The sequence below is a fragment of the Oxyura jamaicensis genome, chromosome 4, assembly GCF_011077185.1.
Source record: "Oxyura jamaicensis isolate SHBP4307 breed ruddy duck chromosome 4, BPBGC_Ojam_1.0, whole genome shotgun sequence".
Classification (NCBI taxonomy): Eukaryota; Metazoa; Chordata; class Aves; order Anseriformes; family Anatidae; genus Oxyura; species Oxyura jamaicensis.
In genome coordinates this window covers 37900364-37972452 of record NC_048896.1, presented here as the reverse complement: position 1 = coordinate 37972452, position 72089 = coordinate 37900364, and the positions used below count along the sequence as shown (strand labels likewise).

At 37.7% G+C, this 72089-nt stretch overlaps 1 protein-coding gene and 1 long non-coding RNA gene across 2 annotated transcripts; both read left to right on the top strand.

Moving 5' to 3' along the window:
• The first annotated feature begins 13469 nt into the window (after positions 1–13469).
• Positions 13470–59967, top strand: MTNR1A (melatonin receptor 1A). Its single transcript, XM_035325881.1, has 2 exons — positions 13470–13756; positions 56382–59967. The coding sequence occupies exons 1-2, from the start codon at positions 13564–13566 to the stop codon at positions 57248–57250; spliced, it is 1062 nt and encodes a 353-aa protein (XP_035181772.1). The 5' UTR covers positions 13470–13563; the 3' UTR covers positions 57251–59967.
• LOC118166743 lies at positions 14998–21476 on the top strand. The gene is made up of 2 exons (XR_004750704.1): positions 14998–16295; positions 18124–21476. It is a non-coding gene; the product is annotated as an uncharacterized LOC118166743 (long non-coding RNA).
• Positions 59968–72089: the final 12122 nt, after the last annotated feature.

Here is a 72089-nt window from a genome sequence, read left to right as displayed (position 1 = left end):
TCAACTAAATAACGGTATTCATAATGGTGCTGAGGTATCTTATGAGACAGTCATTCAAAACACTGTTCTATTTAAACTACTGCTTTGTTTCTCTCCTTACACCTTTCTAAATATCACAAATGTTCTGGTGGTCCCTAGACTAAGGTAGCTCAGTGCTGTCCAGTGAGCTTTCTTAGTGATTGCTGGCACATTGGCAGTGCTGACAAAAAGATTACTAACAGTGCAGAAGGCAAATGCAGAGTGAACCGTGCCACAGAGATATATCAAACTGAGGATTATGAACGTTAGTAAACAATAGCAAAATCTTAGCCCCTAAATTAGTGAACATTTTTGTATCAGCAAAAACAGACATGGAAAAGATGCGTACTTTCAACTGGTAATAACTTATCTCAAGGAGCCAATCAGTAAGAGACAACAAGTATCTTTTACTAGCTATGGATCTTCCTAGCACTTTTCTCTGTACTGACGTTGCAGATAATTAAAACAGATTACTCTTTTTCATTATTTTTCTTATCTGGGTTACTTTGTGACAAACAAAACTCCTCATAAAGCATATGCTGGTCCCAAGTAACACCACTGACCCCAAAGCTTGAATGACCCAGTGTGAAAAGAATCCAAGTGAGAGATTCAAGCAAATAATTCACCTTGTATGATAGAAGAATGAGTTCTTCGTAAGCACTGTCAGTGCACACCGACTGACGTATCTCCATACAGTGGGTCAGCCTGTTGATCCGTTTTCTCATAGAGGAAAAAACATGCCTTTGTTCCATTAACTAGAAGAAAAGCACTGATTTATTTCATATAAAACATGGAATGGTGAATATTTATCAATGGCTCAGATGGAATAAGCATAAGCAAAACGAGTCTTTTTAGGAGATGATATATTTATACAATGCCACAGCTACTGTAGTTTATAATAAGCTCCAGGGTTTAATACCACTGAAGTGTTATTACATATTTCCCCCTTTTCTTTGATACTGTATTACTAATAAATTCATAATGTAACTTTGGAAATCTTGTTCTCTGCTGATGGCTCTATATAGTTTCTTCATCTCTTACACAAACAATACAATCAGTCTCCAATTGTTAGTACTGACTTCTTGCACTGTAGTATTATAGACCAGCTCCCCATACACAAACATGGGGTTGCCACAGGAATCAGTCAAATATCAGTCATCCCTTTGCACCAACAAAATTGCAAATTTGTTCAAAAAATAAATCCAAAGAACCTCTACAACTAAGAAATCACAATGATATAACTACTACAAAACTGTGCTATGAAATTCTCAGGAAGTGAACACAATACTGCCTTTGGTACTAATTTAGGCATAGTCCATAAAGTCAATGCATGTCACGCGTGGTATCATAGCCACAGTATTTAGTCAATGTCTCAGACTACACAGAATGTACTTGTCAACTTTACATGATGGTTTCCTAACTCTAGATATGAAATTAAACCGAAAAGCAATACACCCCTCCATAAACACAGTCAAAGGTATATGGGAATTGATACATGGGAAAGGATTTCAGCTTTAGAGAATAAATATCCCTTCAGTGGACCTGGTAGCACATCACCACTGAAATTAATCAGTCATGTCAACAAAGTAACTGTAGAAATAATCAACATCATTGAAATTGATGGTGATAAAAGAACAGTGGCTAGCATATAATTTAACCCAGCACAGATGATTTGTGAATAAAATCTCTTTGTTTTCATATTTTGGTTATTGCTGCAGATTTTTTCATAGCTGAAGACTCAGAAAGTCAAAGCTTGGATATGATGAAAGATGTATTACAGAAATGACCAAATAATTCACCAAATTTATATTGCTCATACAAAATGTTAGAGCAGTCTCGAGCCTCTAAGCCACACCAGCTTCCTTGAAATAGATGATGAATAAATACTAACAACAGTAAGCCTTTGATTGGGTTGGTCACCAAAAAGGGAGATACTATAACTGAGTGTTACATACTCAGTGTGAAGATTTTAACACACACTATAATTACTCAAAAAGGAACTGGGATACATTTGAGACCCTCATTTGGTGGCTATATAGAGTTTCAGAACTTGCCAACAGAAGCAGAACTCAGCTGTACCTGATGAGCAAAGCAGGTGGACATCCTTAACATCAGCTAAAAGGCTAGATGTAAATCTTCATAACAAAATAGGGTACAAAGAAAAACAAGTTTTTGAAGGTGGGAAGCATTAAAACAAACAAATTTATATGTCCTAGGGAATTTTGCTTTATTGAGATTTACATTATAATAGCTGTTACATAGGACAGTGTCCTATGTAACACAGCTATTACAAGCTCTTGTTTGCAGCACTGATTTTATTAAAGTGACTAGATCACAATTTTCTTTAAGTGTTTTTTTCTGACTTGACTTTACTAATTACTTTAATGAGGTTGCTGCTGCCGTGCTTGAAGCAGATGGAGCGGCATAGGTATTGCCGCATGGTGGACAATGGGATTTGTCATACATACGTGTTTTGGCCCCTCTAAATGTCATAGAAGAAGCTGAATTGAGAAGCTCCTGTGTGTCTACATGTGCTAAAGTACACATGTTAAATAAATCAGCTGAGGCAAGAGGGGAAATAGAGGAAAAGTAACTAGAAATGGCATTAGAATTAGGAAGAAGATATTTTCAGATCCTTGTTGCTACTTCAACTGGAGCTGCTAATGGTTGACTAAGAGTCTTACATCTGTAGCAAATGTTGCTAAGGCAGAAAACAGGATGTTATGGACTCATCACCCAAAGCAGGCTTGCCAAGGAGCTTGTTCTAGAAATTTATCTTCAGTGGGACCGACTCATTTTTTGGGTAGGAGAAATCCAGACAAATTTGCTGACAAATATCTACTTGCAGAGGATTAAAGTGCAGGACTTTCCCATTTAGAGGTCATATCATGATTGTAACACATTTCATTCTTGCCATCGTCTTCTTAAATAATTTGAGTGCATTAATTATGCTTGCAAAAGAAAAACCCATGCTTTACTCACTTTCCTCTAGGCCTAGTTTACAGAGGCCCACAGCACTTTTTCTAGTTCAGATGAGACCATGAACAACAGCAGTTAACTGTAGGTCATCTAGTCACATTTCTGAGAACAGAATCATGTCCATGTTCTGTAGTCACGTAGTAGTTATTGTTGTGCCCACAGCCTCCTTGATACTGGAATATTCAAACGCATACCAAACACCAATTTGAGATATGCTGAATTCAGTAGATTGCCAAAATAACACAATAGTAGTCAATCAGCACATTTGAGAAACAACTATTTATAGGGGTGGGGAAAAATAATAATAATAATTTTTAAAAAGAGCCAAATGAGATATATAGGATTTTTCTTGCATAGAGTAAAAGTAAACCATGAATGCAGCCAGCTACTGCTTTCATCATAAACTTGCACTCAACAAGGCCGATAGCACCTGCTAACCAGCACAGTCTAGGTCCTTCAAAAGCTTGTGCTTTGTGCCTGCACATGCTTGCTTCAATACATCTTTATGCTGCTGTAATGCTAATTGAAATGTGCCTGTGCATAGCTAATACCACACCTTCACTTGCTGATTAGCTATTCTCAGCTCAGTTTCAAAGCCTGTCTTTGACGTTTTACAGATGCTTCTCTTCTCTTATTTTGTCTTCCTTTGCTCAGTATTCATCAGTAATCTGAAATTAAAATAGTTCATAAAATTTTACTGATAGGCAGGTGCACAGCGTCTAAGTGTAATATTAAAAAAAAAAAAAAGTGAATTATACAGACACTCTTGAGATGAAACAGACATTTCCTTAGAGATGGGGGAGTAAAATACACAAGACAATTGAGTTTCCAGTAGTGCAGCTGTGAGCACTTATGCTTGTTTTTGCTGTAAGCTGAAACCACTTATCTCATCATCAAAATAAGTAGTTTGTCCTTATTTTGGGTTGTTGTTAAGTTTTTTATTTGTCTGATTAGTATTTTTTTCATTTGAGCTTCATGTCCTCAAAGAAAGCATGGTCTTAATCCACAAGGAGTAAAATCAAATTAGAACTCATTTAAGGGAAAAAGAGCCTCACAGGGCATAGATGCAATAAGGAAGTTGTGATTATATATTGCTTTTCACAAAGTACAGGCAAAACTGACATTTTTAATAGCCCTTACTAAAGCTAAATTTTTACTGAATTGAAGGTTTGCTGTGTGATTTGGATTTTGAATAAGATGAAGGAATAACTAAAAGCTCGACTAAACATCCTGGTTTGACCTTGTTTGTGTCATAGTCAAATACAAAGATCTCAAAATGTAAGTGAGAAGATATATAATTATTTACATTTTACTAATGGAAAACTAAGGTAAGCAGAGACTGAGTGACTTGTCCTGCACAATAGAGTGTCAGGCTAAAATAAGACCTGAGCTAAGGTTTTTTATATCCTTAGTATGATGCTGTAGCCTCTATGATACTGGCATATTCAACCCATCCAAAGCACCAATTTGAGATATGCTGAATTCAGTAGTTTGCCAAAATAAAATATTAGCACATTTGAGAAACAGTTCTTTATAGCAATACAAACCAAATGGAATATGTAGGGCTGGAATCTGGGGGGGGGGGGGGGAAGGACTTTTAGCTTATTTCCTTAGGAAATAAGGCTTATGCAAAGATGTGTTACATCTCTCCCTGACATAACCTCCTTTACCAATTTCAAATAAAATGGCACTTTCTATGAGTTTTAAGCAACACAAAAGCTGGGAAGACAGCACACATAAAGGGAGATGAATAATATACTTGGTTTTCCAGCAGTTTTGTGTGTGGCTTCCAATTAGCCACAACTCTAGTGCTTCTTATCCATCTGGAGTGTCACAGGGCACAGAAGGAAGACGAGAACAGCTTACTGGAAGCTTATTGGACTTACAAGTCTGTGGGAAACCAAGCTCTATTAGTTTTGCTGCTCATGTAATAGCTTGATTTTTATTCAATACTATCTCTCAATAGTGTCTGCATTTAAATTCACACAAAAGCAAAGAAGATTTAGTGTAGGAAAATCTTCACAACAATACGGATAATTGGGTATTGTATTCAATGCCATGTGAACACTACAAGGCATCCATCACCGTATGGAAGAGAAAGTTAGAAAGTAATGCAGGAATCAATTAGGTTGACTCTGTCACAGGGTAGTGGAATACATCAGGTAATTTCTTAGCAATTTTCCTAAGCCAGTTCTCCTTGATAAAAATAAAATTCTGGTCAAAAATGGCATGTTTTATGCATAGTTAGGTGCTGGAAAAAAAAAACCCTGCAAACAAAACTCAGATGGAATTGTTTTGACTGAATTGTTTTCACTGAAGCATCTATGATTTCACAGGCAATGACAAGGGACTACTTGTGGACTTCTACTTCTAAAATAATATCCTTTCAATAGATCTTTTGCATCTGGATCCTTTGCATGGGCAAAATATTCTTCATTTATCCTATCCTTTTGTTTCAGTTACCTTTTTTTTTTTTTTTTTTTTTTTAATTCTAAGTGTAACAAGGCTCTTCTTATATTTAGACGCTCCTAAGTTTGTGTCTTTACCTTGAACTAATAATCTCTTTCAATCCTTCCCATAAGAAAGAGGCCTGCTGATTCTCCTCAGTGACATAATGAAGAGCCAGAATCTACTGTAATTCTGCAAAATTTACATGCTGGTCACGTGTTATCCATATTACACTTGGCCTGTTGTCATTCATTTAAATAATGGCCTCAAATCAGGATTCCCCTCCTCTTCAAGAAACTAAGTGTACTGTACTTGAAAACATTAATTAAAAAGTAATTACTATTCATTTGTAGTAATTGTTATGGGTAAAAAATGAGAACAATTACATATAATAGGATGCTAAATAAGCAAAAATTCAGAAAGCTCAATTTTAAAAAGTGCTACCACAGAAAATGGGCTTACTACACGTTATCCAAATCAATCAAACTAAAATTAAATCGAATGCTCAGTCATAAAAGAATATTACATTTGAAGAAAAATACAAAGCATTAAAAAAAATGCAGGCATTAATTGCTCAATTTGGGTTTAATTATTCATAGAATTCCCATATTGCCATTCATAATGACTTTAACTTCCCAAAGTCACTATTTCCATCTCCCCAGCTAATGAAACTGATGAAGACCTGAAACATTTATGTTACACAGTGCAGATATGCTCTTGCGTGGTTTTCACTATTTGTGGCACAATGTGGCCACTGTGTAGCATGTGGTAGATTGTCTGTTTTGAGAAGTCAGTGGCTTCAACAGGAACACAATCAGCCTGGGACTGGAACTTCAGAGTTTAGAAGAAGGCCCCAGCTTGCTGTTTTGCTCATCATTCACTCTAACAAAGCCTAAAAGATCCACTAGGAATCCTGAAGGCAAATCCATGCAAAACTTGATCCTTTGGGCACTAAACGTCTTGAGAAAACAGAATGATTTCTGTTTCACTCATTTCAGTAAGTTGTTTTGGGGCTGCTTCCAGTTTTTAATGGAGTTTATCAGAGATCAGAGAGAAAGTCTTTCTGGATGTGTCATCTCCTTTTTTTTAATGGTGACAATAACTTCCAAAAATGTTCATCTATCTTTTGCTATAGATCTAGGAAGAAAAACGCTGGGAGTCAGAAGAGGTATTTTTACAAATGCAGGAAAATATGAAGTGAAAAGCTACAAAAATGAATAATATTACAAAGAAAATGAAGATGATTGCCTTAAAAGTTAAAAAATTCCAACGTAACTGTTTGTATTTCAAGTGTTATAGAATGGAAAATGTAATGAGTCTGGTAACGAGTACAGTGCAAACTTCAGAATTCCAGTTTCTGAGCCTAAACTTCTTTATATATCCTGAAAACTTCAGAGAGATTAAAAAATAATTTAAAAAATGGGGGCTGTAAAATAAATTGCCTAAGGATTATGTGAGATTTTAATTTAAGCGTTTCTTCTTTTTCCCAATAGTATGCAGCAAAGAAAATGCATAAACAGAGTGCAACTCCTAAATCTGAGAAAACCTCACCTCTTGCTGAGATGTGAAAAAGGTTTAATATGTGCTGTGAAAGCCAAAGATAATTAAGAAAATATCCATTAACAATTTGTTTATGAACAAGCAATTCCTTAAGTTTTTGTATAACTTAGTTTCACAAGCTCTGAAATGATTCTACAGCTGTAAAATAAATAAATAAATAAATAAATAAAATCATGCTAATGCATCCTCTGAAGAAGTAGAGGTCATTTCTAAGTAAATACCTCTGTTTTATCACCCCAGGCTGAGGCTTCATGGATGGAAGTGAAATGAAGTAACTGAAGTGCAGAAATTATATAGCAGGGTCAGACTGATTCAAAAGTGAAGAGAACTTCTCCATGGGAAAGCACAAGGATAGGAACAAAGCTGAGCAAACTGGATTCTCTCAGAAAGAGAACAGAGATGCGTGGAAGGAGATAACGTCAATTCTAAATAAAGCTGCAAGATGTTACCTGTCAGATAAGCACACATGCATGCATACATCTTGCCATGAAGATGCCTAAGGTGGTAGATCAAAGGAATACAATTAACCCTGGAGAGGACGTGTGAAGAACCACAAGATGCAGTTCACATTACCTGAATTTTTGGAACAGGCTGGACCAAGTGTGACAGAACAGTGTATCGGTGACCACTGACTTCTGTAAGGTTTTATGGCCACCTATTGCCACTCCAACTTTTCTCTGAACACCCACAGTAAATGAAACACTCTTCTTGCATGCCCAGAATATTAGCTACAATATAGCTGTAATCACACTGGCTATCCTGATTTACAGTTTCAGAAAAGATGTCAAGCTCTTACTGTGAATTGCCCTCTCGCACGTTCAGGTAGACTAGTGGCAGAGAGAGCATTCCTTTTACCTGGCTGTATTGCATCTTTCCCAGGTATAGGAAACACTTCTCAGAGCTCTTACCTGTCTCTTTGAAGAACATTTAATTTGCTTGAAAAAGAAAAGTGATGTTTGATTAGAACAATCTGAAATGTGTTGAATCCCTTCTAGAAGATTTCTGATGTTATTTGTTTAGTCATGTGATGAAACCATCACATTTGTGGACTTTGAGATCACCTATAAGGTTGAGCAATCTTTGCTGATCCTGTGGCTTACCACGTGACTAGGTTTTATATTGATACTTGACTCTTAACTAACTGTGGAATTACTGATACTAATAAAGATGTAGTATGGTGCATCACATTAGGAGGGGATTAACAGGTTACAGCAGAAATTGTCATGATATTTCTTTTTGCTTATTAGTGAAAGAGTAGCAAATAGAAATAAATTAAGTGAAATGTGAAGGCAGCAAGAAAAATTAATAAAAAGAGAAGATGAGCAAATACTCTGCAGTAAGCAACTGCCAACTCAAGCAAAATGATGTGGATACTCTAGCCTCCATTTCTTCTTATATATTCTTTCTTCTAGGATTAAAATTTAGGTATCACTTGTGGTGGCATAGAACCAGAGCAACTCAATAAAAGTTTTGTCATTTTCATAGGCAGAGAGAAAACTAAATCAATGTCATGACCTTTATCCTCAGTTACAAACTATGTCTGAGACTCCTCTGGGTTTATTGGCAAGAAAAACAAACAAACAAAAGAAAAACACCACCACGCCACCTCCACACAAAGTAAGTAAAAAAAAAATAATTAAAAAATAAACACAAAACCAAGAAGCTATTTGTAGATTCAAGACTGAAAGTGTTTTCAGAATCACTGCAGAGAAGGGAGAGTGTTTAAAGACCTCTTTCTTCCTTGCTTTACTGATGACACTCTAATTCAAGAAAACAGCTCAGCCTGTATTTGCTGTATTTGCAACCATGCTGATTCCTTTCTTGTGAAGTTCTGTATTATCAAGGACATTCAATACTTAGTACAGCCTCTGATGATTTCAAATCAAACTGTCTTAGCATTTTTCCATCAATTCTAATCATGTGTGTTTCCACATTTCTTCAAGGGCCTGTCGCCAAGCGCTCCGTAGCATTGCATCATGGAATTGTTACCACTGTTTTATCAAGTTTTATTCCACCAAGTTCAGTAGAGTATTAACAGCCTAACACTGCATATTGACTACACACATACAATCACATGTTCTTCCACTGTATTTTAACCTCCTCCTTTTCCCCACACTCAGCAGCCTGCCCAGCCAGCTCATTCTCATCTAGCTTCATTGCAGAGACTATCAGTCCCTTCTTTTCTTCCCATTCACTTTTAACGATTTCCTTGAGCTTGAATGTATCCTCCTGCCTTTCTGTTACTGGGGGGGAACTGCACTGGCTGGATTTTGATACATGAAGTTTTATTGCAGTCGATGCTTTTTGCAGTCCTTTTCCAGTTCAGTGAATTCAAGTCAGTTTATGTATCCTCTCTTCACCATACTTTAAACAAAAAGAAAGCCAAAAAGCCATTGACTCAGGCTGAGAAAAGAGTCAGAGACTGCAAGGAAATGGATGATAAAATTGCTGCTGAGAATGAAAAACAACAAACACAACAGTAGAATACTCAAAGCTAAGTATAAAAATATGCAACTGGAACGAATATTATTTCCACTTTAAACTATTTTGCATGATCCACTAAAGGGAATATGCTATCTCCCTCCTAGTCATAGGAAATATGACTTCTGCATGGGAAAACAAAGCAAAACAAAACAAAACAATGTTTGTAGCTGGCATTTTGGTCAGCACAGTGAGAACACCAGAGAAATGGGTGAATTGGAATCAGCATGAATTTCAGAGTTGGCTAAGTAATGAAGCATTGATACAACATATATAAGCAGACAACAGCCTTGAAATACAAGAGTACCAGTTTACAATCTGAATGTGCAGGTGTGCTCTGGCTTTTGGTAGAACTTTAACTGCATTACAGGAGTATTTCAACTTCTACAGTTAACACAAGTAAATGGTACTTACCAGGATGTGTCTGGAACTGTGCCCAGAAGGCAAGGCAACGGAGTGACACGTCATGACACTATAAAATGTTATGGAAATCCCTATTCTTAACATTTAAAATGAAGAACTGCAGGAGGCAGAAGGCAGTCAGAAATGATAAAACAGCTCTTTCCTCAGCACACAAGTACACACTGATACAGACTGCTCTGTGCTTAGCAGCCCTGATTGTTACCCACTGGGCTGTTAACATTTTGGGACAATCTAAGTTGATCAATTCTCAAAAGCAGTTGTTAGGGATCAGATAGGATCAACAGGAGACAGGGCAAAATCAAGACTACAACTGCAAGCCCAAGGTTGGCCAGGAAACAAGGGCAGAGGCAGGGCTGGCAGCAGGCACACCTAACCCATAATTCAGGCAGAGACCAAGGGCCTAGGCTGGAGCTCCTTGGCCCATAGGCAGGGGGTGTAGGTGGAGGCTCAGGGTGCCCTCAGGTCCCTGACATTCCTTGTCAGGGAATAACTGCCCACAGTCTCCCAATCCTCTACTTAAACCTGCTTGACACAGTATGCCAACTCTCCCTTCTTCCAAGCACTGGCTGTATCCTAATACCAAACTTACTTCCTGATTTTATTTTTTTTCGTGCCTTTCTTCATCCATCTCATTCTGGTAGCCCTTGGCCCTGCCTGTTTGCAGGATGTTTGCAGAGACTATACTCACCAGATCCCCATGTTTCTACTGTATCCATCTTCCAAACTCGATTTCACTTCTTCTCCCTGAGTGTGTCCTCAACAGGCTGTACAATTCAGCACAAGCTTATGTTGCTCAAGTTCCATGAGTCTCTGGAAGATAGCAGCGAAGATTTTTAAGAGGTTAAACAAATTTTTTGAAGGTTATTTATGTCTAGATATTATATCTTTTGGTCAATGACCCAGACTCGGTGATGCTCTGCCATGCCCATACGTGCCTGCTCTGACAGTAACACAAACATGCGCCGTTCTCCCAACACATCCATTCCAGATGAATAATCTGAGAACAATTGCTGCTGCCTCAGAGCTTCTTGCCATTTCTAGCCACTATAAGCAACAAATAAGTAAATATATGGTGAATGGTGTTTGGCCTCCTTTTATTATGTCATGCTGACTTAAAGCTGCTGCAGGGGGGGTTCACTAAAATCTGGTTCTGATCGTTGTTTGCTTTGCTGATTACAGTGAAGTTAATCCTGATTTAAACAATTATAATAGGGGGTGACTGTCCTAGTAACTTGCTTGTTTTCATGCATTGATCAATTCCATGCTGCGTTCATGTAAAGCATAATTTAACTTATTTATACATTAAAAATGCATATTGGACCAAAAAATAAAAAATAAATGTAGAAAATGAGAGAAAAGAGACTAGCCCCAGAGGATATCACAGACAGTACCAGACAAATGGCCTCCAAGACTGACTGATTGGTGTGAACTAGCCTGACGGTGCTAGATCTGTTCCTCTGCAGTTTTCAGAGCCTGAGCACTTGGGTGGCACCTTAAAGTGTCTAACTCTCTAAAGTGTGAGTAAACACCTCTAAAACCTCGAAGAGCAGCACAGTTTCTAGGATGAGATGTCTCTGTCAAGGTGAGAGAAGGCCAGCCCAGGAGGAGTGGGAAGCCTTGCTGGAGTGTGACCCACTGATGCTCAGTTCCCACTCTTCTGGAAGCAAAGTGAGCACACAGAGGATCTACAGCCCCCAAATGGGATAAACAGCACAAGGGGCCCCAATGTGTCTTTGTGTCACCCTTAGCTCCCACAATTTTCTGACATGACCTCCCCAGCTCCCTTTCGGGTGCCACCTTCCCTGAGCACTACTCTCACCAGCACAAGCGGCCCCTTGGGCCTCGTGTGCTCTTCCAGCACAAGCCAGTGGGAGCGATGGCTCTGCCTCCCTGGGGGTCTCAGCTGCAGACACGTGGCCGAGCATCCCGGCAACAAGACAAAGGACAGCAGCCCCCTCGTGGTCCAGATTCCCTTTCTTTGTAGCTAAATCCTGGGCTGGACCTCACCTTCACTCTACCTTCTGGTTAAAAATATCTGACCCTGTGAAACTTCCCGTCTCTCTCTGGGCTGTCCCTCCCTGCCCTGTGAAACACCCATTGAGGTCTGCTGAGAACCAGGCAGCTTTTTCTGCTTCCACATGTGCCTGCCCTTGACCTGACGCCCCCCTGCTACTGACTCCCCCTGATTTTAATGTTCTCCCGCAGCTTGATAACCTATTTTCTTGTGCCTATAAGGACACGCAGACTCACTTTTCATTGTCTGCTGGAACATCTGCAGGGGGCGGGGGGCACAGTGTGCACTCACTCCCCCAGCCAAGGACTGCTCTCTGTTTCCAGTGATGGGTTTTGTTCTCCTGGGAGCAACTGGAGGGACTGCCTGCAGCGCCCACACATCCCTCTGCGTCTGCTGTTCGTGAGGGGTCGGGGGATGCCGGAATATTGGGAATTTTAAGTCAGAAAGTGATGAAGTAAATCAGTGTTCCCCCACGGCAACAAAATGTTCTCATGCAGAAGCTGATGGGCTCCGGGCCCTGCACGCAGGGGTCAGTCCTGGGGGGAAAGCGCGGCCGCCGGCAGCCCCGAGGTGCGAGCTGCGCCAGCCGATGCTATTTCTGCCGAGGTCTCCTGGGCAGGGGCAGGGGCAGGGCCGGGGGGTGAAAAACCCGCAATAGAGCTTTTTAACCGCTCATGATGATGGCTTTAACTACCCGCCACCTAGAACTGCCGTTAGAACTATGAAATTGTAAAAGCCGGGTGGTTAAGCGCAGGTCGCGGTACCTGAGTCGGCAGCGGTGGCAGCAGCCGCGCAGAGCCCCGCGGATCACCGCAGAGCCCCGGGGACCCCCCCAGAGCTGCTCTCTGAGCCCGGCAGCGCCCCGGCTCCCCGTGGAGCCCCCTCCGCCCCGGGAGCCGGGCCCCCACTGCGGGCTCCCCAGCCCCCTCCCCGAGTTTTCAGGTGCCCCCAGCCGCCCGATAAATGTTTGGAGCAGGGTTTCGATACCCGCTGATGCCCCACGGCGGCCAGAGCCGCTCGCACAACCCGCGCTTGGCAGAGCACGACGTGAAGCCAGCTCCGCTGCTGCCTTGAACGGGAGCGTAATTCCCACGGCCGGCTGGCTCTGATATTTGGCACGGGTCCTCCACGCGGCTGGGCAGTGGCTCCCCCGTTCCTCTGCGCTGCTCCTGGGGAGCGACTGAGCCCGGCCGGCGAGGGCTGCCGGGACGGGGGCTGCTGCTCCCCGGCTGCCCCCTAGGCTCCGAACACGGCCGCAGGCGCTGCGAGCCGCGGGCAGCACCCCGATCCCCCTCCCCACCGCGCCGCCGGACTGAATGGAGCGGGGCCGCGCGCCGTGTGAATGGTGGCCGATGAATGACGAGGAGCCAAGGCATGAATGAACGGGGGCGGGAGGGGCGAGAGCCGCGGGGGGGCGCTGTGGCGCCGCCGCCCGGCAGCCCCCGGCCGCGCACGTGTGTGAGCGGGGCGGGGCGGGGCGGGGCGGGGCGGGGCTGGGGCTATAGCTCCCACTTCTATAAAAGCTTTTATAAAAGCTTCCCGCCACGGCACGCGCCCGTTTGGCGGCAGTTTCCCGCCACTGCTGTCCCCGCCGCCTGCGCGGAGCTCCAGGCGCCGGCGGGAGGGAGCCCCGGGGCAGGATGCGAGCGAACGGCTCCGTCTTGAACGGCTCCGTCCTGCCGCGGGACCCGCCGGCCGAGGACGCCCCGCGCCGCCCGCCCTGGGTCACCTCCACCTTGGCCGCCATCCTCATCTTCACCATTGTGGTGGACCTGCTGGGGAACCTGCTGGTCATCCTCTCCGTGTACCGCAACAAGAAGCTGCGGAACGCAGGTAAGCCGCGACGGGGCGAGGAGCTGGCTCTGGGAGCTCCTCGGGCTCCCTCCTCGTTGCGGTGGCGGAGCGGCTGTGGGTATTTTTAGCGCCCGCCGCCGCCTCGTGGTGCTATTCTTAGCTCCCACCTCGGCAGGGAGGAGGCAGGGAGCCTCCGAGGGTGGCATTTAGCGCGGTGTTAGGGGTGCTGCCGGGGCACGGTGCGACTCTGCGTGATGGGTGCTGGGCTTCTGGGTGAGCTTCCTTCAGGTAGAGAGAAATCTCAGGTGATAAATACCTGTGGTGGGAGGTTCAAAGCCAGGCACGTGCAACATTATAGACGTTGCAGGTTTCAGAATAAAAAGACACTTGTTTCACTTCCTTTGCTCATGAAACTTGCTGTTTCTTTTGGGAGCAGGAGACAGCTTGAGGTACATCCTTAATCTGTAGTTTTGACAGGATAGATTCTGTGATGGTCTGTATCGAGTAAATCCTTTTTAGCTCATGTGCTATTGCTCCTACAGGCAGCAACTTCCTCAGATTCATTCAGCTTTATCATGGCAGGCCAGCTGCTGCGCACGTGTACCAAATCTGTGTGCTCAGCCCCATGCATCTTTCATTGCGAGAAATGGGAGTGTGTGAGGGGAGCTGTGCTGTTAATGAAAGCAGAATCTCACTGTAACAACTGAGGTGGTAGTTCCTTTTTTCATGATTAGTTGCCAGATTTTTTGTTATAACTTTGTTAAATTTAGTAGCTAGTGGTTTAAAATTAATCTGAGGGGGAGCTTGATCCTTGTCTTCACTGTAAGCTGGCACAGTGATGCTGGACTCTGGCAATCAGTGGCACACTTTCTGAGGTTCAGTCAGGCAATTCAAGTAGATGGTACATGTCAGTTTTATTCAGCTATTGTGGAATACCAGAGCACAGTATCAAAATGAAGACAATCTGACTTCTCCTGATGCCATGGATCTAAATTCCCAAAGCTGTATCTTCCTTTCATTGACAGAAGTTACTTTCACTAGAGCTGGCAGTACTACAGTGTGCAGTACTATATGGTTGAGATGAGAATCAGACTCCAAAACAAGTCAGCACTTGACAAATGTTGTTTCTTGTGAGATGCTCTAATGGAGAGAGGGTTGAGATGGCCATGTTACTGGGGTTATTCCAGGGAAAAGGGGTAATGCTCTCCTCCCCCGTAATACAGACATACGTTAGTGCTTCGGGGAGGGGGGGGGTTGCTCTACAGACATTTCTGGTAACAAGCCTGAAATAAGTACAGTGCCTATTTTCTGGAAATGTAACTCACTCATTTGGTTCTGTGTGCATATTCAGTACTGTACATTTCACAGCATCCCTTCTGAATCAAGACACACATGCTTGCTTGCTCACTCTTACTGCATTTCTCATTCTTGCCTTTTCTGCCACAGTGAACTGCAGCAAACTGGCAACAGTTATCTCCTACAGCTAGGGGAACTGAGGACTTTCCTGAACATATGACTTTAGCCTGGAATATGAACTAGATAACTTTTCTACACGCTGAAATGAAGGATTACTTGAAACAAGTAGATACTTGGTATATGATAGGAAATTGTTTATAGTTTCCTTTAGGGGAAAATAAGTAGGAAAAGTAAGTTTCCTGACGAGGCTGATTAAAAATCCTTTTCCTCAAAGATTCATAATACATAGATAAAATGAAACTCTTGGAAAAAAAAGTCTTAAGGTGTGTGAACTGTTCTTGACTAATCTGGTAAAACCCCATACCTGGGCATAACTTCACTTATGTGAGCACTACTATTAACTTGGCATTGAATTAAGAAAGGCTTACTCAGGTGAGTAAACCTATGACTAAGTGCAACTATTTAGAAAACACTGACCTAATATTTATTGAATAGGAAGGAGCTTCCTAACTTTTCATACAAATTCCAGGTTATTCAGCAAGAGAGAACATTGCAAATCGTGTTTAAATCAGATTATATAACTTGCTGGTTATAAAGACAGTTACAGCTTTTTACAGAGCTATAATAACAGAAACTTCTGATTTTACAACAGCCTATGTTAATAAGTCTTTTGCTGGCACACTTACTGAGGAAAAAAGGACACAGGATGAAAATTCCACTGGAAAAAGGTCAGGGAGGAACAGAAGACACCTCCTGAAGAAAATATATCATTGAAGACTTTTCTTTTTGCAAGAAAAGACTAACAGAAATGAGGAATATTAATACTTTGCCAAAAAGGTGGATTTGGTGGGGGAATACACCTTGCATCTCTGTCCCACTCTCTATTACATACATATTTTGGAAGATTACTGCAAATTGAACCAGTGGACTTATGATTAAAAAATGCACTGGGGAATAATAGGAAGGCATAGAAAAACGTCAACAAGTGTAACCTTCTTGACAGTCAGAAGGTTAGTAAAAGACACTGGTCAAAGCAGAGGAGTCAGTATCAAAGAAGTTTGTCTCAGCAAGCGAGGAGTTTCTGATACTACAGACTCCTTCATAGTCACAAGCATGGCTTCAGTAGATGCTCTTCTAGACACAGAAGCTGATGATGCAACTGGTAGGATCCTCTTTTATTTAATGTACTTGACTTGTAATAAGTTTCATAGCTCTGGTCTGTTTCTTTAATGGTAATTTTCTAATCTAATAAGCACCTGACAGCAATTCAGTCCTGATGAGAACAGTTGTGATTTAATGCTGGACTGAATTTGGTTTATGATGTTTGATCTCTTAACTTTGAAAGAAATTTCAAGAGGAACATTCAAGGCATAAGGATTCTAGAGCTCATAACTTGACAGTATGTCCATGCAACTTAAACTTTAAACTTGCATGCTTTCTTTAATAATTCATTTGAAAAAGAATAAGGATAGCTCATCTTCAAAAGTTTGCTGTAAATCATCTTAATATTAGCAATGGAAAATGAAATTCATAGATGAGAAATAAGGTTATTCAATAAATTCTACCCTGAAATATGAAATAACCAGCTTTAGGGAAGGTAGATTAAAGAAATACTAGTAGTTTTTGCAATAAGTAAAATTTTTATTTAAAACTCTCAGCATTGGAGTTAAACATCTCAGAGAAGTAAAAAATTATTCAAAGTGGTTTATGTAGGATTGCACAGATTCCTATCAGTGACTGCTAGTATCCTTATGCCTTTGTTAACCATGCCAAGAAAAACAATGCATCAAGAACAAGGTGAAGGAGCAGTTCTAAGTCTTTGTGAAGACTAGTTTAAAGCTTAGTATGTTACAATGTCAATGTTTTGGCCATGGGGGGCTTGGGTATGCAGTGATTACAGGACTGGGCTATTCTTAAGGTCAATGAAGAAAGTTCAAGTGCTACTGTCCCTCTGTTCTTCTTTCTGTTCCTTTTGAAACGGGTCTCTTGGTCCAGTGTGTTGCCTTTTCCTAGGTATTTTTGTACTAAGGTCCAGCTGTGCCCTGATTACCCCTTCAGCAGACTTCTGTGACAGAAGGGATCCTCCAGCAGGCAAGAAGTTAGCTCCAGTAGTTTCACCCTGACTATTCTGTGCCTGCCTTGTTGGCTAATGCTTGGTAAAAGTTGGATATTACAGGGATTGGTGCCAAGCTGGTAACTAGCACCTACTGATTCAGGGCAGAAAGCTGCATTCACACCCCACCCTCCTTCTCAGCCATCTCTGTTCTGTGTTTAGATGTATCTGGCTTTTCCCAGTTTTGTGTTCTTGGCACATGTTTTATTGCTAAAACTCTAGCTTTTGGTACTGTTGAAGACAAAGCAAGTCTGATGTTGCTGAGGCCTCAGGGCCCTAGAAAAATGAGATATAGCTAACTCACTAGGACTGCACATGTGCTTAATCTGGAGAGTGTTAACTACTTTAGTTTCTTTTCATTTGGTAATGTTTGCAGCTGAGGCAGATTTAGTATGGGTTAGGTCCAAACAGATCTGTAAAGGAAGCTGAGTGCTCAAAGGAATGATGAGTTTGAGAGTTATCAATGAGTGTAAGTCACTGGTGGAAGAACTAAGGAACACAGCTGCTTCATACTATTTTTCAAAAAACAGTAATTGTTAAATAGTACAGCCATCCCAGAACTGGGGAGTGGGATCCATCAGTAAGAATATTATTTTGGAGGCTTTCCAAATTGGCCTTGTTTTAAAATTATGTACTCTGAGCAGTGTAAGGATCTGCCTGAAGAGTTTTCTCAGTGCATTTTCTAGAGTATGAATTTTCTGCTTACATTTGGAACCAACTTTTGATAATCACATTGGAGATCTCATTGAACTTTTCAGAATGACTGTTCTTGATGATGTTTTCTAGTGTTCAGACAATTTTTAGTAGAGTAATGGTATTTAATAGTTGAAATTCCTGTTGTAAATCCAGACTAATGTAATCATTGTTTTTGTTACAGGTGATCCTTGGACTTCTTTTTGTGTCCAGAGAGAGAATGGGTAGCCTGACAAATATTTGACTCGAGGGAGATAACTAACAGAAGATCAAGTTGTAGCACAAATTCAGGGTTCTGATGAAAGCTGAGATGTTGATGGCAGTATTTCAGACATAACTTCAGGTATTAAAAATGGTAAGCTGATTGGGAGAGGGGAAAATGTCTAGAGGAGATGCTGAACTTGGACAATTGAACAGAACTGAGTATAAAAATTTGGTTTAAATAAAGCTGTTCCAAAGACTGGTTTTGATGAATAATTTACTGAATTGAGAGTTTTTTCAGAAGACTACTTAAATGACACTGTTCTGTCAGTGACCAACAATAGATGAGTATTTCAAATAACATTCCATTCTTGCTAATATGTCTGCCAAATTCAGTTCTTTATACCTTCTGCAAGTTCCTGCTTTTTGAAGTCTTTCACAGCAGTGCTTCTAGCTTGCTGCTGCCAGCAGAGAACAGTACTTATTATACTGTTTGTCTTTTTTGGTAGTTCTTGGAGTGCTTCTCCCCTTTCTCATTTAGATGGCTTTTCGTCTTTAATCTTTTAGCAATTTCTGATCTGCTTCTACTCTCATTCTTTTTCTATTTCTTTTTACATTACTTTTCTATCCTGCTGTGGATGCTTCTTGTGTTTCTAGCAAATGACATAAGCAGCAAGTCTAGTTTAGTGACAAGTGCTACCAACAGTGGGCATCCAATGCTAATAGGACAATGTCCAACCGATTTGTATAAGGTTTGCTTTCCTAGGGTAATAACAATTGCTATAGCAGGGTTAATTCAGTGCTATGCATTAGTCTAATTTTGCAGCCTCAGGAACCTTGCCACCCTTGCTCTTGGCAGTTTTTCTTGTCATATCAGTGAGCTGCTTCAAATTCTACATTAATTTTGCACTCCTGAGTAATGATTGCCAAGCTCTGTTTCAGGTGGATGGGTTACTAAGAATTCTTCAGGTTAAGAGAACATTGCTAATGTTTTAATGTCTGCTTATTTAATGAGCAAGTATTTAATGTGTAGTTAAAAGTGCTCAAGATTGTAATACAAATGCTGCTATTAGAAGTGTTCTTTCAAAATCTATCCCTCTTAAAGTCAGAGGCAATATTGCAGCTGAGTAGGAAAATCCAGGTTCCTACCTTACAGGTCAAAATAAAGGTCAGACCTATCTTTTCCTCCCATAGTTTTGAGGATGGATATAATATACAAGAACAAAACCTTAATGATATCCTTAAATTCAGATGGTAAGAATGTTGCATGTTTTAACCTTGTACTTTTCAAGGTGATCAGAAGCTACAGTGTAATCAGCAAGTCTGTTTAACTCAGATAATGACTTCTGTTATTTCTAAATAGCTTTGTTTTCATGACCAATAAGAGTACAAAGGTTTATGTCCTATATTTTTAAACAGTATTCACTCATCCTTAAAGAGAAGGCCCACTTATATCCCTTCCTTGAAGAAACACCTTGCACAAGAAGTAAAATATTTCTAGCTCATTTGCTTCACTTTATGCTTCACTTTATAAATGACCTAATATACCAGGTCATGTATCTAATTCTAGAAGATATTTATTACCTTATTGATAATCAAATCAAATTATCTTATAGTCCCTTTATAGTACCATCCTTGAATTAGGCATTTTCTCATCCTGGAGAACTTGATCTCTTCCATTGCTATAGTTGTAAGAAACTCCTTTAACACTTTGCTTTTTCTTTACTCTCCCCTGCCTCCTAAGGTCACATGTCTAAAACAGAATAACTTCAAACCCTGCTGTGCATAAGCAAGTATTGAAGTTTTCAATTCAAATGCTAAGTAGTGGGAAAGGTATGTGGATGGCTTCTATTTTTGTCTACACCCTTAGGTAGCCTTTTAGCTTCCGTTGCGTTGCTTGGGAAGGATATAAGCCTTTCCATTTAGGCTTACAGAAATCCCATTCTGCATGATGTATATTTCACATGGATCATTTTCCTCCAATATGATGCTGAAATATAAGCTGTTTTATCACCTTAACTTTGTTTTTTGAGGTGCAGATACAAGGCTAGCAAAACTAATTTCCCTTGAAGGAGAGGCTACCAAGCAGAGGCACCCTGCCCCTGTGCTGACAGTGGTCAGCTCCTCCCCTGTTGCTTGGTGTTGAGAGGTCAGGTGATTACATGGCTTTTGTTAGGCCACTTTGGCTGAACCTGAGTATCAGCTTAGTGCAACAGTCAGTACTATGTTAATTGTCTAGGGAAGACAGCCAATTCTGTAGCCATTGGTCAAAGGCATGAATGGGCACAAGTACAGGGATTAGCCTTGAAAATTGGTATCCAGTCACAGCCCAGAGAAGTTCTAGAAGTGTGCAATGATACTTACTGGAGGAAGCATTGTGATCTTTCTCCCCATATCAGTAGCTGTGGATTTCATTTGATGTGTACCTCTTCACCAGATTCAGTGGTGAGTTTTCTGCTCTGTAGTCTTGATTCTTAAGGATTTGTTCTTCCTGTGCTGGGGAGCAAAGAAGGGATTTCATTCTTGGGTGTGAAAATGCTCTTAGTTCAATAAAGGCATGGTATGGACAACTTCATTTCAGAGGCATTGAAAGAAAGGTACTTTTTTGCATGAATTTCCCTTACTTTATTAGTATCACAAAGCCACTTGTGAAGAATTAGTGCCTTTTCTATGAGTGCTGAAGGAGAATAATTCTTTTTCTTGAGTAACAACATCCACAGACTTATTTTGACTGGATATTGTTGAAAATGTGGGAGGTATGTTTTATGAAGAATTAATGTCTCCACATATTTGAATGAACTGGATATTTCAGTGGTTTATTTTATTTTGGATGAAGAACTAATGGCCTATAAATAAAATCATATTTTTATTAATGGTTTGTGTATTTTCCATTCATATGTTGTATTTTAATTAAATTAATTACTATTTGTCTTGAGATATCTCTGGCTGTATAATTCTGGGGTCTGCCTTCTGTAGTTTGAGTATTTAACATGCAGGTTTGCATAATTTTAATTTGTTACGAAAATAAAGTTCTTCCTCATTTCTGTGCCATATTAAACCTCCAAACCTTTCCCAAATTTAGGTTATTGAATCAGTTCTTACTTAGAACAAGGGATTGAAAGGGAACTTCTAGACTATTATGTCCAATTTCTAGGTGTACTAGAATTTCATAAAAATTCTTTGAGTCATTCCTCACCTTAAACTATAGCTTTTTCTTATTCCATTGCAAGAAGGGTGTTCTCAATACCTAAGATGTTTTTTTGTGTAAATGTGGCATGCTTACTAAATGTACTGTGCTTAATATTTAACATCTTGTAATAAAGGGTGAGAAAAACAGCTCTTGGCTCTTACTTTAACTTTCTAGCCCAAGTCAAATATCAAAATCTATTTGTCTTTTGGCAAAATAACCTTTCCCCTTCTGTGAGAGCACTGCCCCTAGACATGTGCCTCATCTCCAGAATATACCTTCCCTAAAAGCAAAATGCTTGCTGTACTGAAATCAACTAGCAAACCTCTTACCATGGTCATTACCAGCCTCCTCTCACTTCTTTGGCTGCAATACTTACCAAGAGGTAAGAAGGCTGCAATACTGTCAAGTCTTAAACCTGAAGTGCTGTAAGCAGTGAAGTTTTTTGCATAACTTCCCTTCCTATACCTGGCCTCAAACCAAAAGCTGAAGATGCATGTTCACCTATGTTCTCTGTGGTAAGCTGACTACCTTTAAATTTTTTTTTTAGATGTTACCTTTAGGCATGTTTAGTGAAATTCTTAATACAGAGATTGGTTAAATGTTTTAAGAACCATGGGGTCAGAATGGGACTCTTTGGTTGCCCATTTCCTTGTGATAAAGGTCATTACAGATCAGGGTCACTGTACTCTTAAGTGCCTGACTTTTGTGTAGCTTGACGTGGGTGCATGATGTGAAGCCAGTTGCAATTTCATCTATAGTTGGTATGCAGGCTATGGAGTCTGATAATTGGTACTTCAAGAAGCCCTCTAGGAATAAAGAAAACACAAAAGGCCATCTACTACCACAATACTGTACTCTCCTATTTTCCTCAAATGGATTTTGTTACTGAGGTCAAGGACAGTTTGCTTGTACTAGATTTGTCTGGTTAGATTACATCATTTTATCCTTGATGCATCTTTGTCCTCTGCTTTCTAAATACTCATTCTTTAACACATTCATTAAGCAGAATACATTTTAAAACTTGGGCTTTGTTGCCTTATTCTACAGACTGGTGGTTCTGTTGCTATTTACATCAATATCTGATATTCCTTTGGAAGTCTCTTATCAATGTAACTATCTCTAACCACTACCTTTTCAGTTCTCCCCTTGACTTTCCTTCTAATTTAAGGAACCCTGCTGTTGAGAACCTCTGTAGCACATCATAAACCCACCTTATTCTCCCTTCCTGATGCTGAAGCATGTTTCAGCACCTGTTGCTAATAATATTCTTGGGATTGGCTTTTTCTACTGGGGATATACAGAATTACTTTATATAAAGCTTATTTAAGTCCTATGGTTCCTGACCATGCTGCAGAAGGTACTTGTGCCAAAGGTAGTTCAATTTTAACATAATACTTGTTTCATACATCTACAGAAATAGATGTATTTAGCAGCATTTCCTCTATTTGTGTATTTTTTATAGAAGTTACTTTTTCATTTTTCCTTTTTTTTAGTGCTGTAGTATCCCCTGGCACATAACTCATGTTTCTTGCTTGTGAATAGATACACTGTCTCCTACAAATAAGGATCTCCTTGCATGGAGGAGGTTAATATTCAGCATGTCTGATGGGAAGGAGGGACAGCACTGTTTCTCCTTTCCTTCACTGAGACACACATGGCTATAAAATGGTATAAATTAAAACACTTCAAGTGTTTCTGTAATTCTGGCTTACTGAAATAGATCCCACGGGGATTGTTGTATTGCTGAGTGCTGCTTGAATACAGTTTTCACTGGCCAAGCTCATTCTAACTTTTCTGCATGTAACCATTTCTGGGTAATAGAGTTAACACAGTGATCTCCATCTGTCAGGTTACACTAGATTGTCTCCTCTGTATACAAAGACAGTAGAACCAAATTTCTGTCTTAAATGCAATTTTTAAAACAGTTTTGGTTAAATACCTAAGTAGAGCTCAATGTAGTCAGATTTTCTTCCACTTTCTTGCAGGAAAGGTTTTCAAACATGGTTGGAATTAATTGGGGTAATAATTGTGTACTTGTTCTGCAGTTTCTCCTAGTTCTTATCCAGCTCCTCTTTTTCTCACCTCTCTTGTACCTCTTTCTCCTGCCCATTCAGTGTACCCACTACTAGGAATTTCTGCAGTGCCTGATAAAATTGTCAGTTATGAACGTTTTGTTGGTTGCTGGAAACCTGCAGAAGTTTTCCTAGCTTTTATGGTATAAGTATCTTGTTCAAAGATGCCCTCCTCTGACAGCATTTTGTCTGCCTAGTATACCTGCTTTCATTCCATTTTTGGATGCACCTATGAATTTGTGCTGTTTCTGTTGATATATTTGCACTTAGGAATATTAGCACTTTAAAAGGGCATTGAGTGGTTCCTTCGCAATTATTCCTGGCAAGAATTCTTAATGAATACTTCATGACAATCTAATATAGTTGTGTGAAGCTTGCACTTGCACTCTGTTAATACTGCTTACAGCAATCATTATCTAAATCATGCCCTGAAGATACAGCTATCTCTGACACATGTAAGTGCAGGGGTATGAATGCATAAAAAATATTTTTAGCACATTAGAATGTTACTAGAAATAAAGAACCACCTAATGATTACTGTCTAATGACTGACTACCTGTAAATTGAAAAAATGATACCTTCTGTATTCAAAACCTAAGATGGTACTGAGATGGGAAGACAGATGACCTGCAGAGTAAGGAAAGTAGTATAACTGGAAAAGGTAATGTCAATTGTAACAGCAATATTAGGCGATAAGCCTAAACCCAGTCTTCACTCACAGGTTCAATAACTCTGGACAGTTATTAGAAATTAGCTATGACTCTGCATGTGTAATTATGTGGTTACTTTGGGCTGGGGTTTGTCTATCCTCCTAAAAAAGACCATTCTCAGGATTGTAACACACCAGTGATCACAGTACTCACAGCGGATAGAAGGGGCATCACTGCAAACTTTCAGTTGTTTAAGGTGGCTTTAGTTCACAGAGCGTCCGTCATTCAGCTAGCAGCCTCAAAGTAGTGCTTTTCTGTCATTTTTCTCATGTTTTTTTTGATTCCTCTTGCTTTCTAGAAGAGAAATTGGACTGTTCAGAGCAGAGATCATGTTGGGTTGTTGTTTTTTATTTGCAGCTGGTGTTGTTTGATAAGTACCTTGGTTTTGATAAATAGCCTGACTCATTTGCTCTGAAATTAATTTACTGGTTATAATAATTATTCAGTTTTGGGTTTAGCTCCAATTTGTAGTTCTCAGCCACCATGCAGAACAGTATGGCTACTTCAGGGCTACATCTGTTACTGATGAATATGCATGGTGCTAGAGCCCATCACAACCCTTGTCATAAGGAGGCTTTCCCAAAGGACCTGCTTTTTTGTCCAAGGCATCTTGATTCCACCAGGCTTCTGTTCCAGCACTCCAGCCATTTTAGATCATAGTATTAAGGAGATCTTCCCTATCTGACAAGGATAACGAAATGTTTTTCCCGTCGTACCTAAAAACAAAACTGCATATTATCCAGTATGCTCTAATGTACTGAGCAATAAGTGCAAGTGGACACAGCTTATTTTGTCATTTTCTCTTAGCCTTTATTTATTTGGAGTTTTCGACCAGCTTTAGGTTGTTGTCCAGCTATTCAACAACAAATGGCAGCAAGCTCTCCAATGTTTTGTGTTCCTTCAGAAGATCAGACTTAGTCTTCTATTGAAGTTCTGTAAAAAGGGCATCAGTCACCTTTATTGTCTTCCAGAACCATCTTTCCAATTCTCTGTAGACCTTGCTGATTCCGTATCCATCTTCAAAGTTCAGAAATGACCTTTGTCTTTCACAGTCTGTGTCAATATGTTGAATACTAAATTTCTGAGCGCATGTGGATATGTGACTTATCTCTTGTTCTCTGTGGACTTTTGCTCTTAGCACTGTTTTCTTATTTTGTCCTTCTATCTGTCATGTCATTCCTTCCATGTTAATACTAGTCAAAGCTTATAATTCATTACATTTCTCTAGACCCCCTCATATATCTTGCTTGTCTACTTATGTCATGGCTTTCAAGCAGTCAGTGTAGAAAATAGCAAAATCCATTGGCTTCTATTGCTTTTTGCAGTCCCTAGGCATTTTTTCCTACATATTTTCCACATCAAGCACTACATCACTTTAAACCCTAGCTACAGTTAGGAAACAATAACTTTAAAACTACAGTTTAGCACTTCATTTATTCTGCCTCTAAATCAAATCCTTTCAGTTTAGAAATCACTGTGAAATACACAGTGAATACACTGTGAAATGTTCAGCTATTCAGGGCATTCTTTTCTACATAGATAAGCTTGATAGCATTTCAATTAATAATACCTGAAAAAGTGCAGAAAGAACATAACTTCAGTCAAAGAAAATCAAAACATAAATCAAAACAATTCTATGATACATAGAAGGAAACAAATTTGAATTATCTTACAGTATTACTCTAAAAGTTTCTTAGAAAGACTAACTGTTCACTGTTCTTTGCTTCTTGCTTTTTCAAGTTCTTATTTGGATTATAGCCCTGAAACAAATCTGCTTAAGCTAAGCTGTTTAAAGCAATACCTAATACTTTGTTAATTGTCCAGACAGATTACTTATGTTAATGACTCAGCTTTGCCTTCAAGTTTTTTGTGGTGTCCTGGCACTGTTCTGAGAGGAGGGGCTGTAGGAAAAAGCGATTAATATGAGCCTTGAAATTAGTCTCAGTGGAGCAAATGGTGGAATAATTTTGAACCTGCAACACATAGGCACCTGAAATTCCGATTTGTTAGTTCTGTGAATCAAATTCCCATTTGTTAGTTTTGTGAATCAAATTGTAAATATCACAGGTTTCCTCTGTTACCAATGACTTATACAGCCAGCTGCTGTTTGGCTCTAAACTTTTTTTTTTTGCCTGATACACCATAAATTCCTTTGAGCAGCAATAGGTCTGAAACTTACGTATTTTAAAGGAGGATATGAATCATTACAAATGTACTATGCTTTTGAATGCCCTTAACCCCTCAAAGAGTTTCAGACACTGCACAATTAGATTTATTTCAGTGATGGATGCATTTGTGCAGGACATGCTTAGTTTAGCATATTTGGGCTTTGCAAAAATGAAGCTTTTCAGCTTCGGTGGCATTGTAGAACTGTGCAAGAAAAAGTATTAAGAATTCTCCTTATTCTAGACTGTTGCTTCCTCTAAGGTCATCTCACTTTGGGCTTTTTTCATCCACATGTTATGAAATATTGACATACAGTATGTGAAAACATTACATATAATATGCATAATGTCAGACTACCTTATCTGAGGGAGAACTGTTGTCTCTGTTAAATGAGTATCTGAAATAATCCAATATATTAGCTTCAGTCCCTTTATAAAGCTTGAGAAATACATTCCCTAAATACACTGTAGAATATTAAGTCTCTCTGAACCCCAAGCATCATATGTGGCTTCTTTTATTCTGTAGCACTCTAGAGTTGAGGCAGAAATTAGTGAATTTATCTTTTGGGTGAGTCACCTATTCTGAACGTGGCAAATTGTGATTTTGCTTTCCACGTTTGTGGCCTGTTACTTTAAATCCCGTGTCTGTACAGAGACTTGTTCGTATGGATTGTTGTATATATTCAGTAAATATATTCGTTTCCGACTTTCAAAATTAATAGTCTCCCTGCTTTTTTGTGAGTGGTCTTTGAGTCTGTCAGTATACCATTGTCTTAATCTTCCTGCACATTTTTCTGGATTATTTTGTGTAGCTTGTAAAATTCTGAAAATGTACCTCATGTTGCAAGAATTATAACTTTAAAACAAAGCACTCGAGTTTTTCTCCAAGTAACCTTCCTTATAAATGCCATTTGTTCATTAAAGTTATTCAGATATAACACATCCAATAATCCTTCAAAAATTGGCTTAAAAGAAAATGAACTGTGTAATTAGATGTTTTTTCATGATCATGTACTGAGGTAATTTCTGACTTAGGTTTGCACAGCTGTTTTTGGATAAGATGATACAATGAAGATAAACAATAGAATATATTGGGTTTATTTTTTCTGGAGTTCTTCCAAAGCATAGCATTTTGAGAGGCAACAATTAAATGGAAAAGCTAATAAGAGTTCATGAGACTGGAAAAAAATGATTAGAAATAGTTAAGAAAATGAATGGCATAATAGCTCTGGGGACCTTTCAGTTATTTAAAGATTTTATCTCCATTTACTTCTCTTTTAATCTAGGTACATCATGGAGATCATTGAATGAAATATATCAGTTAATCACTAGTGAAGCAAAGTTCAAATGCGCACGTGAATTCTTTTAGATCTGTCAGTCCCTTTAACCACAGAATCATAGGAAAAGCTGAGTTGGAAGGGACCCATGAAGAAGATCATCAAGTCCAATTCCTGGGTCCACAAAGGGTCACCCTCCTCCCCCACACCAAAAAAAAACAAACAAAAAAAACAGCAAAACAAAAAAAAGAATGTCTAATTTACTTTCCTTGCCTTATATTGCCTAGCATCAAAAGTAGCTTTTGGATATTTCCATTATTTGTGTCTCAAATGATAGTTCAAATGATGTCTAATATTCACTAGAATGTGTCTTCTCTCATTTCTTGTGCCAGTGTTTGAGGTTACTTACAAGGCTTGCCCTAAATTCAGTTTTACCAGGTGAAATAAACGTTGCTGTGTCTTCCACTGTATTTCCATACTGTTGAAATCAGAAAGTTTACTGAAGGTACTGGATGCTAATGAAAGCAGGAGGTAGCCTTAGGCTGTATTTTTCTCCTTGCCAAGACTGCTTATACCAAGGAACTTAACAGTACTTTAAAATGTACATATTTGAAATCAATGATTAGCCCCTCAGTTTAGCAAAAAAAAATTCATTGCTGTACTTGATGGGAAAGTCTATAGTGCTTCTTATATTCTGGTAAGACTAGCATGTCTGAGAACCGGCAGTCAGTCATCTGAATGTGGTCACTTTTGAACAGATACATCAGAATGACTCCATTTTTAGTAAGATATTTGTGTCTCCTCTAGCTTATGAATTTTTAAACATCTAATAAAATTGTTTGTCCTTCTAAGCAAGTTGAAATACCAGTGAACTGTAACTATGTATGTGTGAAAATTCTACTGACAGCTCTAGAGTAGTCATAAAATAAGGGCATGGCATAGCTTTAAAATCACTACAGCAACAGCTAGTGATGCTTGCTAGTTATGGTCTTGCCACAAAGACTGCAGACATCAAAACCTTCCAGAGTTTTTCTGCTGACTTTGACTTAAAGTAATCATCACAATTAACTTTTTTTTATATTAAAATATCAATCTCCGATTAGCAGCCAAATGTTCTCTCTTAAAACTAACAGCAAATCAGAAATCCTGGAAATTGTTAACAAAGAACAAAACTGAAGTCACAGTGAACCACAAATCGAGCTGCTAGCCTGACTCAGACACTTGTTAATAGAGCTGTAAACTTTACCCCTATGCTTTTTAGAAAATCTCAGTTTAGTCCCTATGTTGATGCGCAGTGGTTTAAATATTGAAACTATCATGACCGGTGTAAGGGGAAAGCCAGTAAAAAGGATGAGTCTCTTGTTTTCATTTCCATGAATCTACTCTACTAACTTGAAAAAATGCTTTCTAAACCATAGGAAAAAATAAGAGACGTATGTTTGTGACAACAGAAATGAAATTACATAGCAATAAGAATAATATTTACTGATTTCATGCCTATTTGTACTGCCCCTGTCATGGACTGGGCTTCTATGTAGTAAGCATTGCAAAAATACCCTCCAAAATGTGGTCCTTATTAGCAGGATTGCAATCAAGTAATTAGGTTCATGCATTATTTATTATTTGAGGTCTGATCACAGCAGTATTCTCAAATTCTCTGCTGATCATTCATTCCAGATGTCACGGCTATAACTTGTGTGAGAGTTGTCTAAGAGATGTGCCAGACTGAAAGCCTGTTTTGTGTACATACATATGTATACATAGTATGTGTATCATACTATGTGAAGTATATATGTTATGCAACATCTCATATTGCCTGGAGCAGCACACCTTACAACAATCACTACATTTTTTTTTATTAATGCCTACATTACCTTAGGCTCCAGTTTTTTATTTTCTTCCCTCTCAGTGTGTGAGAATACATCTCACAATATATTTGTATTCAAACCCACTCTCAAACAGTCTAGGTATCTTTGTATCTTAGTCTGTTCTTTCCAACTTTCCAATTCAGTGTCATATTTCATCTATCAGATGAAAACCCAGAGCCATTTGCCCCACTGAATTCAGCTATGCTGAATTTTTACACTGAATTGATAGCCTCCGGTTAGATTTTACCCACATTTTGTTGGCATGAGAGTGTTTGTGCCCCTTGCAGAGTTTGGTCATTTCCTCCTTAACCTCTTTTAAATTAAATAACCAAGCCTTTAACTGATGCAAGCGTTCTCAGCTTCTACAGCTGTGATAGCTGTAGCTGATGTTACATACCCCCCAAACACCCATGTAATGTTCTTTGCCTATTGAAATTCAAGGTCAAGACATAAGAAGCTATGATATTTTCTTAAACAATAAGACATCTGCTGACTCAAGCCAAAACAGAAATTGATTGGAAACTATCAGGAGATAGGCCTCCCTTCTAGAAGTATTTCAAACATTTGCGTAGTGTGCAATTTTAAACTCCTCACATGCTATCAATATACTTCAGATCGTTGCAGAGGCTTCAGAAAGGACAGTGGATTTGGCCAAGGAGTTCTCTAGACAACTTCATTTAGAGCTGCAAGCTCTAAACAAATCACCCACAGTAAGATATGAACGTGCCAAAGTGCTGAATGGAAGAGGTAAAGGCATGTACCGAGCTTTGAAAGTGTTATCCATGCTTTGCCAAAGACTTTTCTGAAGCTAGGTTACTTTGTCTTTCAAACATAGTCACCTCACAGGGGACCCAAATGAGGTTTCCACCGCTGCTTTTTGCTTGTTTGTTTTTCAGACAGGTTTTTTGTTGTTGCTTTTTGTTTTGATTTGGTTTGGTGCTGTTCCATTTCAACATGAAAATGGTGAAATGTCATATTTTAAGGATGTGGATGCCTCAGTCAGAATAATGTACTTACCCCTGCAGCTGGCGTATTTTTAAATGCTCTGCAGATCTAGGGCTCAACTGTGAATGTCAATGTTGGAATGCTTGGAACTAAAAGCCATTATACAGATTTTTTTTTGTCTCCCTTCTTTTTTTCTGTCTCCACTGAACTTAGAAGTCAAATGTTTTTGAGAGTGGAAGATACCCAGGAAACTCAAAATGCTCTCACGAGTTTAGAAGTTCCCAGAATACTTCAGTTACTTCAGATAGTTTTGCCTTCATCTTATTGCAACACCTCCACAAAAGCAGAGCATGATTGATGTATTAAACATCTAGGGAAAGAAAAAAAAAACTGGCTTCAGTGCCAGTTACACTTGAGAAGAAGAGACAAATTTTATTTTTTATCCGAACGCTGAAGGCACTTTCTGCTCAAATGACTCTTCTTCTGATAAACAAAGTATTCAAAATGAAGTTCCTTAGACACACGTTTTTCGCAATGGTAACTGGAAGATTTCTTATGTCACTGTATCGTCATGCCTAGTATGTCTATGTTCCAGTCACTCAAATCCATAGTTTTTATCTAAAATAAAAATCAGTTCCAACACATTGCATTCCCCTTTGGCTTATCTTTAACTGCTTGAGTTGTCACAAAAGTCATGTTAATAGAGGCAGCTGCATTTCATCAAAATAAAGTTTGTCATGCTGTTCTTTGAGTACTGACAAGCCAAAGCTGTGCAAAGCAACCTCAATCCAAAGTTCAGAAGAACCCTTTATTGCTACATTTTCTGAGGTTTATTTGTTTCAAAATTCCCAGGTGATAGTATATGATGTTAGTATATGTTTTGCTCCGTCTTCGAGTATGAGAGTTCTTATTGATGCTATTAATCAGCCATAGATTTTTTGTTTTCTTTTGCAAATGGAAGGTTTGCAAAAGTCAGATTTGACTATTTCCAGCAAACAAATGGCTTCACTGTTTTGTGCCAGTGATTCCTTTCCTTATAGTGTCTTTTAAGCTAAGTGGCAATTTTTTGCAGATTTTTTTCCTCCTTTAATTTTCAGGAGCATGACTTTCAGAAGAGAACATCATCTCTTTTCAGAAAAGAGATAGGGTTATTACCTGTTGGATGGTCACATCAAATCTGCTTGACAGGTATGCTTTGCCAATGATTACCATTAATACCTGCATGAAGCAGAAAGCCTTTTTAGATAATATTGCAGCTTATTTAGCTAATATTGCAGATATATTGCAGTTATCCAGAATGGTTAAACATCTCCCATCTGTTTTTTTCAGTTTGGGAAATATGTAGCCACAGCGATTGCTGTTTGATCTTTTTACCTGTCAGATTGCAGTGGCTGAAAAATGATCTCCTACATTATGGTGCCACTTGAACTCTGAATGGGACACATGAAAATGTCCTTAAGACAAATAATTTAAACTGATTAGGAACTTTAAATATAGATAGACTTTGTTTCTAGTTGGAAATTTTGATCTGTTCCACCTTTATTTTCCTTCAACTTCTTAGTCTCTTATGCCTTCAGAATGAAGTGTTAATAGCTCTCAACATACTGAAGGCATCAAATTACATGGTACTACATACCATAGGACCGGCTCTATCAAAGTGACCCTGAGAAAGTATCTCCCTGGTCAATTCATTACTGTATTTCAGAATCTGCTTGCTTGCAGCTGTGCACAAAGTTGTGGAGTAAAGGCCGACTCTTCATCTATGTGTGCAGTAACTACTCATTCTCTTCGGGAAGTGTTGTTTCCCATGGCACTTCTAATGGCAAGGAGTGTAGCGCTGTGGAAGAGTGCCTGCTTTAAATTCAGGAGGGCTGGATTTGATCCCTGGCATCTCCAGGAGTGCTTTTTGGTTGTGGAAGGTGATTCTCCATCTCTATTCCACTCTAGTGAGACCCCACCCCTGGGGTACTCCATCCCGCTCCGAGGCCTCAGCACAGGAACGACATGGGCCTGTTGGAACAGGTCCAGACGAGGGCCACAAACATGACCAAGAGGGGGGGAACCTCTCCTATGAAGGAACGCTAAGAGTGCTGGGGATGTTCAGCCTGGAGAAGAGAAGGCTCCAAGGAGACCTCATTGCAGCCTTTCAGTACTTAAAGGGTTCTTATAAAAAGGATGGAGAGGGACTCTAGACGTGTAGATAATGATAGGACAAGAGTGAGTGGTTTTAAACATACAAGGGAAGATTTCGATTGGATGCTAGGAAGAAGTTATTTACTCAGAGGGTGGTGAGGCACTGGAACAAGTTGCCCAGAGAAGTTGTGGATGCCCCATCCCTGGAGGTGTTCAAGTTCAAGTAGCATGGGCCAACCTGGTCTAGTGGGTGGCATCCCCACCCATGGCAGGGGGGTTGGAATTTTAGGTGGTCTTTAAGGTCCCTTCCAACCCAAACCATCCTGTGATTCATTTCCTTAGGTCTGATTGTAGGCACAATGTTTTGAAAAAGTTTTCTATCAAATTATACAATAATAACTCTTAATATCTAATTGTATCTGAAATTATTTCAAAGACACTATTGGGATGATGAAATAAATTGTACGTATGACCCTTCATATTTGGAAAAGAGGAGTGAGTGGTATTATTAGAACAACCACTAATTATGTAGCAGCAAGTCGTGATATCAGTGTTGAACTTCAAATGTTTGAATTGAAATAACACATCTAGGTATAGGAAAGAAACAGAACTGCTGCAATTCAACCCCTAAATCAAATAAATCATTATTTTTGATCCAGTTTAGTTGGGGTGTTTTCCTGAAGTCTTAACCTTAATCAGCTTCTGCTTTACAGTCAGTGGACAGCTCAGCCCATTATCCTTGCACCATTCAACCTGTCAGAATTCATTAGCTTGCCATCTACAGAGAACTCCCTCTACAACCAATTGCTTGTTAATTCATCTTCAGCAAACTCTGAGGGATTTTGTTAAAGAGCCATTTTAAGCAAAGTATTTGATTTATACTTCCTTTGGCACCATTTAGCCAAAGGTTCAACGAACGTCAGATTTTTACAGCTCACCCAAGGTTGCTAAGATTTCATGCTTCTCGAGATTTTGAAAGTAATCCGTTCACAGTGATTTTGGCAGTGGGTAAATACCACGATAAAAATCTTTTGTGATTACTGCATCAAACACTGTTTAGTACTTTTTTTCCTTTTGGGCAATTATCTTCATTAAAACACACTAAAAATAATATGATGGAGCATCTTTCAGTTTACAAGTTCGGTAACAGACATTCCTTGATGCATGTACAGCATATTTTTCTGAAATTGCTACAGGGCATTGAAACCTTCTCTTGGAATATAATTTCTTCATTTTTGTTAAGCTTGATTTTTTTTTTTGTTAGATTGCCTCTGCTGGGATAAACAATATCCTCTTTAACTGAAAACATGCTATTTGATTTCATCTTTATACTGCAATGCCACACATTTTAAACAATAATAATCTTCAGAATTGTATTTAAGTTTAGTTATGAAATGGCTCTACAAATTGTACACTTTTTCTTGTTGCCTACATAGGAGAGTCACTATAAAATAATCTGTCATCTATAGGAGTTCCCTCTCCTGACCGTATCCACTTTCACAAATGTTTTCAGGCCACAAATACTTAGGCAGTTGTGTGAACAGTGGAAACAAAGAATTGCGTCAAGGGAATAGGCACCAAAACTGTGGCAGCTAAATGCATTTGGAACATCAGTAATATATTGGGGAGATTGAACATCAGGGTAAAAATCTTAATCTTACATTCTATTTACTGGTATTTTTGTTTTGTTTTTACTTTCACACTCTCCTGTCTCTGCTTTTTAACTAAGAATGGATAGCATTTGGCACTCATTTTCTTGTATCTATGATTTATGTCATAGATATGTTATACATTTTTGGAATGTCATTCCATGCAGTGTTCTGCTGTAGGGTACCAGCCAAACTACTTCAGTCAGGAGTACAGGAGTATGCTATCCGAGGACTCTGTGAAATCAATGGATGCAGCTAAAGAAAATATTTATTTTAAAAGAAGATATCAGCACTTTCTCTTCAACAGGTAGGAAGCAATGCAAAGGTTTGCAAGCTGGAAAGTAAACCTCAGAGAAGAATATGGAGTTAAGAAGAATAAAGCTAAATCTGAAAAAGAAAATACAGAACTTTTAGGAGATCATTTATTTCTTCTCAAAGACATAAGACCTGTAACAAAATGTAGAAAGAGACAAAAGCACTAGATGAAAGACAGTCTCAGAGAAAAACAGGTTAATAACAATGAAATAAAATAAACTCCAGAAGAGTAATTGCTTGCTTCATTCAAAGCAGAATGAAGATGTGACAGAAACTTAGGAAAGCCACATAATTTGCTTCTTTTTGCTCTTATTATTTCTTTACGTGATCAAAAAAAAAAAAAAAATGAAGCTGGCACTCTCTTATTTTGCACACAGGATTCTAAAGGTGAAAACTTTACAAGCTTTCAGACTTTTCAGAGCTTCCAGTTTATAAAGAAATGCTTCTGACCGTAGAATATGCATTTTAAATTAATCATCGTTTTTGATAATGTTCTTCTCACATCATATGCAACAAATAGTTCATAAATAGGGTGAACACAATTGTGTGCTCTTTACTGATAATTGATTACATTTTATATTGATTTTTCTGCTTAAAAGCAGAAAAGTAAAAGGAGATGAGTAATAGGAGATAACCATATGTTTCTTGGTAATTAGCTTTTTTCTTTTTTTTAATATCCTAGTGTTTATTCATGTGGAAAATTGTATCTCCCACTGCTCTTGCCATTGCTTGAAAGTCTACAGTGTTAATGCAAACTATTAAGGAATAAATTAGGTATTTATTTCATGGGACTTTTCCTTGATGTTTTTTCCTGTCACTTTTATACTATATGATAAATTGAATCTGGGCTTGTAGAATCTCTGAAATAATGCTTCAGTTTTGAAATAGCTTTAACAATGGTTTGAATATACTTAGCAGACACATGATAAAGGTAGCATCCGTTACTTTCAACTTCAGTCTTCCAAAGATATCTGTTACACTTGCCTTTTTTTCTTCTATGTAAAGATAGAGGGCTTCTAACAGTTCATGTGTTAACTGTAGCAAAACCAAGACTGTCCCCAGATTGTTATCAATATGCCTCAGATTCACAGACATTCCTTTCTCCATCTAAAGCACATAATATTGTGAATGTGAATGGGAGTATAGTTCACTATATGTATTTCAGAGGTATAAGCACACAATTAGAGTGTTCCATGGCCAAATATTTAACTGGAGTAACAGAAGTGCTTTATTCATCTCACGATGCAGTACTGTGAATCTCATAGATGATATATTAGCTTTTGATCAAATTGACCATATAAAATGGGTACATGAATTTCACAAGTATGGTAAATCATCCTCCCCTGGTTTGATTTCTGTGTACAATGATATTTTCAGCAAATGTGTAGTTTAAAATAAATTTAACTTGCAGAAGTATATGTGGAAAGCGTTTTCCATAGGCAGGTATTACATTAGTGTCGTGCATGTGTTCTTCTCATCAGGAACAAAATGCCAAATTTATGGAATGATAATGTCCAAGTAACTGATTACTTCAGCACAGATGTCAAAGACCTGGACAAGACCAGACTGTAAAACAAAATGAAACTCCAGTCTATTTGTGAAATAGTGTACGCCTGCAAATGAATATCTACAAGATGAAAGCACAATGGATAACACTTAAAAATACCTAAACTACTTATAACTAAATGCCCTTTTTTTTTTTTTTCCAGTAACTTGTGAGCATATGGAGAGCATTTTTGGTAGGCCATGCATTTTTGATAGCCCATGCATTTTTCAGCAGCTAAGTAGAATCTGTAGTTTTCTTTCTTTTTCCATTTGTGATTTTTATTTATTTATTTTTGATCTCCTTAAAATTATTTTGGGACCTCCACCCAGATCCCCCAGCTCTTAGGTAACTGGAACTGGAGTAAGTTCCTTCCACTCTTATTCTTAGCAGCTACAGGGGGGCTGGCATCTCCAAACAGTCATTTTCCATTACTTCAGACTTTTTTGAAGTAATTCATTACCATAAAGCAACATCATAGCTATGCAGAATCTTATTCTCTAGTCAGACTTCAAATTTTTAAATGACTGATGACTTTCTTTCCAATTACTCACATCAAGTTTGAACAGTTTGTTGCAACACTGAGCCTTTATTATTTTTTTTTGTTTCGTTTTTAATTAGGACTACAGAATTTACCATATATTATTTCTCTTTGACTTCTAGTTATTGTATAGTGTATTTTTCTGTCAACTCACTTCTGCTTTGATACCAAGTGAAAATATAGCAGAATTTCATCATTGTTACTTTCTATATGAGCCTGTTCTATCTTTATTAAAAGGAAATATATAATAAATTTCACTAAAGCAGTACCTGGAAAAACTGGTCAGATGTTCAAGACTAGACTCCTCTCACCAAATCTCACAAGCAGCAGCAAAATCCAAGCTAAGTCCCATTTACACACAGTAAGTTGTAGTTTAATGTAATTATATAATTGTAAATTCTGTGAGAATGTATATGCTTCATGTAGATGACTAGAAACATGCTATTGTTTAGTCTGATTTATTTTTTGTTACTCACTGGGTGTATTTAGAGAGCAGACTGAATGACAAAATATGGTCTCAGTGGTGACATTGAAAACAGCAATTAAGCTTCTGATCATCCGTTCTCCAAAGTGCCCTACACAGACTGGAGAAGGCTATATGCGAACCGTGGAACCTTACATGCCTGCTTTTCTCTGCTCACTGTACAGGACTGACGACAGACACAGATGGCAGGCACTCGGGATTGCTCTTGTCTCTTGAATTTAGCTCTCTAATGGGTGCCGGTATCATCCTCTGGCTCCCCTCTATTAAGATTATAGAGACTACAGAGAGAAGCTCAGATGGAACAGATCTGGCAGTTAGAGGCCCTGACTGCAAGTTAACAGATGCTGGCCATTCCCAAAACAACTGCTTTATAGTGTAGATGTTACTGATACACCTAAATGTATAGATCGTCTTCTACTAAATAACCACATTTGCAATGAGTTCCAGTCTACATTTGCTATAACCACTCTAACTCAGTTGTGTAATGTTAACTCATCCAAAATTTGTCTTGAGATATGTCTTTTCCACTGTTTCTCATTTTAATAAATTTAAGGCCCATTGACCTCAACAAGAAAACTTTCCTCAATTTCAGTATAAGAATTAGGCCTTATATTAATTATTCACTAGGAAATAATTTCAAAATATCCCATTAGGTCTAACTAAGACTTTAACATGCATAACCAAAACTTTAACATTTAATTTATAAATAATTTTCTTTAAATTAAAAAAAAAATAAAGAAAATTATTTATAAATTAAATAAAATATTGTAATTGTTCAGAAGTCCATTCAACTAGCTGTAATTTCTACTACCAGACACTAGAGGGAAAAAATGTTCCATGTTTTTAGACCATTAAGATGCAAACCCAACCGTAATGCATTCCATTTTATGCATCCCTTGTCATAATCAGCATGCTGATCATACTGTTGTGGAGTCACTGAATTAGAGCTCAGCTCTGAGAGAACATGGGTTTTTAATAGTATTCTTTACTGAGCAGTCAGCTGGTGTTAAGGTGTGACAAAGGCTCATTTTGTAATCCTTACAGAAGCTGAAATCCATTAAAATACTGTAAAAAATTTGTCCAGGTAATGACCAAGGGTTCATTTCATTCTCTTCAATGCATTGAATTCTTGTGCATGTTCATTATAGGTGCATGTTCATTCACAGAAACTCATCTTTGCTTGGAAACAGCTTAATTTTCATAAGCACAAAGTATTCTTTTAAGTGTGCGATCGCCTTTTTCCCAGCAAGCTCTCTGGCTTTTTTTTTTTTTTTTTTTTTTTCCACAAAAAACATACTCCTTATATTCTGCTCCCCCACCTCCCTCAAAAAAATAAGAAAAAAAAAGGAAATTTGCCAAAATTAGACCCTTGCAGAATCCACATATTTACTTGAAATAATAGGAAGATTTTTAAAAGTCCAATGTTATTTTCTCCTAGACAACTACAAAAAGCAAATGTGTATATTCATGGATAACAGGGAGCACAACCAATGTGAAAGTGTACTCCTGAAACTATGCCAAAAACCCATTCTAACACAGATGTTGGAATGTCTCCAACACTAAAAGGCATATGGCATTTTAGGACAGTGGTAAAAACAGTGGGATGTTATCTGATTTCTGTCTCTAGGTATTGTAAGTTTAAGTTCAGTTATCTCCAGTTTTCAGAACCATGCATGTTCAATCATATTAGCTAGTTATTTCTTTGCTCATTCGTTATAATTGCTATAGTATTAAAAGCTACTTTTATATTTTTCTTCTATTAAAACTCCTTTATACAACCTGCTGTTTGCACTGCTCAAAAATGTGACTGCGATTTCCAAAGACCAAGGAAAATAGATTTCTGGTTCCTAATGAACTTCAGTGAGATCTGGGCATCCAGGTCCCTGAGGCCCGTTTTAAAACTTCAGTCCAAGCTATGAAGACATCTGCTACCTTATTACTTTGATTTCTTTGCTTCAGTTGGCAGAATCTTGGTGAGTTAGTTTCAGAAAAAGGTGTAGGAATGCTCTGTGTAGGGCAGAGATGCATGTTAACCTGCTTTTTGACAAATGCAAGCAACAGAGTAAAAGGGAGGATAGATAAATAGAAATGTTCACCAGGAGAATTATTTAACATAATTGGTTACCCCTTGCCTGAGTGCTACTCTACAGTGAGAGGTGATGCTGTGCTGGTTCTACTAGGTGACAAAAGATGAATTAATAAGTAAAGTAGAATATAAACTTCTGTTTGATACTCATTTTGTAGGTGAGAAGACAAGAATGCAACTACATTTGGAGTTGGGGGGAGAAAAAGATGTCACAACCATAAGAAGCAGAAGACTGATATCTTTTTTTTTTTTTTTTTTTTTTTTTTTAATAAAGGAAAGAACTGCAAACATTTCAGAAGTCTCAAAATTCATGATGAGGTTATATTCCAAAGTGTAAATATGCCTGAACATGAGGGAGAAAAGCACTACAAACAGATCAGTCATCTGGTTTAGTCATCTGGAAGTAGATCATGTTGTATAGAAAGAGACAAATAAAGAGTTCAGATAGGATTCTATAAAGCTACTATAAATAATTTGGAAGATTTATTTTTTTTATTTAACCTTTTACAAACATGACTTTATAGATATTTTTCTGACAATTCTCGTGGCAATAAAATTCCAGTACCTCTCACAAAATAAGGGTTTGACTATTAATTAACTTGTGTAAGTAATTAGAGGAACCAAACTACCACATATGTAAAAGTAATTTAATTACCATGGAATGCTGAATAAAAGGGAGCATTTAATATGTTTTGGAAAGATATATAATAAACATACATAATATAAAGAAAACATGACTACTTAGCAAGACTAAAATGTTCCAGACAATGATTTCTAGAAATGAGTATTCTAGTTATCTGAATGCATATCCATGCAATTGCTGATGCAGTTATTAAATGTCATCTTCAGTTTTAAACACACATAAATCACTCCAGTTAATATTAATGAAACTGATGTGTGCTCAACAAGGGCAAAAAGCATCCCTAATGCATGAGACTTGTCACTAAGATTTTGAATATGTTAAACAGCTTAATTTTGTACTATCCTTTCACTTTGAATAATGTTAGAACACTTTGTTTTCTAACATTATTCAACAACTTTGGCCGCACTATAAGTTATAGTCATGTAAAGGCACCTCAGAAAGTTACCAGAGTTTGATGGTCTATAATAGAAACAGGCTTCTGACATAAACTTGATGTGGACATGCACTTCTCTAATATTCATAGAGGTCTTTATCACAGCCACCTGCAGTTTATTTCTTGCTGCTATATTTATACCAAGGCCAATTTGGCATGTACCTGTATATTTTACTATATATTTATATGTAAGCATGACTACATAGATGTGTAAAGTTTTTCTCCTGCAGCTGCATCATTATATAGAGAAATTGTAAAATCATTGACCTAGAAGAGAACAAAGGCAAGTCCCTATGGAAAAATGTATACGTTCAGGAAAACCTTTTTTTTTTTTTTCTTTTTTTTTCTGTAACTTCCAATTTGCTGTGTCCTCCTATTTCCTAGACAGTCTGTCAGTTGCAATTACAGTGTTTTTCCCTACACTGAAATTATAACCAATAAAGCTTTTGTTATTGAGCTCTAAGCTATGTCAATTCTTAATCTCTACAAACATTTCTATGTAATCTAGAAGAAACACGAAAATATATTTTGTTAATCTACTAACAAAGATTAAGTGCAATTCAAGCTGGATTAACCTGCATTCCACAAAATTGAACTCTGCTGGACTCAGGGTTAGGCCTCCTGTTTCATACTACTGCTGCTAATCCCTAATGGCACAAAATATTACTGAGAGAATTGGTAGTACTCTTGCTGAGGATCAGTACAGAAGTATTCATGAAAGATCTGGTACAATGTTAGTTTCTTCATATTGCTACTACTGTATTCCTTTCTTTTCTGAATCAATGTGTCACATACACTTTCTATTTATATAGAAATAATCTATTTCTCTTTGTCTATTTTAGACACTTCCTACAAAGAAGTACTTCTATAAGGAAGGCGGGTTCTTGATATTTTCAGAAAGTTTATTTTGAGTCTTGTCAATCTAATTTTTCAAGAATGCCTCACTTTTGAACAGATATGGTACAAACCCACTTGGTTACCAAGATGCTAGAACTTTATGCTCTTTTCATTATATGAAAAGATTCAGTATATTTCAGCATATATTTATATGCTCATTTCATTTCAAAATCTTTTCATTATTTTGGGACCATAATTCTTTAAACCATCTCAGGTAAAGCATGACATTAATTTTCTAACAATTAAGATAGTAAAATAGAAAAATTCAGTTTCTTTCTATAAATTTTTTATTTACATTAGTTGCCCCCCACCCCCCTGCACCCCCCCTCCTCGCGTGAGAAAGGTCAGCAAGGGTAGGTTGCTGGACTGTGTCCAGCCTTGTTTTGGTTGTCTCCACAACTCTGGGCAACCTGTGCCAGTGGCTGATCACTTTTACAGTAAGAAAATGTTTTCTTACGTTAAATTTTGTGAAGCAACAGATATCTTCCATATGGCAAAATGATGTACTGAATTAATGACATCCTTGAATTAAACCAAACAGATTTCTAATGATGGTTCTGGCTGGCTCTTTGCAGAACTCTTCACAAGCAATGAAAAAGTAGCCCACACCAGTGGGCATAACTCTGCTGTCAGATATGCAGATTTAGACTGATTTGATGATTTTGTCTCAGAAAAACTTAAAACTGACTGCACATCCTGAAGATTCTGTCAGTCTTCCTTCGGTGTGATTAATTCAAGAGACACATTTCTCATCTAGACGTATCTAGATACGATCCAGATCTGGACCCAAACCAAAGCTTTTATCTGTATATTTTCTAGCTTAACGAAAAGAAAGTGTTTAGAAGCTAAAGTAAAATTCTTCCAAACTAGCAATAATAGCTAAGAAAATAAAGAATTTTTCCTAAATTATTATATAAAGGATTTTTATTTTTAATATACAGAATAAAACCTGGGCCAATATAAAATGTTGCTATAGTATTTTTGTGTGCATAGCAAATAAATAAAAATGATTACTTCACAGTAATGCAGCTAAAAAAATTGGCCAGAAATTTCATAGCTGTTGAACTGCTGCAACTCCCAGTAGCATAGGATTTATGAGTACCTAAAATAAGTAAACCTCTAAAAGCTCAATGTTTCATAAAAGGAACATCTGTTCAGGTTATAGAATTGAAAGTTTTAAGTAGGCAACAGCTAATACTTTAGTTCTGTTGCCTCTCAGGAATATCTTCTGTAAAAGCATTGCCTTGAAATCATTAGTCTGGTTGTTTTTTCTTGGGATGAAGTGACTAAAATAAAAAATGAAGCAAGTGTTGCTAATGGAAAGTTGCAGGTGTCTTGTCTAGAAATTTTATGCAATAACAAATGTGAGAAATACAAAATATGGGATGTGTTCATTGTTGGTTGAGAATTTCTCGAGGCTTCTGCCATTGCCTTTTTGGTTATTAGGATTCTCTCTCCTCATTTTTATGAACATTAACAGTCTCAGTGAGCAAGGTGATGTAGGAAGTGCTAAAAGATTACAACATAGCAACAGGTCTTTCCAGTGAATCCATTTTATATATGAATAATAGCCTTATCACGTTAAAATGTTCTGACTGAAATCAGTCCTGGAAGGAGAGATCCACCTAGAAAGTATGAAAAAAAGCAGAGAGAACCTCGTTTCTTTTTATCCTTCCCTGTCTTAAACTGTTTTCTTTATTGAGCTTTATTGAGGAGTAGGTAAATAGATTTTTAATGTCTGACCAGCTCAACATCCCACCTTACCGGGTTTACAGAAAGGTTGATCTTGTTAATAAAATATGATTAAAATATCATTAAGAACTCACAGTGTCCTGAATATTTCGGAAATTGGAATTCCTATAAAAAATCCCCCAGGCCTTTCCTAAAATATGAATTCAAGTCTATTAGGAGATGCATATAATGACAGCAAGTATTATTATTTCTCGTCAGTGGTTGTAGCTAACATGCAGAAGTTCGATAAAAGAGTTTGTAAGGGGATTTTTCAAAAGGTACCAAAATATTTTCTTCCGCATTGTGTACTGACCAGTTTTCCTTCACACAAATGAAGGCTGTTAGTCTTGGTATACATAATTTTTGAAAGAGTGAAGAATCTTTTGGGGAAGCCTTTCTGCCTTTACTTTCCAAAAATACATTAATCTGCTAATGCACACATTTTTGTGCTTATACATGGAAACGTCTGTAGTGGCACTATGAGGAGCTCAAGCTGTCTTTCACTTTCCAAGCTGCTGGGGGAATCTTTTTACCTACAAAGCTAAATACAGATGTTTTTGAAAATAAAGGAAGAAAATCTAGGAGACTTTAGATGAGATGTGGAAGATAGACCTATTTTTTTTTTCATTTTAATGCTCACTGTCTTTTATTTAAATGTGGTTGTTGATGTCTTTTAGCACTCAGCTGCTTGTAGAATGTTTTACAAGGATGATGTTTAAAAAATGAGGTGATTATTCCCTAATAGACCAAAGAAAAGAAGAGAGACCATTCAGTGTTGCCTGAAGCTAGGGCTGCCTTACCACTTGCTCACTACTCTTATTATTCTTTTCATACTAAGCTTCATGTCAGGTTTTGTAATACAGTGTAAATAGACTGTATCATTGACATCCAGATTGTATAGAACCTCATCATTTCAACATAGTTATTATTTTTTTAGTATAAATTGAAATAATTATCTCACCTTTCTTGTGTTCCTTTTTTTCTTTTCTTTTTTTTTTTTTTTTTTTTTTTAGCTTCCTAAGTAACAGTGTTGTCTTCTGCTTTTTAAAATTTTGTTAAATAATGAAGCATGTTGGCACACTAAAAACCTGTACCTAAAAAAAGACGAACTTGGGAGTAAGGTTCAGTGAGAGAACATGTTCAGTTTTTACTGAATAATTAAAAAATACTATCTTTAGCTGTCTATATTTAGCTGCTCAGCTTGCTTAAAAGCTTTTTTTGTAAGATTCTCTCTAACACAGTTAAATAAAGATAGGAAGGCTTGGAAGAGAACAAATAGGCATTAACAAATCAAAGGAGCTCCCACAGCCAAGATATTATACCTATAGTATTATGACACTAAGATTAGATTTGGAAAACTATACCACCAATATATTTTATTTTCCACAGAGGAAGGGTTCATATTTCTTATATTGCAGTTAAAAATTGTGTTTGGACTCTATAAAGTGCAGATATTTCTGAATCATAATAAAAATCACAGGGTACCAATATTTCAGATGAGGTATCACAGCACAGCTTTTATATGCTACTGTACTGAAATTACCATAATACAAAATCCAATACTTTTGACAGCAAGTATTAGTTTCAGCTGTGTTTCATTGTACTTGACAGGTGCCACAGGTTAAGCAGGAATCCTGAGTGATAAGTTCTAAAGACAAACACATGTACACTCAACAGTATTTATATATTCCTCTCCTATTAGTTTTGTCCCAGCCGCATTGTCCTTTAACTACATCCCTTGATAAAGAGATGGTTTAGACTTAAACAACAGAAAAATAAAATGCTTTCTGAAAAAAAAATCCACACTATTATTCATGAAGAAAAAAAAAAAAAAAAAGGAACAAACAAACAGAAAAACCTGTACAACATGGGAATAACTAAAACAAGTTGGAGAGGAATAATAATTCAATAATCAAATTATGAGATGTATTCAGTAACCAGAACCACCTTTTTCCTCAGTCACACTAGTTCAGCTTGTCTGAAGTCAGTACAAGAAGTAGCTAGATCATTTTCCCCAATTGTATCTAGTCACAAGCGTACTTGTAAGGATATAATGTTTGGCAAATTCATCATCACACCAAACTAATTGTCCCCATGTAGGTGAGCACTTAGTAAAGAATTTCATTAAATACTCATAGGATAAATGGCATAAATCCTAACTCCATTTCATTTCTAATATGCATTAAAGTAATGTATTTTCTAATTAACTAGCTGAGAGGATATTGAAAAATTTTAGAGTTGTATGGCAGTATTTATCAAAGAGAAGGGAGGCAGACCTCAATTATGTAAGCTCATCATGGTATGTTGTGGAAGGACCTGAAGTCTTCCATGATGCTTAACTGTCAAATTCGGCAGACTAATGCTAAAAGCACTGGGGATAGCATTAGAATACCGAGAAAAAGTTTTCTTTAAATCAATTTTTGTTCCGTAAGAGTCCTAGAAATTAGATATTTAACAACAACAAAAAAGTTTAGGTGCAGAGAAATTTCCTATTTGCCCTATTTATATATATATATATATTACTTCAGAAAGTGCAATGCCTTCATTTCCCCTCCTCCAATGTAAAATGTCAACTATTGTCTGAGGTTTTATCAACAAACTATTTAAAAAATACATCTCGTATAGGCAAACAAACATTGTTTCTGAGTCAATTATACTCTAGAGGTGCTAAAATCTGATAATCTGTACAAATCAGGGCAATAGTGAATAAACTACCTACTGCCTTCAATTTCTCATAGATCTATCCTGTATCATATATTTAAATCCATGGTATTTTAAATTATACAAAGGGCTAAAATATACACCTGCTTATAAGCTTTTCACATGCTTAAATTGTCAGGGCTATCATTTTAATTGCTTGCTGCAGCAATCCTGCACAGATTTCTCCTACCAGCATATTATTTCTAAGAAAGCTGTCTGAAACCTGAATTGATGCCTTGTCATATTTTGAATTTGATTGACACTCAGTTTAAATACTTTAGGTTTAATTTGTATTTCTCACCCTATTTTCACCGCAGTGTGGCAGGTGCAGAGCCCTACAGCAGGTGTGGGTGGTCACCAAATTACAAAGGCACAAGCTAAGACAGGGATTCTTCTGGCAAGCTATGGCCATACACAGGAGGATAGTGTAGGTATATCAGTGCTGGATTAGAACAGTCTACTAGCTGGTCTATAGAATACATTTCTCAGGGTGATAAGTCTTTACAGAGGAAAGGAACTACTCATTATGGTGTCTTCACTCTCCCTTAATCTAGAGTTGTCATTTTCCCATTTCGTTTTCATAAAGAGGAATGGACAAGCAATAGAGAAGACAGATGTTAATAGCCTTAGCCTTGCTGCCATGCACATCTAAGTTCCACTTCACGGTCTTTCTTTCAGTTTCCAATGCTAAATGTATCTCCCATGCTGTACAAGAGTTATCCTCATGCTACTGTGAGTTACTTTCACCAACAGACCCCACTACTGTTGCAAATAAAATAGTGGTTATTCTAATTCTAGTGAATTTCCAATGATACCTGACACCATTTCACTTGCCCCATGTAGTCTGGGACCATTCCAGTTCTGGCTTTTTAATGTAGCACAGTACAGAAAGAATAAATGAAAGGGAGGCAGGAAGAGCTGGAGGCAGCTGCATTTTTGCATGGTAATTTGTATTTGCATTGTCATTGTGTCATTTGGTAATTAGACCAAAACCACTTGCCTAGAACCACTAAGCCTAGAGTAATACAGGAATTTTCTGTGTCTTTTCAACTTTTCTAAGAAACTTGAGAAAACAAAGAAGGGAGGGGAAAGAAGAGAGGAAAAAGATTTATGTTGGGAATGTACATTTTGTGTTAAGGAGGTAAGGAGAGAAGATGTGGAGATGGAATAAATAACAGAAGGAAGAAAAACAATGGAGAAATAGGGAAGGGATAGAGGACATGCGAGTAAATACACATAAGTCTAACTATGTCTAAGTCAAATTTTCCACACTATTTTCCAGTTTCCTAACAGATGTCCCACCATTGCTGATTTTTGGAGAAAGAACTGGGAAGACTGTTTTATGACCTCATTTAATTAGCATTGCTCTCTACTATGGACTCTCAGTTAAACATGGGATTGATTGAATGACTACCTATACTGTTATTAGTCATAACAGAAAGAAAATGGATTATTTTGTACTCTTCAGGGTTTTTTAACTTCTTTTTCTTCCCATTAATAGTTTTGGTTTGGTTTGTTTTTTTTTGACAAATTCAGCTATAAAACCCTGTTGCCTAAGACAGTGACTTTCAAAAGTGATTCAGGAAAGCGATTTCATATTTACAGTATGGAAGCCTGCTGTCAGCTATGTGGCTGTCTTCACCTTCCTGTTTTTTCCTACTTACTTTCTCAAAATATGAACTTGGATGGGAAAAGGCTGTGTTGTTCCATTTTCTAGCACTTATCCTGACAGACCTATGAGATTTTGTAAAAATAAAAACCATCACTATATTTCACATGCATCCATCTCTGCCATTTTCTGCTTCTTCCTTTCCCTTTGTTTTAGTGTCTGAAATGCATTATTAGTTTTGTTTATCTAAGCTGTGATAGCACCATTTTATTGTCCTTCCATTTATTTCCAGTCTTCAGTGCAAATAGAACTGAAGGGGGAAGATGTACTCCTGTCCTTAACGGTGCTGCCATGCTGTTCAGTAGTGTGATCCTCTGACATCAGCAGTATTGTTATTGTAATCGGCTTCATACTGCTCCCTGAACTGGGATGACAGCCTCAGTGTTCTGTAACATCTAGGTAATACATTGTTGGAAAACAGGCTGTTCTGTCGGACTTTTTTTCCTCCCAGATGAATCATAAAAATGAGAGAGAGAAAAGATCAGATCAGAAGCAGTAATATCCCTCCTGTAAAAGTGGGTAAGTTACACAGGCAAATCTATTTGGTTTCTGAAAAACTGTCATCATGGGGAGGGGGCTCATGTTCAAAGGGAATAGATGCCATGCCCTTGAAATCACACCACCCCAATGAAGTGCAGAAGAAATAGTCCAGGCAGATAACAGTGACAAAACCAGGGTTGAAGAACTTGAGACCTCCACCACTATGTCTGCTTGCCCTGGTTTCTCACTTCCACCTGTGAGACAGAAGGGTTTGTTGATTCTCTTAGATGTCTGTACCAGCCTTCTGGATATTTTGTCATGCCCATCCTCTTCCCTAGCTTGGGTAGGCAGAACAAAATTTATGTTAAGAATGATTTAAACAGAATTGCATCTGACTGGATTCATTGTCATGCATTATGCATTTAGGTGAAGAACACCCTTAGAACTGGCAAAGTCTACATTTACTCACTGAATGGTGCACAGAAGTACAGTGATATCTGAGTGTCAGGAAATATGCATACAGCACTTCAAACTTATGTCAAATAGCAATTAAACTGTTTATTTTATCAACATCTACTGCAGATGATGTCAATGAAGTGTTTAAAAAACTAAAAACAAGAGTCACTTTCAACTGTTATTTCTAGATTATAAAACTAAAAATGTGTATGACAATGGCAGTGTAATGCAATCTTCATACCAAAGAAAATACATATTAGCTAGATGTTATTCTGATAGAATAGATATAAGAACAGAAAGTCATGTTCAGTTTGCTGCCGCTTCTAAAGCAAAGTATCTTGGATATGAATGTACTATGTAGACTCCCAAGGCAAAATATTTCATGGCACTGCATAATTTAACTGAATGAAGAGCGTATCTTAAGGTTCAGTCTTAGCTCAGACTGCTAGTATTTAAAATCCTTTTTCAGCCTGCACTTCTTAAAAATTCTTCAAAAGACCCAAACCCTGACCACCACTAGATCTTTAAGATTAGACCCACAAGAGGACTTCAGTCAAGTCCCTTCTACTCCTGCATTAGGTACTTAAATGTACAACGGTAGTCCAGGCTTTTCTTTACTGCTGCTTTTCTTTTCTTGGGTGCTTTATATTTCATGGCACATGAATTCATCCAATGGCTAACACTGCCCTTCTCAGCACACTCAGCAATACCTCAGTCTCGCCACTGCTGTGTTCAATGTCCCATGCACCTACTAAATCTGCTTAGTACAAGCTAAGCACTCCTATCCTATGAGAGGTCCAATACAAGAGACATTTTCTAAGCAGCCCTGACATGTCACACAGAACTGCCAGAGGCAAGGTACATCCCCAAGTCTGTAGCACTCGGCCAGCATATGTACTCAATTCCTCTCTCTGCCTGACAGTAAAACATCACTTTTCTCTCATGACTGAAGCACCGAGAATAGCACTGACGAATACTTTTAGACTGCAAGGAGTGTAGTAACTATCTCACTCATATGTGGGCCATGGGACCACAGAAAAAGATAGCAGGTGATAAAGTCACAGAAAACTGTAATCTGCATATATGCAGAACCACATTATGCAGAACCATCTACATACTGTTTGGCTATAGTACAGACCTGACACCCAAATCCTCCATTCCTTTATGCTGAGTATTATGTAATTCCTCACTGCCATTTTCTGCCAATTACTCTTCCATGCATCTAATTTTCTTGGCCAGAAGATGGCATAGGCATTTCAAATTAAATAGCTGCTGTAGCTTCCCTGGAAGTTTCTGTATGGTAATTAGTATAAGCTAAATGCAGTATAACATTTTCTTTTCAGAGTGCATCAGTGTGATCTTTCATTCATGCTGTGCTGATTATGTCAGATTTTCTTCAACCTACAGCACATTGGAATAAAGTATTACAGGTAGTTCTGATAACATGGATTAAAAAATAATAATAATTAAATCCTATCTTTCAAATATACTGTTACACAGCTTGCCAGCTGTTCAGACCTGTAACATTCAGCACCCTGGATTTCTATCAGCTAAAGTTGAAAGTTGAGGCAACCTAGGACCTTGCAGCATCTGAAGTTCTGTGACACTCAGAATCTCTACCTTAGCAAGATTGTTAACGAGTCTGAACTGTAAATATTTAGTTCTTTCACCTCAGTGCTATCAAGCTACCATCCCAATATCATTACAGCTATAGGCAATTGTCCTATTTATAATTACACAGTTGGCTTCATTAGTATCCCAACTAGACGACAGTGGATCTGAAAATCCCTTCCATTATAAGAGACTTTTGAAAGAGCATTTACAAAAATTGGTAAATAACACAGGGTCTTTTTTTTTTCAGTTTAAAAGGAAAGAGAAAGGGAGGTTTTCCTCCCTGCATTTAAAGCTAAAACATGCATTGTGGGCTTTAAGCCATTCATATTTCGTTGCATCGCCACCTGCAGCATGAGGGTTAAGTTGCTAATCAGAAGCAAAAACCCACAGGCCCATCACGCTATTTAAATTTAATGTGCACGTGGACTTCTTGTTTTAGGGCAAGTTTATAAATAGTGTCTTTAGTTTAAAAATAGGCTTTTCAGATCTAAGGGAGTTGATATTATGATCTGCAAAGTGAATGAAGCTCCCAGGAGTAACTGGAGCTTATGTAATATTTATTCCTACATTTCTGCTCAGCTGTTTTGTGCCATTTTGATGCCGAGCTGCAAGGACTCTTAGTTTCTCAAACCTTTAAAATCCAGTGAAGCTGTGACTGCACGCTTGCTTGCCTAGGTAACCTTATTTGGCTTTGAGATTGTGCCAAAGAAACAGGGGTCCCTGGCCCCACTTACAGATACTTTTACTTGATAGCTTTATTGCACATGACCTTTGTGGAATCCCAAACTGTGCTGCCAGGTACAGCAAATTTCTGATATTAAATTGATCCTAGAAAGATTCTGGACAGATCTTTCTTTTCTTGAAACTGACTGGTTAAGGTCATGACTGGTTAAGACCCCAGGGAGACACATTGCTGTGCCTGCAGAACTAAGTTCTGTTTCCAGATAAGCGAACACGAGTATTTTATTAAATTTGCATTAGGTACTCACAAGAACAGCTTTCACTCCTTGATTTTGTATTTGGTTATAATGTCTTTAAAAGGGAAACACTGGTGCTAATGGAACAATGTTCAGGGCAAAAATGTTCACAGATTATGAGACAAATCTAGTGTTGACATCTGACATTGTGACACCATTTTGTGCATGGAAACAGCCATGTAAGAGAAGCAGAGGCATGACCAACAGGTATGCCTAATAAAATGCCTTTCCAGGGAAGAAAATCCAGCTCTTAGGAGCAAAACATGGCAAATTGCACTGAATATTACACTTAGACTTCTGATTTTGCTTTCTCCATAAACCAGCCTGTTGCCTCACTTCCTGGGATGCCTTGTATTCTATAATCACCGCCTGCTACTATCCTGCGGTGTAAGGGAGCTACGAGTTTCCTGAACTAGGTATTTTGCCAGCTCTTTATCAATGCAGTCACTTTTGCTAGATGTAAACTTGTCAGAATGGTGCTCTGTTCAGTCAAGGCTGTGAGGTACCATGTTTGAATTTCCTCCCTCCTGGTGTATGTATTCATTGCCATGCACCTACTGTTAGTCTTGTGTTCACCTAGTAGCATACAGCCTCAGCTTCACATTCATAGCCAGGGTTGGATCAATGAGAAACATTTTAAAATGCTGTGGAATCTGTAAGCTATCTTTGAAGTAATAGACAGACCAGAAATGGGTGCTTTATAATGTAAATTAAAGTTTGGTGCCATTAAGCATATAGAAACTGGACATGAAACTCTTGGCAACACAATATTTGCTGCAAATTGCAATATTTGCAAACTGCAATATTTGCAACAAATTCAAATTCTAGTAAATCTGATCTAAATTTACAGCAAAGCATCCTATTAATAAAGCCTAGTTATGGAACAATTGGAGGTGACAGCACACCTGGCAGTATCTGATAGCTAATAAAAAAGACAGTCAATAAGAATGACATGGAACTGGTAGTTAGGAATTAAGTTTGATCTCTTAAGTGTTCCAACATTGCAAATGCTTTTACTATCTTCATTCTATAAAGATACACTTAACATGTAAACGTTAGAGAGCTGAGTCAATGGCCACTGAAACAAAAGCTTTGTACATACGTGACTTCAATAACAGCTACATGTGCTGTTTAATTTTGCCTAAAAGCAAAAGCATTCACAGTATAAAATGCTATATCTCTTAGCTACATTTCGTACAACCCGAGGAACTAATGCATGAACAGGAAATGTAACATACCGCAAAATGTAGCTGCAAATTGAAAACATGATGTCTGGAAAGCATTTGTAATAAGAAGCCAATACATTATTTATTATGGGAAATAATTTTAAATAGATAAACAGAAATAGTGACCTAGCAACCAAAATTAAAAGGTACAGAAATATCTTTGAAAAAAAGGTGAAGAAATAATAGCTTTACCATTGTTGCCAGCAAAATGGCATCTTCTCTACAGTTCATTCAGACTTAGTACCAAGAAATTCTGGCTGAAGTTACTAATGGCTTTACAACGTCGCTATTTTATTCCTTAGGTACATATCCTATTTTGTTCCTTTTCCACAATATACTCTTCTCCAAGCTAAAAATGTTGAGAGTCAAAATACTTCACAACCTCAACACTTTAGGAAATAGCTCTGCAGACCTCATTTCCCTCAGTTCTGCTCATGAAATTGAAGAAAAACTTTGTCCTTCTTTTTAATCAGGCAATGTGCTCAGCCTTCCCGTTTAAGTCTATGGGAGCCACATAGCAACATACAGACTAAGTGATTATATTTTTTCCCATTAATATTCTGTGTTTATTTAATTTTCTGGAAATCTCTGGAAACGTTTGAATTCCCATTAACAAAGACCTATCTAACATTATATCTATGGGATAATAACCTGCATAGTAATTTGTATATGTTATACAGATCTATGTTATGCAGATGCTGTCAGTAATAAAACATCATGTAGTTCTCATTTCATGTCGCTATATTCATTTTGACATTCCGACGACTAAACCAAAATGTATTTTTTTATAATCTGCCATGGTCACAGTTTTTATCTTCAATTTGTGTTGTCGTTTGCTCTTGGAAAAGCTGAGTTGTCTGGGAGAGCACTTGTTTGTTTTCTTTTGTTTTAAAGCCATATTTTATTCAGCAGACAGGTCTGATATAGTTACGTGTTTCCTGAGCAGAAAGGTGTCTTTTCAGTAACAGTGATGAAAATATTTAACAGAACATTGGTTTAGATTGCATCCAAAAGCAGAGGCTGCTACAGCTGGTAACCATGAGATTACCTTTCTTCCCACACACATCCATATCACAGCAGCTTATTTAAGTTTATTAAATGGCAAAGTCAAGAAATTCAACTTCTACCTTCACAGTTCAGCCAACTGGTGTTAATGCACTATAATGCATTCTAGTTACATAAATCACATTTTTCTCATAGCAACATAATCTCATTCTCTGTAGAGAACGAATACTTTTTGTTCAAGGAAGAATTATTGAGGATTTTGGTGGTTTGGGTTTTTTTTTTTGGAACCGTTCAATATGGAGCTCCATGCTTCATTTATAGCATTCTGTTCAAACCCAACTCTGAGGATAAAAGCTAATTTATTCATAGATCTTTTTATGGTATTTACCACTACAATGGCAAGTGCTCCACAAACATAAGAGATTGTATTTTCACAATATGCCATTAAATATATGGTAATTTAATGTAATATCAATGTTTATCATTAATAGTGGATTCCTAAATCTGGGATCACATTTTTAGACCATGTACTAGAAAACACGTGAAAGCTCAACACTTTTTTATATCTGACTTCAGAATCTGAAACAACAAACTTCAAAACACACAACAAACATATGAAACCCAAATAATTTTTACTTGAATTTTCTGTTCTGTCTTAATGCCAAAGTTTCCATGCTCACAAGGAACATGTATCAGAACTCAAGTGTGAAGATAACCTTTCCTGAAAGGCAAGTTAAAAGCCCTCTCTGCAAGCAGGTATCTGGTTTCCAGCCAGACTTTTCGCCCAACACTTTGGTCATCCACCTGAATGTTAACCATGAGCTGACAGCCAGGGAGTTTGGTCTCCCTGCTCATGATTTTTTTAAAAGACAGGCTCCCAGCATAGCCTGCAACTTCCTTATGAAACAGCTTGAATTTCCAAGGCGTTGAGGGTTTGAGGCTCTCTGGCAGCCTACTGAAAAGAAAAGCTGGGACTACCATGGATCCCTGCTTTGTAGAAGCCTAAAATTTGGCTGATTCAGAGGTAGAGTGCCTATTCTGAGACTCAGTTGTTTGCCAAAGCATAGGCTAGTTTAAACAATTCAGAGAAAAGCACGACACCTTTCTTCTTTTAACAGAGGGGGAATAAAACACACTTTTTATCTTTTTGCTTATCGATAGCTGAACTTTTTGTCTCAAGTGTATTAATAATGATAATAATGGCAATATAAATGAAGAGCACCAACAGAAACTGCAGTGAATGTCACAGAGAAAAGCCTGGTGTGGTAAATTTCCAGCTAAGTGGACAACCTATAAGCAAATGTAAACAGGATTCTTCAAATATTCTTTAATAAGGGTCCCATCTAGAGTTTATACACTGTCATTTCTTGAAATCTGCAGCATTTGAGGCAGAGGAGAGGGATTTTAGGAAACTCCCCAACAACAACTTTTCGTTCACTTTCCACTTCTTAATCCACAAGACAGCTCTTGAGTTTCATCTAGTCTCTTGATTCATCCTTATATCACTTGCCAGTATGTCAAGAGTAAATTCTGAAAGCAACAGGTTTTTTTGTTTGTTTGTTTGTTTTTTTTCCTCGTCCTCTTCTGCTTAAAGGAGCTCTGATGTTTGTGCTGAAATGATCTGGAATTCTGCCAAAGCCTTTAGGATAAGCGTATTTCAGTCTGACAGTGAATTTGCAGGAAAAAAGAAGAAACAACTACAGACACCAGAGAGAGAGATTTATAAATCCAGATACAAAATCTATGAAAACTAGTGTAGCAGTCTTCTAGCTGAGGCCATTTATCCCAACTGCCACAAGTATAAATGTCATACATGGTATTTCATTCCTGTATCAAAACTTTTTTCAAAAAAATGGGGGGAGAGGGAGGGAGGGCGGATACACAAGTATCATCCTGAGACAAATAATTGCTGTATTTTTGTCTGAAGGTGTTTGCAGATTTAATATTCCTCTCTGACCATGTACAGTATAAGTACAGTGAGAGAATACATATTAAAATAATATATTTCCAGATAAAATACAAAAATCTATTTTTGAGAATTATAGCAGCTAAAATGCACTATTAGTTCATAGGTATTTTTGCCTTTTTTAAAAGTCTATTCTAATTTATTTGTATTGTGTCTGCTTAAGATAAATGTATAACACAGTTCACCAAAGCTAATTTGGATTATTAATGAAATTCTGTGTCATCTAAAACTAGCAATATACTTTCTTAGAGGTTGCAATAGGAGCTCATATTTCATCTTTAGTGAATAATCTCAGAGCTCTAAAATACAATTCCAAACACAAGCATACTTACATACACACATATATACATTTGTATACCTATACCTATGTATATATATTCACATATTTATAGCCTTCTGTTGATACGAATGCAAATAACTAGACATATACATGTAGTAGTTATTTTTAAAAAAATGAAGAAAAGCTGTATCAGTGTATCTTGTGTCTTTCTCCTTAGAAACTAGAACGCTTGGGAGGTATTCAGGTGGATTACTGTTATTAAGAAAAAAAAAAAAAAAGAAAGAGAGAAAATATATTATCTATGCTCAAAAAATCTACTCAAACTGAATGCAGTTATGATGGGTTCTGTTGTCTTTGAAGAACAGAGAGGCATCTAAAAAAATAAGAAAACCTAAAATAATTTCCCTTTGCTTTAATTCACAAATGAACTAAGAGAATGGATGATTGCTTAATTTTTCAGTTAGGAGACAAAGAAGAATGTGGCAGTCTGTGGGAACTATCTTGGTCATTGCCTGGCATAAGTCGTTTTACTGAAGAGTATGTCTCTCTATTTAGGAAAGACAACTTAGTTTGTGTCCAGCTAGACACTTAGAAATTCTTACTTTAAATTCCTATGATTCTACTTCCCAAAGTATGAATTGCAATGGTTTAGTTAAGTGCTATCCAGCAGATACAAAAAGAAGATGTCACTTTAGTGGAAGTTTGAAATACGATACTTCAGAACTGGAAAAACTAAGGGGTAATGTAAGGAAAATGAATTAAGTTAAATATGGAAGGTAAATGTGAATTTTGAAATGCATTAGCAATCATTTTATTTATGCTGATTTTTCAAGAGAGACTATTTATTTAAAGCCAAACCAAGTCTTAAAGTTATGAATATTTTAATATGATCTGAATTCTGGGTCTCTGCGATTAGGAGAATCCAAGTAAATGAGATGATAAAAATAGTAGGTCATGGTAATTAAATCCATAGACAGTTCTCTTTAGAGGGTGCATGTTTAAATTCAGCATCTTCTTTAGATTAAAAATGAGTGTCATTTCTGATATGCAAAAATTGATTTCAACCTGGAAACGAGAAATTAATTAAAGTGTTCCACTAAGGGTGGTTGTTAATGTTTTGAGAGCAGAAGTGATGGAAGAGAGCAAATGAGAAGCTAACACTTCTCTTTTTATATTTATTTTGCAGGAAATATATTTGTGGTAAGCCTGGCAATTGCAGACTTGGTCGTAGCAATCTATCCATATCCACTGGTCCTCACATCTGTGTTTCACAACGGATGGAACCTGGGATACCTTCACTGCCAGATTAGCGGCTTCTTGATGGGCCTAAGTGTCATTGGATCAATTTTCAATATTACCGGCATTGCTATCAATCGATACTGCTATATCTGCCACAGCCTCAGATATGACAAGCTGTACAGCGACAAGAATTCTCTGTGCTATGTTGTTCTTATCTGGATCCTAACAGTTGTTGCTATTGTGCCCAACCTGTTTGTGGGGTCTCTGCAGTATGACCCCAGGATTTACTCATGCACGTTCGCACAGTCGGTGAGCTCTGCATATACAATAGCAGTCGTGTTTTTCCACTTCCTGCTTCCCATGGCCATAGTTACTTTCTGTTACTTGAGAATATGGATCCTTGTTATTCAGGTGAGACGAAGGGTTAAACCGGACAACAACCCCAGACTGAAACCACATGACTTCAGAAACTTTCTAACCATGTTTGTGGTATTTGTACTGTTTGCAGTCTGCTGGGCTCCCTTGAACTTTATAGGCCTTGCTGTGGCGGTCAACCCAGAAACTGTAATCCCTAGGATTCCAGAGTGGTTGTTTGTGTCAAGCTATTACATGGCATACTTCAACAGCTGCCTTAACGCCATCATATATGGACTCCTGAATCAGAACTTCAGAAGAGAATACAAGAGAATTATTGTCAGTTTTTGTACAGCAAATGTTTTTTTCCAGGACAGTTCTAATGATGCAGTGGACAGGGTGAAAAGTAAACCTTCTCCACTGCTAACAAACAATAATCAAGTGAAGGTGGACTCTGTGTGAAAACTGGAACCCTGTTATTGTCCCTCCACAGCATCCACATAAAGTATCTGTTTTAGTGGAACTACTGTTAAATATCATAGTGAATATCTATTCTACACTGAAGGCACTTTTATTGAATCCTTTGCATGGTATCTGGGAACCCAAGTTACAGAGCTGTGACATGCAGACCCTATTCTACATTGCGATATCTTTCATAAAACACAGTGACATCCTTAAGGGAATTACAAATTATGCATGGATACTTTTTTCTTTTCATAAATGGAGATAAAGAACTAGACATAGATTGAAAAAGAAATATCCACATTGCCTGGCTCTATAAAAGAAATCACAAAACTATTCCTATTGTTCTCTGCTTGCTTCTTCTGGCTAAGCTATGGTCCTGATTCTAAAACCACTGAGAACTTATTTTGAAAGCTGAAATCAGGCCGTTAGGAAGCGTATTAGGAAATATGCAGTAAGAAATCAAGCTAGTTGAAAAGTCATCAGGATTTTTTATAAGTACCTCTACCTTGCTTTGCGCCTAAAATGGACATGTTTATTCATTTTGTGGAGGCTAAACCTCATCAGCCCTCCTAGGAATGGCATCCCCAATTGACTTCTTAATTTTAAAACAGTTTTTAGGTGGAGAAATATGACTGACTCACTATCTTCAAAGCTACAGAGGCAGGAGGCTAACCAGGAAGGAAAGAAAAGAGACATGATTTGTCAGCTTAAGCCATTTGGGGAAGAAAAAAGGTGTAGGAGGAGTGGAGAGAGAAAAACAAAAACAAAACACCATTCTTTCTGAAGAGACAGAAATTCACAAAACTGGGAAGTTCCCCAGAAGGAATTCTGGGGAGACACCTCTTAGAACATAAGCAAGGAAGGACCATTGTTTCTCACTTATGTACAGTATGGAATATCTGAACCTTTGCAAGAAGATCAATATTTTTAAGAGGGACTGTGGGTGAGAATGACAGTTTGGCTGGTTAGTGGAATCTTAATCTCATTAAACCCTGGGAAATGCCAAATATTTACAGAACAAGCATGTGTCATATTTCTCAACTCAATCTCCTGAGCATAGTCTGAGTCATGTAGGTTATTATGTTATCTGCCATAGATACGCTTTTCAAAATAATCATTAAGTGTTTACCACTATCATGAAAATAGTCTAATAACCTGGAACAATTGGACACATTTAAATAATAGAAGATGATACTTATGGCACTGGTACAAGGAGGAACGCATGACTCTCAGGACAGGACCTGCTACGGGGACTTTCCACAGACAGCAGGGGCCTTTGCAGTGAGAGGAAGTACACTGTGAAAGGAGGAAGCACAGCTAGACAGGCTGACTCCTGCGACAATGAATCTCTGTTTATAACAAAGTCCTCTGGGGAAGGAAAGCAACTGACAACAATAGGATTCACCTTCAAACAGACTTTAAAGAGAAGGAGCATTTAGCTCTGGATAAATGCTCCAACTGTCAACTGTCCTACCTTTTAGTGCTCAAGTGTTCATACTGCACTGATGTTCAATTATGCTTGAGCTTTTCCATGCCAATTCCAATCTCTTCAACTGGACTTGGAGTTTCTGTATAGCCTGTCCTACATCTGTTAATCTATATTTAAAAGTGGACTATGTAATTTATTGGAATTATTACTTGCTGTACTGGAGATTTTCTTGATCTTATATGGATTAGAAACCAATAGTCACTCTATATTATTTAATTCCTTAAACACTCTACAGATCTAACAGTATCTCTTCTTTCTTTGATCATAGATTTGCATCCCCGTGACTTAATAATGAACTAGAAAGGAACACTTTCGTATTTACTTGAAAACCCCACTGACACTTTGTCAATGACCAGCTTCTTACCTTAAAAATAGGTGCCTCATGTTCTCACATGGTCGTGTCAAGTTGACAATGGAACTAGCAAACAACATCATAAAAACCTGGAGCTGAACTCACCAGTCAGTGCATTGCCCAGGTGCTTGACACATCTTTGTTTACATTTGCCAGTCAGAACCACTGTGTAAATAACCAGCTCTCTTCTATCATGGTCTCATCATATGATGTGATATGATACAACTTGATTAACAGCATAAATTATATCACAGCTTTCTTCACTGTGATTTCATCCTCAGAGGATGCTTAGCTCAGTAATTTTATCGCTTTGTGTGAACTAATCTCAGAATAGGAAGGGAGGCATGACCACCTTATAAGAAAAGACATTCTTCATGTAAGAAAAAACACTATTTCAATTCTTACAAATCTTGCCTTATTTAAAGCATATTTTCAATGAAAATAATGTCTTATGATGCATCTAGTAAAGTAGCATACAGATAGTTAAAGTAGCTTAATCATCAGTAAATTTAGAGTTCTCAAAGATTTTCCACTTGCCGTTGGCAACAGAAAATGTACATGCTTATCATGTCTACATATGTATGAGCCAATTCATATACTGTATCCAACATTGTGGGTTATCTGAGGAATTAAAGTCCCCTGTAATTCACAAGTGCTAAAGTATATTTTTGATGATAACGAAAATGGTTTGCTATATGCAATAAAACCTATTGTACCAAAGGTATATATTTTATTGAATAGGCCTGTAATAAAAATGGAGAGATTTTTTCAGATCTGACATTTTGAAATATTTGTATTAAATCTAAATCACAGAAATGTGCATGTTGGTGATGTTATGCGCTGCTAAATATAGCAATAATTTTAAGAAATTAATCTCTTGTTCTTCTTTGGGCGAGGGAAGCGGGTTAGTCTTTAGAAAGTAGTTTAAATTAATAAAACTGAATGAAAAAAAAAAAAAAAAGGAAATACCTGATGCCATCTTCAAATTAATTCTTCATTTACTGCCATTCTGAAATGCAGTTCAGTCAGGGTATGCAAAACAACTCACTGCAAAAGGGAAGGAATACTGATGTAGCAATGATTTCTTTCAGTCAGCTTCTATTCCCTCAAAGGGGTCAAAGTGATTCACGTAAGACAGTGAGCAGCCTTGCCAGGTCATTGTCATACAAGGCAGTGTAAGACAGCCCCTCACCAGATCAGACTCTATGGTCAACATAAAAATGACTGATGAAGATAATTGTGTTTTCCTTCCACTATTGTGAGATAGAGCTAGAAACAGCCAAATTTAGTTGCGTCTGTGCAAGTGAATGAGCCATGACGTGTTTTTTAGATTCCATGTCACAAAATTTTCCTCCGTATGCAAGGCTAGCATAGCACATGTGCAATGCTTAGAGCTCTGTCTGGAAGAGAGCGTAGTTGTCCCATTGCAGCCATAAGCCCTGGAGGGATTTAAACCTAAACCACAAGTTCTGGCAGTCTGCCATGCACACAGGGACCCATCCTTTCACTGCTTCCTATCCACCCCTGTTCTGAGCCCCAGTGAAGCCAAAGGACCTCTGTGAAGGAGCTTTGAGGACCTCTGTGAAGAAGGCTTTGAACATGCAAGACAGTGAAGACTTACAGCCTGATTGACCTGAGCTTATACTACAAGATTTTTTCTAAAATCACAACCTTTGACTATGTTGGCAGTCTGTATGTCATCTAGTATCACCACAAACTGAACCCTTACAGACAGATGGTTTTATTGGTCATCATCTTCATCGCAAACTTCCTTTAGACAAGGAAGTTTGGCATTATTTCGTTTTCATCAGCAGAGAGAATATCAATGAATATATTATTTAACAGGGCATTTATTGTAGTTAAACTGTGAGCGTATGCAACAATGTTATTTCATTTGGCATAGCTCATGTGAGAGTGCTTTGCACAGTTTCTTCTTCCACTGAGCTAATGGAAGCACATAGATATGAACCAAACACATGTAATTTTAATATGCATAAGATACAGCAATGATTTTACTATTTTTCTTTTTCTTCTCATATATTTTAGAAGCTAATTAAGTCTGTGAATCATCCATAATAACCATACTATTGTAATCCATCTCTACTGCACTGTATAGCACACCATTCTATAATCAGTTAGCATCACACCTTTTTCTATAATCAGTTAGCATCACACCTTTTTCTTCTTTTGGACCACTTTTGAAACAATACAATGTTAAATCTGATAAATTCTGACATGTCGAAGGGAACTGTTACTCCACTTAAACTGCACTTTAAAAAACAATAATTAAAAAACTCCTTAAAATATAATACACAAGCACACGAGTATATGTGGTCACCAGATTTAAAACAGAAACTCAGATGAACATCTTGTTCACAAACTGTAGTAATACAGATGGACTGTTATTATTTAATTCTTTTCCAATGACTACACTTTCTAAGTATCATTAATACAGTTTACAAATGATTAAGATCTACAAATGTCTGTCATCTTGTCACTGAGGCTTGGGAAATTGCAAGTGCAAAAGCCAAATTTATTGAAAGAAGAAGAAAAAAAATCGAGCAGTGACCTAGCTCATAACCCATGCACTGCATCTCCAATTTTTGCCTGTAAGAATTCCATTATATAGTTTTATGAACTTACTCATTAAAAATATTACTCCTACCTCAAATATGTGTCTAACACATTACAGTGAAGATATAAACCAGTGATTCCAGAAGATACTACCAAACAGCGACATGGGACAATGAACAGGTCTCATTTTCAGCTCACATAAACCAGCACAGCTTCTCTGATTTGTGTCAGCTGGGGATTTTGGCATATTAGATTTCATTAATATGGAGAATAGCTATTTTACAGTATTACACAAGCAGTATTTGTTCCATCTCTAAGGAACCTATTATTGTTGGCTGCACAGGTTGTGGAAGAATATGAATTTGCCTACTAAATCTCTGCAAAATTAACCTCAGCCAGTGTAACTCTCCCTGTGATTTTTCATTTTCCAAGTAAACATATAATGTCAGAAGACTTATTCTGCTCCATCATTAATTCTATTAACATTTAGCAGATATGTAGAAAATTGCACCAACACAAGAGATGTTCAATACAGAGACAAGAGGTCTACCTGCAAGTATTCTTTGCTTACACTGTATATATGCACATTGAAGTTTCATTCAATAGCAACACAAATTTTACTTTCCATGTCTGCTTCCAGATTCTAAAACTGTTTTTACTCAAATACATACTCTTCACTCACTCAGTGTGCACAAATATTCAGTTTTCATAATGTATGCTAAAGTCTGGGTGATACAATGAGATTATCAAGTTAATGGTTCAAACCAAATTGGTTTTGCACACAACTTAGTCTGTGGAATGTTTTGCACAAAGCACTACCTATATGATCCCTAAGCAGACATACAAAAAAACAATTGCACTAATTTACAGGAAGAAGACTCAATAGAGCTATCAAGCACCAAAATACAATGTCAGCACCAGGAAATCCCTAAAGCAAGGATTATTGGAATGCTATCTGGAGGACGTATCACTGTGGTATTGCCCTGTTCTTCCTCAGTCCACATACTCTTCCTCAGTAAAGATACTGAGGTAGATGGACCTTTGATCTGATTTAATATGCATGATCTATAAACAACAAAATTAATCAAACATAGCATACTTTGACAAAATGCCTGCTCATAATGTTTGCTACTAACCAGTAACTGCTAATACAATAAAAATTATGTTTTAAAAACATGGTATGGTCAGATCCTAGTAAGTAGGATAGGGTAGAGTAGGACAGGACAGCCACTTGAATAGCAAGTTACTAAACCTGAGTAGGCTTAATAACAACAGAAAAAACGTGGGCCAGAAGAAAATCAAAGTATCATAATTAACTTGCACTAAGAGAAAAGATACTTTTGATCACTGTTTAATAAGACAGCATTGGAGGCTTAAAAATTCACAGTGGAAAGTGTGAAAATGGAAAAAAAAAAAAAAAAAAAAAAAACAACTCTTAAGCCCTCTGTCATCACTTTGAAAAAGTTAAATTAAAATGTTATATAGATCCATGGATAACACATTGCATGCTTTACCACCTTCAAGTAAAAAGAAACATCCCACAGATACTGTATGGAAGTAGATGTTCACATCCAACATATGGAAATGAAGCAACTACAGGTACATTAAACCAACTCTAATGCCCAAACTTCTGTTTCAGACTAGATGAAAAGCTCATATGCCAATAATTTTTCCACTATCTTCTAGACTTTCCCAGTAGTTTAATAACATGCAATGTCTCTCTCATCATAAATTTTGCCTAGCCTGACAGATAGAGATATTACAGGATACGAACAGTTTCCTTCATATTTATGTTCACACAGATCATTTTTGCAGCCAATTTTGATGTTAATGCAATATTCCAGGACAGCTCCTGGCAATTCACCGCCTTCAAAAATTAGCCTGTCCTCCTTTTCTATCTCAGATTGGGCATTCATTCCTCAGTTCTGAATGCACTAACAGCTTAGATGTCCATGTAGCTGTCCCTATGCCATCGGTCTGTACCAGTGAATGTATGCCATAACTCTTGACTCCAGAATGTCCCTGCCCCATAAGGATCCATTATGTCCACTTGTGCTTTTACGAGGAGTTTGATATCAATTGAAGACCCTTTTGTAGACAAACTAAATACAGCAGTTTCAGTAATAGTCACCTTCAGGAATCAATAATTTATACGTGCATTTTAATTTATAAAATGAATAAAACCCCACTGGGCTCTATTCACTAAATATAAGCCTTGCTGTACAGTTTTCAAAATAATTTTATTTCTTTGAAATCCTCATGGATCCCATTATTGCCCCCATTTTTAACTCCACATCAGGAACCAAGCTATTGTACTGAGAAAATAAATAGTAACTAGAAGAAAGGGAGCGTTTGAAGTCTCCTGTGAGCTGTGACAGGAAGAGAAATCAAATTCACTAAATATTCCACTGAATATTGAATCATTTGACGGAAGATAAGTATCTATTGCCTAAGTTTTTAAGGAAAGAAATTAGACATTGTTTCAGGAAAAGCTCAGAAAAAAAGGAATAGTGAAGTTAGTAAGGAAGCATCCCTTATGTCACCATCAAAAGCTTTTTATGAGAACAAGGGAGCCCATTTTATATATGAAACTGAGATTTTATTGCTAGTCTACTTAACGTTTTAATGGTCTAATAAAAACTGCCACAGTCATTCTTAGTCCAGTTGCAACCACACTAACTCCAAGTCCAGATCAACTAATTATTATATAAAAGCCTCACTGACAATATGATTCAAGTCATTATACATAAATCTTTCTACTATCTACCCTTTTTCTTGTTATTGTGCCCATCCTTCCAAAGCACCTCCAGGTTGTTTATATGCTCCTCTCTGTTGGGATGAAGAAGAGGTTATAAAGTTTTGTTGCAACCCTTAAAGCCACCGAAACCTCCAAACCTGAAGGAAAAGACCACAATGGGTGCTGCTTCTGTTTGTGTAAATTTGTTTATAACCCTCTTTTGTTTTCATATTTAACAGCACGTCTGATGGAAGTAGTGGAATAGTCACTCCCTCATTCTACGGGAGAAAGCATCTGAAACACAACAGTAATAGCCCAGTGAGATGTCCTGTTACTGGGACATCTTTTGTCATGGGAGGCCCAGGGAACAATGAAGATACAGGGGAGGTATTTTGTAATCCCAAATGGATTTAGAGGGATATGACACAGGTATCTGCTCTTAGTGGGGAAGCTAAGGGCCAGACACTGAGTCTGGTACTAATAAGGGCTCTCCTATCTTTTTTCTTTTATTGTTTCTGTTTTATGTCTTCAGGACAGATCTTGCATTCAATTCACATATTGTTAGAGAACTGATGTCTGGGAAAGCAGTAATCAAAAGACAGAATCTGTCTCACAGAATAATTTCACTGCTGTTACAAATTAAGTGTTTTCAGAGTAATTAGTACAGCATCCTGAAGGAATTAGCTAATTAGGAAGTTTCCTTAGTAATCTAGAAAAGCAGCATTTTTTTTTTTTCTAATTTATCTTCTCGGAGTGTTTTCTTGATATCAAAGAAGTGTTTTCATAATACAGCTAATACTATCAAATGAATTATTTCTCATCAACTAGCAGAGTTCAAAATAAAACTTAAAAAAAAAATCCAACTGGTTGTCAAAGTAACAGTTGAGTCATACTTGCCTTGAAACTTGAAATAAAATAGGATCAAATCTCCAGAATAACTTTCAAATAATGAGAGTAATTTATCACACTTTTCTTACTTAGGACCTAGCTTGCATATAAACAGCAACACACTCATCAAAGAAGCCAACTGTCACTGTTTTTCACAGATGGGTATATGTATGTTTATGAAGGCAAGCCAAGAGACTATTGAGCGTTCTCATAAATAACTCAGAGTGTCACTGGGTCACATCTGAAGATAAATATTAGTTACTACAAACTGATCATGTAAGCATAGTTAAGGGCAGAATTATGATAGCATGGGAAGACGGAGTGAAAAAATTTCCATCCCTAGCAGAAATACACAATATAAAGGGATTCAGAGCAGCATCTGTAGCCACTCGAAAGAGTTGTACTTCAGCCTCACCTGGCAGCCAAGAGGGCAAACTGCATTTTGGAGTGCATTAAACCCAGCCTAGCCAGCCACTCAAAAGGTGTGATTATCCAACTACATTTCATATTGGTGCAGCTTCTCCTTGAGTACCTTGTGCTCTTCTGGGCTCCACAATATAAAAAGGGTAACAAAGCTGGCAAAAGGGCTGTAATGAATGTCCTGTGAGGAGAGGCTGAGGACATTTGGGTTATCCAGTCTGGAGAAAAGGAGGCTGAGAGACAACTCGTTGCTCTCTGCAACTTCCTGAGGAGGGGAAGGGGAGAGGGAGGTGCCAGCTTCTGCTCTCTAGGAACTGATGACAGGATGTGCAGGAACAGCACAAAGCTAGGCCAGCTATTTTTCATTTCAGGGGCAGCACTAATGTTTTCTAGCTGGTCAAAATCTTAACAGAAAATTTTTGCATTGGATTTTGTATGTGTGTATGTACACTTGTGCTATATAGATTTGAGAGAGAACAGTACTTACAAACTAAACCAGTACGGTTACTCACCGTTACCCCAAAAACAACAAGCTGCTCTATGTACAAAAACAGAAGAGAATGGCTGATACCTTGAAAAATCACCCTGCAGTAGGTTTCCCTTCTCTTTCAGCCTGTTTTTCTACACACTTGCCCCTGCCAGCTTGGGGAGAGGTGGAGTAACCACAGCTGTGGCTACTCTGCAGACCCAGCTGACTCCTGCCTGGGTATAATACTGCTTGTTCTGGCACCTTGTGATGCTGGGTTGGGTGCTAGCAGAAGCACCATCTATGCTTAGGACAAGGAAGATTACTCAGAAGGATTTTCATGGTCTGTATTTTTTCTGAGTATTTCTGGTGAGTATGGAGAACACTGCCTCCCTAGTAAAAAGCATCCCTGTTTCATTTTACTGGTAGTCCTAATCATTTTCTTTCCTAGGTAACAGAGAATGCAAATTTAAACTGCTAATACCATCAAGTATTAATAGATTTCAACTGAGTCATAACAGTAGATGCTGTGAAATTTTTCTTATTATCAGGGCTTGCAGCAATGGAGAGTGTATCTAATTTCAGAGGTGGAAATTTAAAATTTTCTGTTTTTCTGCTTTAAAAATGAAGTACTTTAACACTTGAGATAAACTGAAATATAATGCGAGTAAGTTATACCAGACAGCACCGTTACTTTTCTTCAAATATACTACCTCTCATGTCAGCGGATCTTGCAGAAGAAGCAAATAAAAGCAATGAAAACTTGTCAAGAGTTACTAAATGATTTTCTTCCAGTCAAAATAGTCAATACAAAGCTAATTTTATTTTGGAAGAGTAGAGAATTTTATGTGGTCTCATTCAGATGGAGCGTATCATTGGAACACCACTGTTTTTCTTCCTTTTTAAAGGATACACCGTGAAGGAATAGGTAAGTTATGTGCTAATTCAAGCCTTAGAAAATATATTTTCCCTGATCAAAAGTCCCTCATCTGTTTTAGGGCTAAACCAGTGTATCTTTTCTTCCATGTACTTTCAAATTTGTTTAATGTTGATACGCATTACTGCTGCGTCCCAGGATGGCTATACTTCAGTAGCAAATGGCACTATCAGCACAAATTGTTCCTCATACCAGTCATCAAATACAATATGCTTTTACATTAAAATGTTGTAGGATAAATTCTTCCTACTCAAATCCACTCCATGAATTTAATTTCTTTCTCGAAAAAACAGTGAGACTTAATCAGAGTTCAAAGTAATAGACTGCAACTTGTCTCCTGGGTCATGGAAAGTCATGATTGCTAGCCTAATTCTTCACAAACCATGAAATAGCATACAGAAGCCTGAGAATGTCATTAAAAATACATATGATTTCAGAGTAGTTTTATCTGACTTCCATTTTTAGGTCTTTAAGATGCAATTATGCTCATATTTCTAATCTCTTCTTAAAACCCTGATGATTAGACATTTACTTTTTCTTGAGTGATATTCTTCTGTAATGGTTTGTTTGTTAAAACAAACATATCACAATCCTACTGAAATTAGAAGACCTATACTGAGATAAATATTTGAAAACCAGGAAGAAGCACCCTCCATCTACTTCCCCCATACTCAACACAGTGATGAGCTTCACTAAACTACACTGTTGCTTTATTATCTGAATGTAAAATAGCTTGTGAACAGTCAGGTGGATGAATTTATTTATCTATCTTTTAACACAGCCACTTGGTCGTTCCTTTTACCTAGCATTGATAAATAATCCTAGGGAGGATGAAGCAGTTTGAGGAATGAACTGCATGCTATGTTTACCAACTTTACTGAGAATTTTATTGCTATCCAGTACTAAATGAAATTTGAATAATAAAATGCATTTAAAATAAATAAAATAGTAACACAATAAAAAGTAGCATTATTACTGAAATACTCACCTAAATTAGCTATATTAGTTATAGAGATATATTTATTTTCTCATAAAAAACAAACCCAGGATGTCATCCCAACAACTTTTTTTTTTTTTTTTTTTTTCCCTAACCCTTAGATAACTTCAAAACCTGGGTGTGTGTTTGTTTGTTTTTCACCTGGGATATCTGTAATATTAAAATAGATAAGATTGTACAACAGAATTGACAGGTTTTGATCGTGGATCCTATAGATCCTAAAAGGCATACAGGTCATCATGAGCACATGCCAATTGGAAGGCCTGGAGAAAAGACTTAAGTTCAGCTCATACATCACTTCCAGCACATGACTAGGCATGTGCAAATCTGGATGGGCAAAACAGTGAGGAAACACCCCTTCTATACAGCTCTGTACAGCCTTTAGTACAAAATACAGAGCAGCTGCTAGACAGAGATGGTGAAATTTCCTTTCAGGAAGTATTTACCACTATGGAAGCATGAGTGTACTTCAAGAAGACTCACGGGGACAGCCCTGGGTAGCAACTAGTAGAGAAGGCCTGTTTGCCAGTACAACAAGAGAATCTTGTCAATTTGCTTTTGTAATATTATTCAGGATTTTACAACAGTCTATAACTCTGACAAAGCATAACAATTGTTAGCTTGCTAGCCAAACTTTTGCAAACCTAAAAAATATACATTTCCATATATGCATAAAATAAATGGCTTTAAAAATATAGAAGCACGTTAGAACTAAAGAAAGAATTAAAAACAAAACCTAAATCAGTATACCTTCTCATAGAAGGTCTCAGACCACTGAACACGTTGCCATTATCAGTTTGCCTATGCTGTGCAAATTTGCTACAGGAACTGAAATGCACATGACTATAATGTTTCATGGGCTTCGTCCTCTCAAGGAAACCAGAATTTGGTAAGAACTCATGAAAGCTTATTTGTTTCTTTGTGTGCTTCACCTTATGAATGAAATCTGAGGAAGGGCTGTAATACAATACAGTATGAAGGAATGCTTTTCAAGCATCCTATCTTGAATCATCCCCTGCTTTTATTTCAATACAACATTGAGGCAAGAGAATGATGAAACAGACTCAAAGTCTGAATGCAGCTGTTTTGTAGGTATTCATAGCTCTTTGCACCCAGCAGAAAATGAAGTTTTGGTCTTTATCTAACTAAGCTTTCCCACCACTACATTAAGGTCTCTCTACTTTTATGCAGTGAACCATTAGATAAGTATAGTTACCTACTCCAGCACATGCACACCATGACAATGTAAGTATGTATAGAGCAGAACACAGGAACCAGTAAACATATTTAGCATTATTAAGGCTGTGTTCACTTTTGCAAACCCCCAGGGGATGACTGAGCTGGGTGTTTTAACCCCGTGTGCTCTGAGAAAGCTCTGGGTGCAGAGCTCCACTCCTGGACATCTCTCACCACCTTTCTGGATGATGGCACCAGCTCCAACCACATCCCCTGCCAGCCACACATGGCGAATGTACAAACTGCTTCAGGCCCTCAGAAAGCCCTGAAAGTTTGAGGGTATTTGGGAGGATTGGCTTTACCTGAACTGGAGTTCCTGGAAGGGATAAACCTCTCAGTTTACCAGCCTCTCAGTTTATCAGCCTGGCTCAGCCTCTGCAGCCAGGAGCCACTGTCACTATGGCCAACAAAATGGCTGACCTCAGGGGCTTGGGCCCAGGCCTGCCTTGATAGCCCCCTGCCAGATGACTATCTTTTAATACTAATTCAACATTCTCTGTCTTTTAAGAGGAATTCAGTGCCCTCTGTCCAGATTCCTGGTTCCACTATTGACCCATATATCTGTGCTTCAGATGGCTCTGCCATTTTTCTGAGCCTTTACCTTTTACTTTGACTAAGATGGCTGCAGAAATGTTCCCAGGTGGTGTCCGGCAGAGATGCTGTTCGCACACAACAGAAAAATATCAGGACATGTTAAAAATCAAGGCTAAGGTTGTTTTCCAGAGTGCTGGAGCAGGAAAGTGTGGTGTGCATTCACGAGCATCTGCTGAAGAGAAGTGGTAAGTAAGGAAAGCAGCCCATGGAGAAGTGCGTAAGCATGATCAAACCACAGGCTTGGCAGTGGCTTATTTACTGCAATTTTCTGTGAGGTCTGAGGGGAGGGCTGCTGCTTGACAAGCATGTGGATCACAGAAAAGTGGATAAGATCAGTCTGTTATGGAAGACAAATAGGAAGGCAATTTTCAGTTAAAGTCCAGCATTTTCTTTCAGGCAAAACATGGCAGGCCAAGCAGCACACCTGCTCCTGCTGCAGCTGCAGCCCAGAGGCACTGTGATGAGGCAGCAGTGACTGACTTCACCTCAGCTAAAGCAGGAAGCGAGGTGAGATTAGAAACCAAAATGTCACCACTGGGAATCAGGCATGAATGAATCCTCTGAGCACTGGCAAGCAATACTGCAGATGACCCTCAGGTACCTGATGCATCAGCAACATCTGCTACACCAGCAAACAAGGTGAGTGTGCTGATATTTTGTTTGCTTAGCAGAGCCTGCCTGTCAGATTGTAAACTTTGCTTCTAGACTACCAGGTGAAATTCAGACAGTGATGACACAAAAGATGGTTCAACTCCGATTAGACGTCTATACTGGCAGAGTCCTTGGTCTGCATGAGATAGACAGTTTAAATGGCAAGGGACGTTTAAGCAGCTAATCTTGCTCACCTAAATTTAGATGTTAAGTTAGCGTGATGTGAGGGTGAGTTGGTAGGAACTGTAGTGTGGGACATGGTTGCTTTAAGTGTTCAGTAGATGATTAATTCACCTGTGGTTAATTTAGATTCTGCAGAAAGAACATGCTCTTAGCAGTCTTATATTGTAAACCTTATGCCAGCACTTAGAAATCTGGGGTGAAAAGGAAAGCAAAGCCCAAATGTATCAACAGACTAATTTATCTTAAACATAACTGATAAACTACGAAGTAAGACTAAGAAGTTATCCAACGCCTAGGACAGCCTACCACATTATAGAATTTGCACAGATGCATTGCTGTGGGAATGGCTCTGGGAAAATATCCTTAGTTGCTTTTAAAAATCCTAGTAATTGCTTTATTCTGTGTGACATTACCATTACCATTTTCATGAAGCTGTCTTTGGATCTTCTGCTACCTCAGAACCTTCGTTATAATAAAATGGACCATCTGTAGAAATCACATGAGGAAGTATCTCAGTATTTAAGATGATGACTAGGTTATTAATATTCACAGGCATTTGCAAGAATTCATGCATTCACTTTTCATTACCAAAAAAAAAAAAAAATATATCCTGTGATATCAAGGAAGAATTTTGCTATTTAAAGCATGTAGCTATGTATTATTGTAACAAAGGCCATTTATAGCATGCTTTATAATTCAATATAGTTGGGGGACAAATAATTCAAAACAAGTATCATAATTGATACAAAGCAAACAGGCTTATCCTACAGCAAGTACCTCCAGGTGTGAGACTGCTTGCTGGCTTGGAGGTAATTTCAGATATCTTAGTTTTTCTGTCTGGTATACCTATCAAGGGGACATCTAGAAATAAGTGTCATAATGCAATTATTGATATCCTAATCTACAAAATTACCTTTTGGAGTTTATGGAGTCCTTTACTGCATTTTATACAATTACATGGTCATGCATTCTGATTTTGAATGAGTTGAATGAGAGCATGGCTCCAATGCTCCACAGATATGTCTGTAATTTCTGTAACACTTCCATATCATGTTGTTCATGCTATTGGCTTTATTTTGATTTCTGAAACAGTATGAGGAGCATTAAAATGATATGACTACTAATTCAATTACAGTGTGCATGGCATATATACAAAGAATTTTAACTGAGGATTTTTTAATATATATATTTTTTAATTCCTGGGACACATGCAGAGAGAATACAATTTCCTCTGGCTTTATTGTTTAAAATTCTTCCACTGCTTTTGCTACTTCTTAAGTAAACATAGTATTGCATTTCAAATAGAATATTT

Coding starts and splice junctions, on each gene's coding strand:
- MTNR1A (XM_035325881.1), top strand. CDS start 13,564: ATGCGAGCGAACGGCTCCGTCTTGAACGGCTCCGTCCTGCCGCGGGAC. Junction 13,757..56,381: donor CAAGAAGCTGCGGAACGCAG/GTAAGCCGCGAC, acceptor TTTATTTTGCAG/GAAATATATTTGTGGTAAGC.